The sequence below is a fragment of the Bombina bombina genome, chromosome 3 (assembly GCF_027579735.1).
Source record: "Bombina bombina isolate aBomBom1 chromosome 3, aBomBom1.pri, whole genome shotgun sequence".
Lineage (NCBI taxonomy): Eukaryota > Metazoa > Chordata > Amphibia > Anura > Bombinatoridae > Bombina > Bombina bombina.
This window is the reverse complement of record NC_069501.1, coordinates 675,483,581-675,555,669: the sequence shown is the minus strand read 5'-3', so window position 1 is coordinate 675,555,669 and position 72,089 is coordinate 675,483,581.

Below are 72,089 nucleotides of genomic sequence, written 5' to 3'. Positions count from 1 at the left end.
GTAATATAAATGGCACAAATGGACAAATGTGAAGATTGTATACTCATAAAAGAAACAGCTCCTATGTGCTGATTGAGACAAGCTGGGGAATCACAGTGACCCAGCTACACTGTTCCTGCAGCAGGATGATGATTACCAATATGTCCAAACAAGCGAACAGTCTTAGACTTCCATATAAATGATAATTTATTTAAAAGTTCAAGGGATGTGAACAGTAGCACCCCAATACATAAAAACAAATTTTTAAAAACAGTTGCAACACGTTTCTCAGCCAAAACAGGCTGTTTCCTCAGGCATCTGTTTTGCTAATAGAAGCTAAAGCCTTTAAAACAAATCTTACAATATTACCCCTCCCTCCCCCATATGCAGATAATTAATTATAATTAAGAGGTAGCCAAGAAAACATCATTTGATTATGGTAATAAAAAATACCCCATTGAAAAGGATAAAAAAGCAACAACAATTCATAAGTGCCATTTTACAGTCCATTGAATAATTTCATATAGCATTTTCTTGCTGTACATAAACATTCATATAAAATATACAAAACTAATACAACAATTTATATTATGAACAGAGACCATTTCATAAGCTCTAAATGGAAATTTGCCCTTTTATTAGAAACCATTTCTCTTTCTCTTTATTTAGATGACCCTATATCTCCCTTTTTAATAGTAGTTTTCATTAAGTGTTGCATCAACATTTTCACCAATGCAGCCTTACCTGCATCAGCTGATTAAGGGTGTCTCTGTATTCAGATGCAAAAATATACTATCAAATGTTGTTTGTTTAACAAGTTGATGTGTAACAAGTTAGTACATAAAGGTTTCTTATCTTTGTAAGACTATGAAGTGCTGTGCGATATATGCTGTTTCTTTGTTTTGATTGAGTAACGCTTGTCAGTGTACCTAAATGTCTTGCAAGTAAACACTGATATCAAGGGATTGTGATGTTATGTTTGTAACCTGATCTGCTATTGGTTGTTACCAGTGATGTTATGTTTGTAACCTGATCTGCTATTGGTTGTTATCAGAGGGCGTGTGTGGTATCCTGACCCCAACTATACACAGAAAATAAACAATGAAACCGTCATTCAATATGAAATTTCTATTTAGACAAAAACAAATGGACATATCTCTTTTATTATAGTTTGATACATTTTTGCAAGATATGTTCTTTGTGAGTACAGAATAACACCGTAAGTCTTTGTCATAAATACAAAACTGTAAAGTTGTATATATATAAATTGCAAAGTCTGCTCTGATCATCTCTCTTGGGCTATCTGATATCGTGATTACAACTTAAAAGGAAATTATATAGTGAAGTATATATATATATATATATATAATATAATTATTTCTAAAATAAGATATACTAATTGACGGAATATAACTCAGGTCTATTCAACTAATTCAAATAAAAATATAAAGAAGTATAAATGCCTACAATTCCTAACAAAAAAGAGAATGGTTGTCATCATACTGGAGTCCCTATTGGTTATAAAAGATAAGCATTATATTGTCACTATAGCTTTATAGGACTGATCTATCTGTCTTAGTCTAATACCATGAAGTATTAAACCAAATACCATACTTTATTTAATTAGAGAAACATTGTTAATATTTTACGATACATATATATATATATATACAATATTTGTTAAGGAATTATATCCATATAAATGTTAATAATGGTGAAATACTATAATATTAAAATTAAAAACATGTGATAATAAAGTGATGTGATATATGATACTATATATAAAAAAAGATACATAATATACTTGTGTTGACCTAAAGGGTGAGTGAGCACTAAATTAAATGTAGTGTTGATATAGCAAGATATCGCATAAGCATGCTAGTATTCAATAAAATGTCTATATACATGTATATGTGCACCTTCTATGTTCTATAAAGATCTGATATCCAAATGCTATCCTTCAATATGAATCAAGACGTAATATGTTATATCATAATTATATAAGAATAGTGAATATAATAAAATTGTGTAATAAAATTGTGAAATATAAGGGTATGGCTGGACCTATGTTGCACCAATAGAGTATCTGATTTTAGGACTCCATAGTCCAATGATGACTTAAATAAAATAAATACATTAATCAAAACTAATATCAACTAGTTTAATAAATGTTTGGATTTTCTAAAATGTTTATTATTACGCCTACATTTATAATACCGTTTAAGCAATGCAGCAAAAACCAAAAAAAGTGGGTATTCTAAATGTTGTGGGGGAAATTAGCATATTCTAAAAAGCTGCCATGTCTAAATTTTTGTTAAGGCCCCCTGGAATTTTAAAGATCCAGTAAGTCTCCCTTTGTCGGAGTCTGGTGTATCGATTTTTACCTGCAATTAAAGGAATACTTTCTTGGGGAGTTACCTTGGTGTTGACATAACCGATGATGTCTGGACACACTGTGTTTGTTACTATTCTTAGAAATGTTCCTAAAATGTTCGCCCCACCTCCTCCTAAGCTTCCTAATCGTGCACCCTAAATACTGGACCCCACATTTACATGTTAGAACATAAATGACGTAGGTAGAGCTACAATCTAATTTACTTTGAATGGGGAAAGTACACTTTGGGGAATGAGAAGTCACATTAATCGCCCCATGTGATATATATTGACACATTTTGAACAGAAATATATATATAATCAAGGTTGGGGTCAGAGCCTGGTCTTCAAGGTTGGGGTCAGAACCTGGTCTTCTATGGTAGGTACATAGATGACCTGATATTCATCTGCAGGGGTCGGTTGAGACTGCAGAGAATTTTGCAGCTAAACTTAATATTAATACGTTTGGTTTATCTTTCACAAGCAATATACAAAAAGATTCCATAGAATTTTTGGATCTCATATTATCATGGGATTCTTCTAGACATATAACTTCTAATACATTTTTCAAAAGTGTTGATAGTAATAACTTTTTGCACTATATTAGTAACCATCTTCTTAGTTGGAAGAATATTCCTTACAGTCAATTCCGTAGGATCAGAAGGAACTGCTCTTCATTAGATTCATGTGACCAACAAGTATTGATTCTAAAAGAAAGATTTAAAGATAAATATTATCCAGAACAACTCATTAATGAGGGGTTCACAAAAGCAAGGGATTTAAATCGAGATAATATAATCCATCCAACAACTATTATGGAGTCAGCACAACGGAATAAGAACAGTAACCAAAGAATGTCATTTATTACCAATTACAATTCTAATTATAAAATAATTAAAAAGATCATAAATAAACACTGGTACCTTCTACAGAAGGACCCTATTCTTAAAGGTATTATTGATAATAAACGAAACATTACATTTAGAAGAGCACTTTCTTTGAAGCAGAAATTGGCACCAAGTAAAGTGGTTATGAATAAAAAAATCAAATTCAAGAATAAATAATACAAGAAATAATTCCAATATCAAAGGAGCATATAGATGTAATATCAAGAGATGCAATATATGTCAATATATATCACATGGGGCGATTAATGTGACTTCTCATTCCACAAAGTGTACTTCCCCATTCAAAGTAAATTAGATTGTAGCTCTACCTATGTAATTTATGTTCTAACATGTATATGTGGGCTCCAGTATTTAGGGTGCATGATTAGGAAACTTAGGAGAAGGTGGGGTGAACATTTTAGGAACATTTCTAAGAATAGTAACAAACACAGTGTGTCCAGACATCATCGGTTATGTCAACACCAAGGTGTCTGTAATTTTCAGATAACTCCCCTAGAAAGTATTCCTTTAATTGCAGGTAAAAATTGATACACCAGACTCTGACAAAGGGAGACTTACTGGATCTTTAAATTTGGGAGTCTCTTTCCAGGGGGCCTTAACGAAAATTTAGACATGGCAGCTTTTTAGAATATGCCAATTTTCCCCACAACATTTAGAATACCCCCTTTTTTTGTTTTTTGCTGCATTGCTTAAACGTTATTATAAATGTAGGTGTAATAATAAACATTTTAGAAAACCAAACATTTATTAAACTAGTTGATATTAGTTTTGATTAATGTATTTATTTTATTTAAGTCACCATTGGACTATGGAGTCCTAAAATCAAATACTCTATTGGTGCAACATAGGTACAGCCATACCCTTAACCCCTTAATGACCACAATGTACCCTTTATGTCACTGGTCATTAAGGGGTTTTTCAGGACATAATAGCACAAGTCTAGCAAGAACACGCTATTAATGCCCTCCCTCCAGCAGGCTTTAAGGAAGAGAGCAGTCTCAACGCTGGTGGTAAGACCGCGCTATAAAACAATCAAGTCCCAAAAAAAGGCCAGCGACATACAGGGTACGTCGCTGGTCCTTAAGGGGTTAATAAGATCTATATTTCACAATTTTATTATATTCACGATTCTTATATAATTACGATATAACATATCAAGTCTTGATCCATATTGTAGGATAGTATTTAGATATAAGATCTTTATTGAACATAGAAGGTGCACATATACATGTATATAGACATTTTAGTGAATACTAGCATGCTTATGCGATATCTTGCTATATCAACATTACATTTAATTAGTGCTCACTCACCCTTTAGGTCAACACAAGTATATTATGTATCTTTTTTTTATATATAGTATCATATATCACATCATTTTATTATCACATGTTTTTAATTGTAATATTACAGTATTTCACCATTATTAACATTTATACGGAAATAATTCCTAAACAAATATTGTGTGTATATATATATATATAGGGTAAAATATTAACAGTGTTTCTCCAATTAAATAAAGTATGGTATTTTGTTTAATACTTCATGGTATTAGACTAAGACAGATAGATCAGTCCTATAAAGTTATAGTGATGATATAATGTATATCTTTTATAACCAATAGGGACACCCATTCTCCTTTATTGCTAGGAATTGTAGGCATTTATACTTCTTCATTTTTTTATTTGAATTAGTTGAATAGAACTGAGTTATATTCGGTCAATTAGCATATCTTATTTTAGAAATTATTATATTATATATATATATATATATATATATATATACTTCACTATATAATTTCCTTTTAAGTTGTAATCACGATATCACATAGCCCAAGAGAGATGAACAGAGCCGACTTTGCGATTTATATATATACAACTTTACAGTTTTGTATTTATGACAAAGACTTACGGCTAGATTTAGAGTTCTGCGGCCAAAGGGGTGCGTTAGCTACGCATGCTTTTTTCTCCCGCACCTTTTAAATACCGCTGGTATTTAGAGTTCACAGAAGGGCTGCGTTAGGCTCCAAAAAGGGAGCGTATAGCATATTTACCGCCACTGCAACTCTCAATACTAGCGGTGCTTACGGACGCGGCCAGCTTCAAAAACGTGTGCACGATTCCCCCATAGAAAACAATGGGGCATTTTGAGCTGAAAAAAAACCAAACACCTGCAAAAAAGCAGCGTTCAGCTCCTAACGCAGCCCCATTGTTTCCTATGGGGAAACACTTCCTATGTCTGCACCTAACACCCTAACATGTACCCCGAGTCTAAACACCCCTAGCCTTACACTTATTAACCCCTAATCTGCCGCCCCCGCTATCGCTGACACCTGCATATTTTTTAACCCCTAATCTGCCGCTCCGTACACCGCCGCAACCTACGTTATCCCTATGAACCCCTAATCTGCTGCCCCTAACACCACCGACCCCTATATTATATTTATTAACCCCTAATCTGCCACCCCCAACGTCGCCTCCACCTACCTACAATTATTAACCCCTAATCTGCCGACCGGATCTCACCGCTACTATAATAAATGTATTAACCCCTAATCCGCCTCACTCCCGCCTCAATAACCCTATAATAAATAGTATTAACCCCTAATCTGCCCTCCTTAACATTGCCGACACCTAACTTCAAGTATTAACCCCTAATCTGCCGACCAGACCTCACCGCTACTCTAATACATTTATTAACCCCTAAAGCTAAGTCTAACCTTAACACTAACACCCCCCTAAGTTAAATATAACTTAAATCTAATGAAATAAATTAACTCTTATTAAATAAATTAATCATATTTAAAGCTAAATACTTACCTGTAAGATAAATCCTAATATAGCTACAATATAAATTATAATTATATTGTAGCTATTTTAGGATTAATATTTATTTTACAGGCAACTTTGTATTTATTTTAACCAGGTACAATTGCTATTAAATAGTTATTTACTATTTAATAGCTACCTAGTTAAAATAATTACAAAATTACCTGTAAAATAAATCCTAACCTAAGTTACAATTAAACCTAACACTACACTATCAATAAATTAATTAAATAAAATACCTACAATTATCTACAATTAAACCTAACACTACACTATCAATAAATTAATTAAATACAATACCTACAAATAAATACAATTAAATAAACTAACTAAAGTACAAAAAATAAAAAAGAAAGAAGATTGAAGACCCCGCTTGGAAGATGACATCGCCCAGTTGGAAGACTTCTTCAGCACCGCTTGGAGGATCACTTCTGCTGCTTGGGATCTCCTCTTCAGTTCCATCGGTGGCTCGGCTGAGTGAAGACGACTCAAGGTAGGATGATCTTCAGGGGGGTAGTGTTCGGTTTTTTTAAGGGGGGTTTGGGTTAGATTAGGGGTATGTGGGTGGTGGGTTTTAATGTTGGGGGGGTTGTATTTTTCTTTTACAGGCAAAAGAGCAGTTTTCTTTGGGGCATGCCCGCAAAAGGCCCTTTTGAGGGCTGGTAAGGTAAAAGAGCTTTGAACTTTTTTAATTTAAAATAGGGTAGGGCATTTTTTTATTTTGGGGGCTTTGTTATTTTATTAGGGGGCTTAGAGTAGGTGTAATTAGTTTAAAATTGTTGTAATATTTTTCTAATGTTTGTAAATATTTTTTTATTTTTTGTAACTTAGTTCTTTTTTATTTTTTGTACTTTAGTTAGTTTATTTCATTGTATTTATTTGTAGGTATTGTATTTAATTAATTTATTGATAGTGTAGTGTTAGGTTTAATTGTAGATAATTGTAGGTATTTTATTTAATTAATTTATTGATAGTGTAGTGTTAGGTTTAATTGTAACTTAGGTTAGGATTTATTTTACAGGTAATTTTGTAATTATTTTAACTAGGTAGCTATTAAATAGTAAATAACTATTTAATAGCTATTGTACCTGGTTAAAATAAATACAAAGTTGCCTGTAAAATAAATATTAATCCTAAAATAGCTACAATATAATTATTATTTATATTGTAGCTATATTAGGGTTTATATTACAGGTAAGTATTTAGCTCTAAATATGAATAATTTATTTAATAAGAGTTAATTTATTTTGTTAGATTTAAATTATATTTAATTTAGGGGGTATTATTGTTAAGGTTAGACTTAGCTTTGGGGGTTAATACATTTATTATAGTAGCGGTGAGGTCCGGTCGGCAGATTAGGGGTTAATACTTGAAGTTAGGTGTCAGCGATGTTAGGGAGGGCAGATTAGGGGTTAATACTATTTATTATAGGGTTATTGATGTGGGAGTCAGTCGAATTAGGGGTTAATACATTTATTATAGTAGCGGTGAGGTCCGGTCAGCAGATTAGGGGTTAATAATTGTAGGTAGGTGGAGGCGACGTTGGGGGTGGCAGATTAGGGGTTAAAAAATTATAATAGATTGGCGGCGATGTGGGGGGGCCTCGGTTTAGGGGTACATAGGTAGTTTATGGGTGTTAGTGTACGTTAGAGCACAGTAGTTAAGAGCTTTATGAACCGGCGTTAGCCCAGAAAGCTCTTAACTCCTGACTTTTTTCTGCAGCTGGAGTTTTGTCTTTAGATTTCGAACGCTCACTTCAGCCACGACTCTAAATACCGGCGTTAGAAAGATCCGATTGAAAAGATAGGATACGCAATTGGCGTAGGGGGATCTGCGGTATGGAAAAGTCGCAGCTGCAAAGTGAGCATTAGACCCTTACCTACAAAACTCTAAATACCAGCGGTAGCCCAAAACCAGCATTAGGAGCCTCTAACACTGGTTTTGACGGCTAACGCCAAACTCTAAATATAGCCGTTAGTGTTATTCTGTACTCACAAAGAACATATCTTGCAACAATGTATCAAACTATAATAGAAGAGATATGTTAGTTTGTTTTTGTCTAAATAGAAATTTCATAATGAATGACGGTTTCATTGTTTATTTTCTGTGTATAGTTGGGGTCAGGATACCACACACGCCCTCTGGTAACAACCAATAGCAGATCAGGTTACAAACATAGCATCACTTGTAACAACCAATAGCAGATCAGGTTACAAACATAAAATCACAATCCCTCTATATCAGTGTTTACTTGCAAAACATAATGTACACTAACAAGCGTTACTCAATAGAAACAAAGAAACAACATATATTGTCACAGCACTTCATAGTCTTGCAAAGATAAGACAACTTCTATGTACTAACTTGTTACACATCAACTTGTTAAACAAACATCATTTGATAGTATATTGTTGCATCTGAATACACAGACAACCTTAATCAGCTGATGCAGGTAAGGCTGAATTGGTTAAAATGTTGATGCAACACTTAATGAAAACTACTATTAAAAAGGGAGATACAGGGTCATCTAAATAAAGAGAAAGAGAAATGGTTTCTAATAAAAGGGCAAATTTCCATATGGAGGTTATGAGATGGTCTCTGTTCATAATATAAATTGTTGTATTAGTTTTGTATATTTTATATGAATGTTTATGTAAAATGGCACTTATGAATTGTTGTTGCTTTTTTATCCTTTTCAATGGGGTATTTTTTATTGCAATAATCAAATGATGTTTTCATGGCTACCTCTTAATTATAATTAATTATCTGCATATGGAGGAGGGAGGGGTAACAGAGTAATATTTGTTTTAAAGGCTTTAGCTTCTATTAGCCAAACAGATGCCTGAGGAAACAGACTGTTTTGGCTGAGAAACGTGTTGCAACTGTTTTTAAACATTTGTTTTTAGGTATTGGGGTGCTACTGTTCACATCCCTTGAACATTTAAATAAATTATCATTTATATGGAAGTCTAAGACTGTTCGCTTGTTTGGACATATTGGTAATCATCATCCTGCTGCAGGAACAGTGTAGCTGGGTCACTGTGATTCCCCAGCTTGTCTAAATCAGCACATAGGAGCTGCTTCTTTTGTTAGTATACAATCTTCACATTTGTCCATTTGTGCCATTTATATTACATTATTGAACTAGGAGGTGCCCTCCCCTCTCTTTGTGAGTCCTTTTCATAGATCTCTCATTTTGTCACATTGGAATTTCATCATCCGGTCGCTGGATGAGTGTAGCTGGGTCACTGTGATTCCCCAGCCTGTCTCAAAAAGCACACAGGTGCTGCTTTTTTGTGAGTATTTTACTTGCACATATTCTATTTTTGCCAATTATTTTACAATATTGCACTAGGAGGCGCCCTCTTCTCTTGTGATTACTTTTCACGTACCCTTAGTACTTAGAAGAGCACCCTTTTGCTGCTATAACCTCCTGCTAATGAGATGCATAGCCAGACACCAGCTTCTGGCAGCGTTCCTCATGAGCAATGGCCTCCAGTTCAGTAATATTATTGGTTTTGCGTGCTACAACCACCTTCTTCAAGTCCCACCAGAGATTTTCTTTGGGATTCAAGTCAGGTGACTGTGATGACAACTGTATAATCTTCCAGGACTTCTTTTGCAACCAAGTCTTGCTGGAATTTGAAGTATGCTTTGGATCATTGTCCTGTTGGAAGGTCCAATGATGCTCAAGCTTCAGCTTCCTCACAGACGGCATGACGTTTTCTTTTAGGATTTTCCTGATTTTTAAATGAATCCATCTTGTTTTCCACACAGTGCAGGTTTCCAGTGCTAGAGGATGCAAAGAAGCCCCAGCCTCTGATACGATCTGGATGATTGACACGTCTTGCTAGCGGGCCAATTGGACGCAAATGTGCAGGGGACAGCATTGCACAAGCTTTTCACAAGAAATGCTTATGCAATGTTAAATGCCGACAGAGGCTACAGCGACATATGATAAATTGACCCCATTGTGTTGACCTATTTCAATTGCTTTTGTTTCACTTGTTCATTACAAACAACTGAAAGTCTATAAAGCTTGGCAAGAAACCTGATTTGCAATGGGGGGGGTTAAATAATATATATATATATATATATATATATATATATATATATACAGTATATAACTTAAATTATATGCCTTTTTAATCCTGTTAAAACCTTTTTAGCAATATTAAAATTGTATTTTTGTATTGAAAAGTGTAGAAATCTGTGTAAATATGTAATACTTTATTTTAATATGTTTTTGATGTGTTTTGTAATTTGTTTTTTTAACCCTTAGGGTAGATTTACCAAGCAGCAGATGCTGCAATTTACCCCTGATGTTTCCGAATCGCCGGAAACAAGAGTTAAAAAGCTGATTGGCCACGAATGTGCAGGGGGTGGCATTGCAGAAGCATTTCACCAGAAATGCTTGTGCAATGTTAAATGCCGACAGCGTATGCTGTCTGCATTTAGCTATGCCGTCGGACATGATTTGATGCAGCGAACTATGTCCGTCCGGCATTTGATAAATTGGCTCCTTACACTTTACTTCAGGTCTCAAGTTGACACAGTTTCGTCTTTCTCTCAAGCTCAACCTATAACTTTCAACTTGTAATATGATCTCTATTTAGCACGGTTGCAATCTCCTATGAAAGTATAGGTTACACTAGAGTCATGTCGGTTGTGCTAACCATTCTCTAATAAATCAGTTTTACCATCGATTAGTAATATCAAGTCACGTGCTAATGTTTATGCAGTCCAACAATATTGCATCCCTTGCTATCATTAGCGTGCCAGTTGAAAAATTGCCCATTAACTGCACATCATTTTATGGTAGAGACTCATTATCAAATAAAAAATACTTATGTGGGGGCTTATGCTGAAATTAAGTATTCAATAATCAAGTCCCTCCACCTCCTGGATGTTCATGGCTAAGTATTTACAGACATATATAAACATAAACACATACTGTACATACATATGTATACATATATAGAAGTGCATTGGAGCCTTTTGCAGTTAAAGGGACACTGAACCCAAATTTTTTCTTCCATGATTCAGATAGAGCATGACATTTTAAGCAACTTTCTAATTTACTCCTATTATCAAATTTTCTTCATTCTCTTGGTATCTTTATTTTAAATGCAAGAATGTAAGTTTAGATGCCGGTCCATTTTTGGTGAACAACCTGGGTTGTCCTTGCTGATTGGTTGATAAATTCATCTCACAGGAGGAAGAGGAGGAAATCACCTGACAGACTGCCTGTAAGCACAGAGACACAGAGGGAGAAAAAGCAGAGTGAACTTTACACAGTTTGAAAGGGGATCCAGGAGAGACTGACAAGGTGATTTGAGTGATCAGGAAGATAAGTGTGACAAATCCATCTTCTGGCACCGGTCTTAAAGGGGCAGTAAGCTGTATATTGGACATCAACTTTCACATCTATCTCAGGCCATGTCATATCAACCTGCCATAATTTGCTGCACTAGGATCTGGTTTTTCTGTGCACCCCCCCCCCCTCTTCCACCCATATATATATAAGTATAGATATATATTCTACCAAAATACCATCAGATATATGTAGAAATATTTATTTATGAATAAATAGAACATATTCCTCTATGTGAAGAGCATTGGAATGTGAAATATTCATATGAGAATATGCAATAGGGTTTACGTGTGATTAGGGTGTTAGTTTATTTATTTATTTTTGTTCCATTGACTTCTAGGGGGACTACGTGAACTATATTCTAACTTCTGCTTTTTGCATTCGCCTGGTAAGAGCAAGAGCAAAAACAGTTTGCTTTCAACTCATAATACAACCCCAATTCCGAAAAAAATTGTCATTTGAAAATTTAATTCACCCTGAACTATATTGAAAACAAATTATTAACAAATTATTTGATGTTTTTCTTTATGAATTTAATATATTTTAGAAAATATACACTAATTTCAAATCTGATGACTACAACACGTTCCAAAAAAGTTGGGACAAGGGCAATTTAGGATTAATACCAATGGGACAAGTTGAAATAATAAGGTGACGTGAAACAGGTGAGGCAATCGTGTAATCATAGTACATAAGGAGCCTTCAAAAAAGGCCTAGTCCTTGAAGAGCAAGGATGGGTTGAGGTGAGAGGGTTAAATAGTGCTCCACTTGTAATCTGGCCTGTATGTTATCACTGAAACCTTTTTTTAAATGTATAATATTTTAGAAAATTTGTTTTGATTATAAACCTAGAGTTGTATTTATTGATAAAAAAAATAAAAAAAACTATAGAAATAAATGGATTAGGCCTTTATAATCAGATGTAAAGAAAAATAATACATTTATAGAACTCTCAAATTTAGTGCCTCTTGTCTACATTACAAGCAAAAAATTATAACAGTATTTTATGCTCTGCTCTGACATTTTTAATTGGAATCACAGCTTGTATTTCATTCCATAAACTCTTCTCACATCCTTCTCCAAGTCTTGTATTAAATGACTTCTCCTGTCTGGACCTCTCTTCTATATTCAATCATATTCCATCTGAAAATAAAACTAATGAAACAAAATCTTAATTAGTATCTTTTCAGCATATGGCTAATCTTAGCATGGGTCATTAGTTCATTAAACCCTAATACTATTACTTATGTATCTCTCCCTCATTAAAATCAGAAATCCTCCTGTTTTATCCCCAGGTAAGTATTTAGATTTCTACTGTAAGCCCTTTTGTAGTCTCATCTTTACATTGAATACAAATTGTATAATAAAGTGACAATATAAATAACTACACTTTCACTTTTCAGCGCTATGAAAACTATTGTTGATTTATAAATAAATAAATTATACTATAAATATAATTCACAAATGAATAACCTATTTTTTATATGAGATACATCTGTTAATATTAATATAAAATGTTGCGCTTCTATCCCATTTTATATCCTTGTCACTCGAAATGTAAACACAGAGCACTTCATTCCTATTTTGTTATGTTTTATATATATATATATATATATATATATATATATATATATATATATATATATATATATATATATATATATATATATATATATATATATACAGTTTTCTGTGCAAATGAAAGCTCCCTTAATTTGTTTAATATTCAATAGTACTGTAGTATTTTCAAAGCCTTTGTAACATTTTTAACATCCAAATTTACATTTCCTTGGCCTGAGTTCCTATATTCATATAAAAATTTGATTAGCTTGGCATAAACAATCCCTCATAAAACCATGCAGATACCCACTTATAATTATAACCTTATTATCTTAAATATATTCTTGAATATCATTTATTATTAATTCATCTAGCAGGTTTTTTTTTTTTTTTTTGCTACTGATGTCAAGGTTACAAGTCTATCATTTATTTTACTTTTTCTGTATTTCAATATTTAAATAATGGTTTAGTGCTGCCTAAATACCAATCCTGCTCACAATAAATTAATATAAATGTTTACTGCTTATCTAAGATAATTTTTTTATATAAACAGTATTTGTTTTTCTTTGCACTACTTTCTCATATAATCTAGGGTTATATTTTATGAACAGTGCATAGCAGCAACACGTTATATGCTTTCAAATCATGCTATAAATGCCTTTCAATTAAAACTTGGTAGATTTGGAGGGAGCCATTTTGGTTCTACTTAAATCCTTCTTACTGGTGAGTGGGGTGCATGATTCTTTCGTGATCTCTGTTCCAGGGATGTAAATGTGTGCACCAAGTTGAGTTGAAAGGGCACAACATTATGGGTATTCTTGCATGTGACATTCATTACCACCAATTAACAAAGACATTGGTGAAAGGAAGTAGAATCAATAGGAAAGGATACTTCCACACTATGCCCCAAGGAGAGATTACCATATGATGGAGGACTGTATATGTTTTTTCCAAGTCGTAACAGGATAAATCACTGTATTGTGTAGGCTTTAATGAGATTAAATCACAGAACTACATGTTTTACTTCCTATTTGAGGCTTATATCTCTACAACAATTTGAGTACTGGCTACATGGGGGATACATTTATGTACTATGTGAAACACTGTCTAATACTGTGTGGTCGCTAAAGCAGTACTAGGGAAATTAGCTAAATGGGGTTATATCAAAATGCACAATTTGGAGACTGGGTAAGAAGGGTGTTGTTATGACTCCAATGGAGTATTAGTAATATTGCAGGTTAAAGGGACAGTCTAGTCAAAACTAAACATTCATAATTCAGATAGGGCATATCATTTGAAACAACTTTCCAATTTACTTTTATCATCAAATTTGCTTTGTTCTCCTGGTATTCTTAGTTGAAAGCTAATCTTAGGTAGGCTCATGTGCTAATTTCTAAGCCCTTGAAGGCCGCATCTTATCTAAATGCATTTGACAGTTTTTCACAGTTAGAGGGTGTTAGTTCATGTTTACCATATAGATAGTATTGTGCTCACACCCGTGGAGTTACTTATGAGAGGGCACTGATTGGCTAAAATGCAAGTCTGTCAAAATAACTGAAATAAGGTGGAAGTCTACAGAAGCTTAGATGCAAGGTAATCACAAAGGTAAAAAGTGTATTAATATAACCGTGTTGGTCATGCAATTTATGCAATACTGGGGAATGGGGAATAAAGGGATTATCTATCTTTTAAACAATACAAATTCTGGAGTAGTTTGTCTCTTTAAATTACTTATCTGTTGGGCTAATTGACAATAAAGGAGTTAAATCACTATACTGTTTTACTTGTAAAAATAGAATTAAATCGTTATACCCTTGTGTGGTATTGTCAATTAGGATGTAACACTGCAATTATGTGGCTATATGGTAGAAAGAAGGTTAAATACTACATTAAGTGTGTAATATTGGTTGTAAGTAGATATGAAAAACCTCTATGATCTCTCCTATTTAGATGGTGATTACTTCTATAGGGCCGTATGGTGTATTGCAGCTGGAATCCAGTCTTAACATCATAGCTGGGTCACTGGTGACCCCAATCTTGTGGCCAAGATGTTACCACCAATGACATCGCAGAGTTTAATCAAAGGTAAATCTGAGATTATTGATAGGAGTTAGGATAATTAGGTTTACGATCTGGGTTTTGAAGTTGTGTTATTTTTGGAACATTTTAGAATGGTATTCAGGATCATGTTTCACTTCATAAAGCATCAGTTTAGCAGAGGTGCCAACCATCCTACATTTTACAAGACTGACACAGATTAGGAGCTCATATTTAGGTTGCTGTTCCTGTAAATGACCACCCAAACGTCAATACACAACATCTCTATACATCTGTAAAAATGTAAATGAGAGAGTTGAAGGGTATGGAATATACTAGCAGGTAATAGCACACCATTACCTACACATCTTCCAGTAAAACTGAAGTGAAACAGGTGCACTTGAAAGGAGGTAGGCATGGGGCAGAAGAGTAATGTGCCAAGGGAGATCCAGAGCCAAGGTCAGGAGCAGAGCTAAGAACAAAGACTGATTATCAGTCCAGGCCAGCAGATTTATAAAAAAAGGCAGAACAGAAAATAGAACTATGTTCCAATCAGCCAATAGAATGCAAGCTCAATCTGATTGGCTGATTGGATCAGCCAATCGGATTGAACTTGAATCTGATTGGCTGATTCCATCAGCCAATCAGAATTTTCCTACCTTAATTCCGATTGGCTGATAGAATCCTATCAGCCAATCAGAATTCGAGGGACGCCATCTTGGATGATGTCATTTAAAGGAACCGTCATTCGGCGAGTAGGCGTTGGTAGAAGAGGATGGATCCGCGTTGGCTGGAAGAAGATGGCTCCGCTCCACTCCGGATGGATGAAGATTGAAGATGCCACTTGATAGAAGACTTCAGCCCGATGATGGACCTCTTCAGCGCCCGCTTGGATCGACTTCAGCCCGATGATGGACCTCTTCAGCCCGATGATGGACTTCTTCAGCACCTGCTTGAATCAAGACTTCAGCCCAATGATGGACTTCTTCAGCCCCCACTTGGGCTTGGATGAAGACTTCGGAGGCTCCTCTGGATGGATCGGTGATACCCGGCGTGGTGAAGATAAGGTAGGGAGATCTTCAGGGGCTTAGTGTTAGCTTTATTTAAGGGGGGGTTTGGGTTAGATTAGGGGTATGTGGGTGGTGGGTTGTAATGTTGGGGGGGTATTGTATGGTTTTTTTTTACAGGCAAAAGAGCTGAATTCTTTGGGGCATGCCCCGCAAAAGGCCCTTTTAAGGGCTGGTAAGGTAAAAGAGCTTTTCTATTTGTATTTTAGAATAGGGTAGGGCATTTTTTTATTTTGGGGGGCTTTGTTATTTTATTAGGGGGTTTAGAGTAGGTGTAATTAGCTTAAAATTGTTGTAATCTTTTTCTAATGTTTGTAAATTATTTTTTAATTTTTTGTAACTTAGTTCTTTTTTTATTTTTTGTACTTCAGTTAGTTTATTTAATTGTATTTATTTGTAGGTATTTTATTTAATTAATTTATTGATAGTGTAGTGTTAGGTTTAATTGTAACTTAGGTTAGGATTTATTTTACAGGTAATTTTGTAATTATTTTAACTAGGTAGCTATTAAATAGTTATTAACTATTTAATAGCTATTGTACCTGGTTAAAATAAATACAAAGTTGCCTGTAAAATAAATATTAATCCTAAAATAGCTACAATATAATTATAATTTATATTGTAGCTATATTAGGGTTTATTTTACAGGTAAGTATTTAGCTTTAAATAGGAATAATTTATTTAATGAGTTAATTAATTTCATTAGATAAAAATTATATTTAACTTGTTAGTGTTAGGGTTAGACTTAGCTTTAGGGGTTAATAAATTTAATAGAGTAGTGGTGAGGTCCAGTCGGCAGATTAGGGGTTAATACTTGAAGTTAGGTGTCGGCGATGTTAGGGAGGGCAGATTAGGGGTTAATACTATTTATTATAGGGTTATTGAGGCGGGAGTGAGGCGGATTAGGGGTTAATAACTTTATTATTTTAGCGGTGAGCTCCGGTTGGCAGATTAGGGGTTAATAAGTGTAGGTAGGTGGCGGCGACGTTGGGGGCGGCAGATTAGAGGTTAATAAACATAATATAGGGGTCGGCGGTGTTAGGGGCAGCAGATTAGGGGTACATAGGGATAACGTAGGTTGCGGCGGTGTGCGGTCGGCAGATTAGGGGTTAAAAAAAATTATTAGAGTGGCGGCGATGTGGGGGGACCTCGGTTTAGGGGTACATAGGTAGTTTATGGGCGTTAGTGGTGTACTTTAGAGCACAGTAGTTAAGAGCTTTATGAACCAGCGTTAGCCCAGAAAGCTCTTAACTCCTGGCTTTTTGCTGCGGCTGGAGTCTTGTCATTAGATTTCTAATGCTCACTTCAGCCAAGACTCTAAATACCGGCATTAGAAAGATCCCATTGAAAAGATAGGATAAATGGCGTAGGGGGATCTGCGGTATGGAAAAATCGCGGCTGCAAAGTGAGCATTAGACCCTTTCCTGACTGACTCTAAATACCAGCGGTAGCCCAAAACCAGCGTTAGGAGCCCCTAACGCTGGTTTTGACGGCTAACGCCAAACTCTAAATCTAGGCGCAAGTTATTTACATATACATTCAAAATTATAGAAAATACACGTTAGTTAAAAAAAAATTTTTTATAATAATCATGCTGTTTTTTTAAGGCTCATTTATAAATATTGTTAAACTTTCATGTGTCCAAAAAGCTTTATTCAACATAGAAAAAATAAAGTCCTTAAATAATGTTTTTGTTTATTTTTTGTGGTCGTATTAAAAAATTATTATGTAGACACATTCACCTAGATTACAAGTTTTACGCTATAGAGGGTGCAAAACGAACGCAACAAAAGTTGCGTTAATTTACCGTCCATAGCGCTGCCATTACAAGTTTTAGAAAAGCCGCCTTGTGCGTGCGATATAGTGGCGATGAGCTCCATACCGCACAAAAAACAAGCGCTGCTTTGACATGCTTGTGCACGATTTCCCCATAGACATCAATGGGGAGAGAGTAATAGAAAAAAACTAACACCTGCGATTGTGGAATGAAAAGCTCCGTAACGCAACCCCATTGATGTCTATGGGGAAAAAAAAGTTACGTTTAAACCTAACACCCTAACATAAATTCCAAGTCTAAACACCCTTAATCCGATGCCACCAACATCGCTGACACCTACATAATGTTATTAACCCCTAATCTGCCGCTCCTGATATCACTGCCACCTAAATAAATGTATTAACCCCTAATCTGCCGCTCCCAAAATAGCTGCAACCGAAATAAATGTATTAACCCCTAATTGGCCGGTCCCAATATCGCCGCCACTATAATAAGGTTATTAACCCCTATTCCCCCAAACCCCAACATCGCCCACACTATAATAAAGATATTAACCCCTATTCCGCTGCTCCCCAACATAGCTGCCACTAAATAAAGTTATTAACCCCTAAACCTCTGGCCTCCCACATCACTGCCACTAAATAAACCTTTTAACCCCTAAACCGACAGCCCCCCCACATCGCAAAAAAATTAATTAAACTATTAACAACAAAACCTAACAACCCCCTAACTTTAAATTAAAATTACAAGATCCCTATCTTAAAATAAATAAAAACCTACCTGGGAAATTAAAAAAAACCTTGTTTAAACTATAAATTAAACTAACATTACTATTATACTAAAATTAAAATAATTATCAATTAAATAAATTACATTACACATTAAAAAAACCTAACACTACTAAAAAAAATTAAATCTACTATTACAAAAAATAAAAAATACTAAATTACAAAAAATAAAAAAATACTTAAGTACAAAAAATAAACACTAAATTACGAAATCATCCAAAATAAAAACAATTACACCTAATCTAATAACCCAATAAAAATAAAAAAGACCCCCCAAAAATAAAAAACCCTAGCCTACAATAAACTACCAATAGCCCTTAAAAATGGCCTTTTGGAGGGCATTGTCCTAAAGAAATCAGCTATTTTACCTGAAAAAAATACAAAGACCCCCCAACAGTTAAACCCACCACCCAACCAACCCCCCAAAATAAAAATCCTAACTAACAAAAACCTAAGCTACCCATTGCCCTGAAACGGGGCATTCAGCTCTTTTAAGAAAAGCCCAAACCCTAATCTAAAAAAAAACCTACCCAAAAAAGTTTAAAAACCTAACACTAACCCCAGAAGATCCACTTCTTTTCAAAATGACAAGAAAAAGAGCTTAATGCACATTTAAATGCCCTTTTCAGGGCAATGGGTAGCTTAGGTTTTTGTTAGTTAGGTTTTTTTTTTTATTTTGGGGTTGGTTGGGTGATGGGTTTTATTGTTGGGGGGTCTTTGTATTTTTTTCAGGTAAAAGAGCTGATTTCTTTAGGTCAATGCACTACAAAAGGCCCTTTTAAGGGCTATTGGTAGTTTATTGTAGGCTAGGTTTTTTTTTTATTTTGGGGGGGAACTTTTTTATTGGGCTATTAGATTAGGTGTAATTGTTTTTATTTTGGATCATTTTGTTTGTTATTTTTCATAATTTAGTGTTTATTTTTTGTAATTTAGTATTTTTATCTTTTGTAATTGAAGATTTTTTTTTTAGTAGTGTTAGGTTTTTTAATGTGTAATTTATTTATTTAATTGACTAGTCCTAAAGCCCGTTCACACAGGCCATTTTTTGCAGTACAGTGGTCCCACCCCTTGCATTCTCTCCCTCCCACTCTCTTTTGATTTCTCTCTCTCCCCCCTCTCTTTTGCGCTCTCTCTCCCCCTCTCTTTTAAGCTCTCTCCCCCTCTCTTTTGCGCTCTCTCTTTCCCCCCTCTCTTTTGTACTCTCTCTCTCCCCCCTCTTTTGCACTCTCTCTCTCCCTCTCTATCTCCCCTCTCTTTCTATCTCCCCTCTCTCTTTTTCTCTCTCCCCTCTCTCTCTCTCCATCTCCCCTCTCTCTCCATCTCCCCTCTCTCTCCATCTCCCCTCTCTCTCCATCTCCTCTCTCTCTCTCTCTCTCTCTCTCTCTCTCTCTCTCTCTCCCCTCTCTCTTTACCTCCCCTCTTTCTCTCTCCCCCTCTCTCTCTCCCCTCTCTCTCTCTCACCCCCTCTCTCTCCCCCCCTCTCTCTCTCTCTCTCTCCCCCCCTCTCTCTCTCCCCCCTCTCTCTCTCTCTCCCCCCCCCTCTATCTCTCTCTCCCCCCTCTCTCTCTCCCCCCCTCTCTCTCTCTATCTCCCCTCTATCTCTCCCCTCTCTCTCTCCCCTCTCTCTCACTCCCCTCTCTCTCTCCCCTCTCTCTCGCTCCCCTCTCCCTTGCTCCCCTCTCTCTTTCTCTGTCCCCTCTCTCTCTCTCTCCCCTCTCTCTCTATCTCCCCTCTCTCCCCTCTCTCTCTCTTCCCTCTCTCAATCTCTCTATCTCTCTCTCCCCCCTCTCTCTCTCCCCCCCTCTCTCTCTCTCCCCCTCTCTCTCTCTCCCCTCTCTCTCTCCTCTCTCTCTCTCTCTCTCTCTCTCTCCTGTCTCTCTCCTCTCTCTCTCCCCTCTATCTCTCTCTATCTCCCCTCTCTCTCCCCTCTCTCTCTCCCCCTCTCTCTCCCCTCTCTCAACCTTTCTCTCTCTCCCCCCCTCTCTCTCTCCCCTCTTTCTATCTCCCCCCTCTCTCTCTCTCTGTCTCTCTCTCTCTCTCTCTCTCTCTCATGTGTCTCTCTCTCTCCCCTCTCTCTCTCATGTCTCTCTCTCTCCCCTCTCTCTCTCTCCCCTCTTTCTATCTCCCCTCTCTCTCCTCTCTCTCTCTCCCTCTCTTTATCTCCCCCCTCTGTCTCTCTCTCTCCCCCTCTCTCTCCCATCTCTCTCTCTCTCCCATCTCTCTCTCTCCCATCTGTCTCTATCTCCCCCCTCTCTCTTTCTCTCTCCCCTCTCTCTTTCACCCTCTTTCTCTCTCCCCTCTCTCTCTCCATCCACATCTCCCCTCTTTCTCTCTCCTCTCTCTCCCCTCTCTCTCTCCTCTCTCTCTCTCTCCCCTCTTTCTCTCTCCTCTCTCTCTCCCCTCTCTCTCTCCTCTCTCTCTCTATTTCTTTCTCTCTATCTCCCCCTCTGTCTCTCTCTCCCCCCTCTCTACCCTCTCTCTCCCTCTCTCCCTTCTCTCTCTTCCCCTTCTCTCTCTCCCCTCTCTCTCTCTCTCCTCTCCCCCCTCTCTTTCTCTCTCCCCTCTTTCTCTCCCTTCTCTCTCTCTCTCCACATCTCCCCTCTCTCTCTCCCCTCTCTCTCTCTCTCCCCTCTCTCTCCTCTCTCTCTCTCTCTCTCTCTCTCTCTCTCTCTCTCTCTCTCTCCCCTCTCTCTCTATCTCCCCCCTTTCTCTTTCTCTCTCCCCTCTTTCTCTCCCCTCTCTCTCTCCACATCTCCCCTCTTTCTCTCTCCCCCTCTCTCTCTCCCCCTCTCTCTCTTTCTCCCCTCTTGATCTCTCTCTCCCCTCTTGATCTCTCTCTCCTCTCTCTCCCCTCTCTTGAGCTGTTTGAGCTCTCTCCATGGTCTTTCACGGCCCCGCCCCCTTTGCACACCTTCACGCTAGGCTCCGCCCTTCAGGGCCTTCATGCTAGGCTCCGCCCCCTTCACGGTCAGCCACGCCCACTTCTGCTTGTGGCAGTTGGCAGATCAGGTAGGGATTTAAGGCCAGGTGTGTTTGTCCTCGTGCTGTCTCTACTGCGCATGACAGCTTCGGACAAACACACGGCCTTTTATAGTATAAGATAGTTATTTTCATTTTAGTATAATAGTAATGTTAGTTTAATATACAGTTTAAACAGTTTTCTTTTATTTCACAGGTAGGTTTTATTTATTTTAAGATAGGGATCTTGTAATTTTAATTTAAAGTTAGAAGGTTGTTAGGTTTAGGGGTTAATAGTTTCATTTAGGGTTTTGCGATGTGGGGGGCTGGCGGTTTAGGGGTTAATAGGTTTATTTAGTGGCAGTGATGTGGGAGGCCAGAGGTTTAGGGGTTAATAACTTTATTATAGTGGCAGCGATGTCGGGGAGTGGCAGAATAGGGGTTAATACATTTTATTAGGGCGGCAATGTCGGGAGTGGCAGATTAGGGTTAATAACTTTAATATAGTGTGTGCGATACAAGAGGGCCTTGGTTTAGGGGTTAATAGGTAGTTTTTGGGTGTTAGTGTACTTTGTAACAGTTTAGTTATGAGTTTTGTGTAACAGTTTTGTTGCGTAAAACTCAAAACTACTGCTCTCAAATAGCGGAACGGATCGTATCGGTATAGGGTGTAACGCAAGCTTTTTAGCCTCACCGAAAACTTGTAATGGCAGCACTTTGGAAAGCCCACACAAAAACTTTATTAACACTGAAATGGCCATTTTTTCATCGTTAAAACACGAATGCAGAACTTGTAATCTAGGTGTTAGTAATTAATAATAATATATGATTTACTTGATAAATGGGGGGACATATAAAAGAGTGGCTTCCAATATTTCTGTTAAATAGTCACATCCTTTTCTATGCAATGAGGGGAGCAAAGTAATGTCTGCCTATACTTTTACACTTACAGTGTCTCCATATCTTTATTTTTCTAATTAGTCATTTCTTATAAAAGCAAGATCTCCGTTCTTTGATCAAAAATTTTCAAGTGATTCTCAACCCACTAAAAACTCAATAACAACACTTGACACCAGCTTCTTGGGAATTAAAAGGCGGCAGCTTCTCTATTAACATAACAACCAAATTTTACAACTAATAAAAACGTAACTTGTATCACCTAACCCCAGTGCTTTCCTTTTCTCCACTCACAAGTCCCGCCCCCACTCTAACCACCATCAACCATAGCTAAAATGAAGGGAGGGAAGGTGGTAACTTCTCCTTGTGATGGAGGTTCAAGATATAGAGGTCCTATACTTCTGTGTTGGGGCTTATAGACCAACTCCTAACAGCCCACCCCTTGCCCTTATCCTGATCACACATATTCCTTCCTAGTAGGGTCAAATAACCCCTTCTTCCACTCTGTCATATGGAATCTCCCTCTCTGAATCTATATTCTAAAACACAAGCTTATAGTCACAGTTAAAATATATTCTTTGTGCTTTATATTTTATATTACTGTCCACTTCAGACTGGGTCCTTTAAGTTTTATTACATTTAAAGGGACATGAAACCCATTTTTTTCTTTAAGGATTTAGAAACAACAAATTTAAACAAATTTCGAATTTACTTCTATTATCAAATCTGCTTCATTCCCTTGATATCCTTTGCTAAAAGGAGCAACAACGTACTACTGAGAGCTATCTGAACAAATCTAGTCAATCAATCACAAGAGACAAATGTGTGCAGGCATCAATCACCAGCTAGTTCCAACTAGCGTAGGATATAAACACATTCATTTTCCACAATGGACACCAAGAGAAAAAAGTACATTTGAAAATAAAAGTGAATGTAAAAGGGTTTTAACATAATCTGCTCTATCTGAATCATGCAAAATTAAATTTTGACTTTCCTATCCTTTTAAACTTTTCACTTTCTATTTTTCATTTTAATGCATTTAGATTATATAAATATAGCAGTGATTTTACACACTCTGATTCCATTTTGAAAGATCTGTGCTACTTTAACCAATTAGGATCATACTTTGTATATTCAAATTTGCTTAATTCTCTTTGACCTAGATTACAAGTGTTGTGATACGTCTATACCGCTGAAAAATTGGTCTTTGCAAGCAGAATATTCAGCTCGAACGTATTACAAGTCGCGGTGGTACCGATATACCGCTAGCGTTTTAGCCTATACCGCAACTATCCATTCCGTACTCAAAATATGGCTTTTGAGTGTGGACTTTTCAGGCCACCTGTATTACAGGTTCTGTGGTTTGGCTATTATGCTAGCGTTATAGCTTATACCGCCACGATCCATTCCACTATAAAAGACCAGTAGTTATTTTGTGGATTTTGCAAAACAAAAATGTTTAATAAAACTCATAACAAAAATGTTACAAAGTACACTAACACCCATAAACTACATACACTATTAACCCCTAAACCGCCATCCCCCATATCACAAATACTATAATAAATTTCTTAACCCCTAATCTGCCACCCACCCACATCACCAACACTAAATTAAACTATAAATAAACCTACCATTAATATTTTAAAAAACTAAAATAAATAAATATTAAAAAATTTTACAAAATTAAAAAATCCTAACACTACGAAAAAAACAACAACTAAAATTACAAAAAAATAATAAAATCTAAAATTATGTAAAATTAAAAAAATCTAAGATTACAAAAAATAATAAACCAAATTATCCAAAATAATAAAAATTAAAAAAATGAAACCTAATCTAATACTCCTAAAAAAACAAAAAAGCCACCCTAAAATAAAAACACCCCCTAATCTAACAATAAACTACCAGGGCCTTTTGTATGGCATTGCCCTAAAGCAATAAGCTCTTTTACATTAAAAAATACAAAGTACCCCCTAACAGTAAAAACTACCCACCCACCCAACCTAACTCTAAAAAAACCTAAGCTACCCATTGCCCCTAAAGAGGGCTTTGTATGGGCATTGCTCTAAAAAGGGCAATCAGTTCTTTAGTGCCCTTTAACCCCTTAACGACTGAGGACGTGCAGGGTACGTCCTCAGAAAAAAGGCAGTTAATGCCTGAGAACGTACCCTGCACGTCCTCAGTGTGGAAAGCAGCTGGAAGCGATCCTGCTCGCTTCCAGCTGCTTTCCGGTTATTGCAGTGATGCCTCGATATGGAGGCATCCTGCAATAACGTTTGTAAGCCATCCGGTGCAGAGAGAGCCACTCTGTGGCCCTCTCTGCACCGGAGATCGGTGGCTACCGGCGTTGGTGGGTGGGAGCCGGACCGGGAGGCGGGTGGCGGCCATCGATGGCCATGTGGATCTGAAGGGGGGCGGGATCGTGGGCGGGGGTGGCTGGGGGCGCGCACGGGGCGCGCGCGCGTGCACGGGAGGGTGGGGGCGGGCGCGTGCACGGGGAGGGAGCGGGTGGGGAACCGCTACACTGCAGAAAATGGGGAAATAAAAAATATATTCAAAATAAAATATATACAATGAGCAAGGTGGTGGGGGTTTGTTTGTGGGGGGGGGGGGGGTTGGGGGAAGCTACACTACAGAAAAAAACAAAAAAAACCAAAAAAAAAGCACTTTTTATTGTAAACTGGGTACTGGCAGACAGCTGCCAGTACCCAAGATGGCCCCCAATAAGGCAGAGGGGAGGGTTAGAGAGCGGTTTTGGGGGGGATCAGGGAGGTTGGGGGCTAAGGGGGGGATCCTACACAGTAGCATATGTAAATATGCTAAAAAAAAAATTCATTTTTTTTTAAAAACTCTTTTATTTTAGTACTGGCAGACTTTCTGCCAGTACTTAAGATGGCGGGGACAATTGTGGGGTGGGGGAGGGAAGGGAGCTGTTTGGGAGGGATCAGGGGGTGGGATGTGTCAGATGGGAGGCTGATCTCTACACTAAAGCTAAAATTAACCCTGCAAGCTCACTACAAACTCCCTAATTAACCCTTTCACTGCTAGCCATAATACACGTGTGAGGCGCAACAGGATTTAGTGGCCTTCTAATTACCAGAAAGCAACGCCAAAGTCATATATGTCTGCTATTTCTGAACAAAGGGGATCCCAGACAAGCATTTACAACCATTTGTGCCATAATTGCACAAGCTGTTTGTAAATGATTTCAGTGAGAAACCTAAAATTGTGAAAAATTTTACGTTTTTTTTAATTTGATCGCATTTGGCGGTGAAATGGTGGCATGAAATATACCAAAATGTGCCTAGATCAATACTTGGGGTTGTCTACTACACTACACTAAAGCTAAAATTAACCCTACAAGCTCCCTAAAAGCTCCCTAATTAACCCCTTAACTGCTGGGCATGATACACTTGTGGTGCGCAGTGGCATTTAGCGGCCTTCTAATTACCAAAAAGCAACGCCAAAGCCATATATGTGTGCTATTTCTGAACAAAGGGGATCCCAGAGAAGAATTTACAACCATTTATGCCATAATTGCACAAGCTGTTTGTAAATGATTTCAGTGAGAAACCTAAAGTTTGTGAAAAAATTCGTGAAAAAGTGAACAATTTTTTGTATTTGATCGCATTTGGCGGTGAAATGGTGGTATGAAATATACCAAAATTGGCCTAGATCAATACTTTGGGATGTCTACTAAAAAAAAATATATACATGTCAAGGGATATTCAGGGATTCCTGAAAGATATCAGTGTTCTAATGTAACTAGCGCTAATTTTGGAAAAAAATGGTTTGGAAATAGCAAAGTGCTACTTGTATTTATGGCCCTATAACTTGCAAAAAAAGCAAAGAACATGTAAACATTGGGTATTTCTAAACTCAGGACAAAATTTAGAAACTATTTAGCATGGGTGTTTTTTGGTGGTTTTAGATATGTAACAGATTTTGGGGGTCAAAGTTAGAAAAAGTGTGTTTTTTTCCATTTTTTCCTCATATTTTATAATTTTTTTTATAGTAAATTATAAGATATGATGAAAATAATGGTATCTTTAGAAAGTCCATTTAATGGCGAGAAAAACGGTATATAATATGTGTGGGTACAGTAAATGAGTAAGAAGAAAATTACAGCTAAACACAAACACTGCAAAAATGTAAAAATAGCCTTGGTCCCAAACGGACAGAAAATGGAAAAGTGCTCTGGTCACTAAGGGGTTAAAAAATAAAAAAGACCTAATCTAAAAAAATAAAAAACACCAAAAAAACAACAACCTAACTCCAAAAAATGTACTCACCATTCCTGAAGTCTGGAAATCCATCTTCTTCAAGGCGGAGTAAAGTCTTCATCCAGGAGGGCGACATCTTCATCCAGCACGGGGACACCTTATTTCTTTATCCTGGTGGCGCAGAGCTGTGGCGGCGTGGAGCAGATTCGCCGGCGGTGCGGACATCCAACACAGAGCCTCCTCTTCATGCGGACTCCACAATACACTGAAGATTGAAAGCAAGGTATCCCTTTTATAATGGGGTACCTTGCATTCCTATTAGCTGAAATTTTGAAATCAGCCAATAGGATGAGAGCTGTTTTAATCCTATTGGCTGATTTGAACAGCCAATAGGATTTCAGTACATTTTTGTGGTTAGTGTTAGTTTTTTGTTTTTTTCGGGTGGGCTTTATTTTTTGATTAGGGCATTTTTTATTTTTTAATGGGCACTAAAGAGTTGATTGCCCTTTTATGTAAAAGAGCTTATTGCTTCAGGGCAATGCCCTACAAAAGGCCCTTTTAAGGGCTATCGGTAGTTAATTGTTAGATTAGGGGGTGTTTTTATTTTGGGGTGGCTTTTTTGTTTTTATAGGGATTAGGTTTAATTTTATTATTTTGGAATATTTAATTTATTATTTTTGTAATCTTAGATTTATTTTTTTATTGTGATTTTACAATTCAAACAAATAAGCAATAAACAAACAATAGGTCAATACATAATGTAGTCTCTATTAATATTGTTTCCGGTATTTTAATAAACAAGTCCTCAACTTGGGTTACTTGGATTAGGACAGTCTAAAAAGTTCTTGTATCTACTAACTCCGCTATTCAATGTTCTGGAAAGGTGGTTCAGTTGTTAAATTGTTAATTTCTTATCTCAACCATAGATATCAAGCATCTAGTTCTAAACATTTGTGTTCTGTTGTCAAGTCTGGCGGGGATCTCTAGGGGTTTAGATAATCATGCAAGGTGGTCTCCCAGTAAAACTTGATGTCTGCGAAGGTATCGAGTTTCTGGGTTCTGAAGTACCCATATTCTTAGAGTATTAGGGAATTTTCCATATAGGAAATCCATTCCGTTATAGTGGGGGTACGTTTTTTTTTCTTTCAGTTTCTAGCGATTAGAATCTTTGCAGAGTTTAGCAAGAACTGCAAGAGGTAAGTGCGTAATTTGCACGTTTTCTGAGAGAGGGAGTTTAATAATGCTAAGCCTGGCGTTAAAGAGACAGTCAAAACCAGAAATGTTGTTGTTTTAAAAGATAGATAATCCCTTAATTACCCATTCCCCAGTTTTTCATAACCAACACAGTTATAATAATACACATTTTACCTCTGTAATTACCTTTTATCTAAACCTCTACAGACTATCCCCTTATTTCAGTTATTTTGACAGACTTGCATTTTAGCCAATCAGTGCTCACTCCTTGTTAAATTCACGTGTATGAGCTTAATGTTATCTATATGAAACACATGAACTAACACCCTCTAGTGGTAAAAAATCTCCCAAATTGCATTTAGATTAGAGGTGACCTTCAAGGTCTAAGAAACTAGCATATGAACCTCCTAGGTTTAGCTTTCAACTAAGAATACCAAGAGAACAAAGAAAAATTGGTGATAATAGTAAATTGGAAAGTTGTTTAAAATTGCATGCCCTATGTGAATCAAGACATTTTTTTTTACTTGACTGTCCCTTTAAAGAGAATAGAGGATCTATCAGGATTTTACAAAAAATTTCTAAGGCTTTCCAGAAGGGACTTAGCTACCACATGTGGATCATGGTTCCCTTAAGGCCTCACCCCCTCCAGCATCTATCTGATGAGGCTGGATATATACTTTTTAAGCGTGCGGGTGTCCGGTACCACCTTGATAGGACTTTATAATTTAATTCTAGAAATTTAGTAGATGTGAAGGACTTTTTGGTAAGTTGAAATATTCTTTTCCATGTCTGGTTGTCAAAGGTGGTATCTAATTCTAGGTGCCATTTATGGGTAAAGGGTGGAAGCTGTAGGTTTTGGTCTGTTTGTACTGCTTTTGCTATGGATAAGGAATGTCTAAGTCTCCCTTTCAAAGGGTGTGAGTTGCCTGGTCCAGTCTTGTTTATATATACAGATGTACTGAGTAGGTGTTGCAATAGTCTATATTTAAGCCATTTTGCAAAGGCTCCATTAAGGAGGTCTTTCAGGTTGGTCATTGGTTTTAAGTTTGGGCCAGTTAATAGTCTACAAATAGGGATTGTATAACCTATTTCTCGATTCGGCTGTGTTTGGTTGTCGTAGTCAAGGCCTCCCAAGAGCTCTGCGTTTGGAGATATTGGAGATATTGGGGACAGAGGAGACCTAGGTATTGTAACTCGAGGGAGTGTTTTTTTTGTATTTTGTCCCAAACTGCGAATACACTTAGATAAAGAGGGTAGTGGTCGGTTGCATCAGGTCTGCGTGTTTTGGGAGTCCAACAAAGGGCTCCCAGATTGGGTGTTCGGAGGATGTGTGAATCAATAGTTATCCAGGCTTTTGTGTGGGAGTTTCTATGCCAGTCTATTCTTTGTAGAGAGATTGCTCTATAGTAAGTCTCAAGGCAGGGAAGACCTAGTCCTCCCTCTGTTTGGGGTCTATAAAATGTATTCAATCTGGGTTTTGTTGGTCCCCAAACATATGTATTTAAAAGATTTTGCCATTTTTTCAGGGGTATTAGCAGGGGGATTGCTTGTAGTATTTAAAGGATTCTCTGTAGCATGGTCATTTTTATGGTTTGGATCCTTACCCACCAGGAGAAAGGGTGAGTCCCCCACGAAGATAGGTCAGATCGAATAGTAGAGAATAGTGTGTTGTAGTTTAGGTCAAACAGTTGCTTGTGGTTCGGGGTAATATTAATTCCCAAGTATTTTAAAGCCTTGGGTTGTAGCTTAAATGGGCATGTGGTTAGCAAAGTTGCCAATTGTGTCTTTGAGAGATTTATGTTTAGTATTTCTGACTTGGAGTAGTTAATCGAAAAGTAGGAGAGGTTGCCGAATAGACTGAACTCCTCTATGACTGCTGGGAGAGAGGTGTTTGGAGAGGCAAGGAACAACAAGATGTTGTCAGCATAAAGTTACATTTTTAGATTATTATTTCCCAAAGGGATTCCTTTAATTTCTGCATTCTGTCTTATTCGGGCTGCTATGGTTTCTACCTACCTATTTCCTATCTGAAAGTTATCTGATAAGACTCCATTTTTTATTATTATTTATAATAATACAATGCTTTTAGTTATTTATTATCTTTTTGGGGTATAATACAATGCTTTTAGTTTATTTAATATTGTTTCACCAAAATCAAATTTCTGAAGCGTTGAGAAAAGGCCTTCTCTGCATCTATGGATAAGAAGACAGTTTCAATTTTGTTATTTTTGGCGTATTCCATTAATTGGTGGGCCCTAATCATGTTATCCGTTGCCTCTCTACCAGGTACAAAGCCAAACTGGTCAATATGTACTAGGGATGGGAGTATTTGATTGACACGGGTGACAATAATTTTTGCGAATATTTTAAGGTCAGTGTTAAGGAGTGATATGGGCTTATAATTGCTTGGAGATGCGAGTGATTTACCTGCTTTGGGAATGACTGATATGTGTGCTTCTTTGGTCGATACTGGGAATTGTTTGGATTTATCTATGGACTGGTAAAAGGTGAGCAGTTGTGGGGCTAACATATCACTGAACGTCTTGTAATATTTGTTAGTGAGACCATAAGGTCCAGGGCTTTTACCAAAAGGTAATTCTTTGATGGCTGTTAAAATTTCTTGGATGGAGAAAGGTTCATCAAGGGAATTTCTTTGTTGTTCAGTTAGCTCTGGTAGGTCGATTATTTCGAGGTATGTAGTGATGTCTGTTTTGTTTGGGATTGGTCGTGAGTTAGAAAGGTTATATATATGTGTTTGTAGTATTTCCCAAATACCTTTGCTATTTTTGGGGTCTCATGGACCTGTTCCCCTGACTCATCTTCTATGTTGTAAATGTGATGTAATGAAGCTTTTTTTGTGTAAAGCTTTTGCAAGTAGGGGGCCAGCTCTGTTACCTCTGTGAAATTAGAGTTTCTTAAGATAGAGAGCTTTTTTATGGGCTTCTCTTTGGAGGTGGGCATTTAGGGCAGTTCTAGCTTCAGTGAGTTTGGTAAGAGTGTCTTTGTTGCTTGGGTTTGATTTGTGAAGGTCTTTAGCTACTTTGAGACTCTGGTAAAGTGTATTATATTCCTGAATGAATGTTCGGTTGGTTTTGCTCTGTGTTGAATAAAGCTTCCTCGGATTACAGCTTTGTGAGCTTCCCAAAGGGTGCCTACTTTATTGACCGTATTAATGTTGAGACGGAAATACTCTAGTAGAGTAGATTCATCGATTTTCCAGAAGCCTTTTCTATGTGGTATATTGGGCCAATCTAACTCCATAACGGCCAATGTGTGATCTGACCAAGCTGTAGGCTTATGTTCAGTGTGTGTTACAAGTGATATGTGGTTGTGATCGATTAGGAGGTAGTCAATTCGTTAGTATGAATTTTGGGTGTGTGAGTAGAAATTATAGTCACAGGTTTTGGGGTGTTGTAATCTCCACATGTGTTACTGTTAAACCTGTCTAGGACTGCCCTACTATTATAGTTATTTTGGGATCTTTTGCTGGAGGAGCTATCTAATTGGGGGTTAAAGGTGGTGTTTAGGTCCCCGCCTAAAATCAATATTCCTTTTCGGGTTTCGAGAATTTTGTCATTGGCTCTTTTGAGGAACCTACTTTGGTTCAGGTTTGGGAGGTAGATACATGTTAATCTCACTTGGGTGTTAAATAAGAGGCCTGATAAGATTAAAATTCTTCCAACTGGGTCGTCATATCTATTCTTTAGGTGGAACTGGATTTGTTTGTGGAAAAGTATACCTGCTCCAAGGGTTTTCTGAGTTTGGTGTGAGTTGAAAAGCCTGTGGGGTAGTCAGGGGAGGAACATTTAGGTGGGCTTACTCTTGAGAAGTGGGTTTCTTTGTATAAATATATCTCCCTTTAATTTTTTTTAAATGGTTTAGTGCGATAGATCTTTTGTTAGCAAATTAAGCCCCTTGCAGTTTTGTGTTATTAATTTAATTTGATTCAGTGCTATGGCATTCAAGCTTTAAAGGAATTTTGTCGGAAATGAGTGAGAATGGATGGGAAAGAAGCTTGGAGTAAGGCAAAAAGTCCCTGCCAGCCCGACAGTACGGTGAGTATACAATCATATAGAGTAGCATTGCATCTTTAAAAGTAAACGTACAGAGTCTATGAACATTTTTGGTATGAATCTCCATGAAAAGCAGGGTTTTAGAGTACCTATAAAACAAATAAACTTTGAATAATAGAAAATTAACATAAATACATGTAAACAAAAACAACAACATAGTCTAACAAGTGTTAGGTATCACTTTTTCAGCTAGGCTAAGGATCGTATTAATAAGGGTTAGTGTGTGCAGTAGGTGGTAAGGTAATGTGTGTGATTATTTAGTGTAAGTGTTGAAGGGATGGTGATTGAAAGTAATGAGAGGAATGCTTGAGGTATGGGATGTGTGAGTATCTGTGAATGTGAGCATTACAATATTTAGCTAATCTCATCTAGAAATTTATGAAAAACTGAAAAAGAGCAGTTCAATTAGACATTTGCAGAATAGGAGTATATAAAGTAATACTCTATGGCAAACATCTCAGAAAGGATACAGCCTACTTTTAGGCGTTTGGTAATTAAAGTCTTTACTGGACTTTATTGGGTTCTATCAATAAAGGGAAAGTTCAGGTTGCGTCAAAAGGATCCGATATCCCTGAGATTGAAGCAGGCAGAATTCTTTGGTGTTTTCTGTTAACTTTATTCCATGTAGCTCTTTGTGGTTGAGGTAGGTGTTCAGATTGGTTATTTTGTGAGGTGGTGTTTCCTTGAAGTTTAGGTAAGGATGGGAGTGGAATGTCCAGAAGTCTGCAGAACTCTTCTAAGTCTTCAGTTGATTTATAGATGACAATTTTATTGTCCTTGTTTACTCTTATACTAAATGGGAAGCCCCATCTATATGGAATCTTGTGTGAGGAACCTGGCTTCTATCCTGTTGCTGAGGGTCATAGGACTTAAATCGGCATAGATTTGTAGAGGGTGTCCTTCAAAGTGAAGAGACAAGCTCTTTCTTGCTGCTTGGGATATCTGCCCTTTGTCTTGAGACTTGTGGAATTTGAGAATTGCATCTCTTGGAGGCTCTGTCTCTCACGGTTTGGGTCGCAGCACTCTGTCTATTTGTATCAGAGGTAAGGAGTCTATATTTGGGGTCTACAGTGTCCATGATGTCATTGGTCTGTTCTTCTGCATATTCAATTCGTTTTCCTAGGTCTGATATTTCCTTTTTAACTTTGGCTATGCCTTCTTTAAAAATCTTGCCCACCTGCTGTAGGAAGGTGTTGAAGTCAGCCTTAGTAGGTAATGATTTGATATCCACTTTGGTTAAGGGGGTCTTATCCTCTGCTATGGTGTCCGTAACCATTTGGGTGTTGGCTGATTCATAGTTTTCTGGTTCTACAATCTTGTGAGGAGCTTAATGCCCTGAAATAGAAGTTTATTTTGATCGCAGCTGCTGTAGAAGTTTTGGGTGTTTTGTACACTTTTGTTGCTTTCTTTGAGGCCATTTTGATTGTGCTTGACTAAAGCGATGTGAAAGTCAGGTCCCCTTATATTGGGGTAAGCTAAAGGCTTGAGGTAGTTCCTCTTACAGAGATGAGAAAAGCTGTGTAGGGTCTTTACTGTAGTTGAACAGTGAGGTAGATCAGTGTTGCAATGGTTTATAAATGCTGTGCACTGTTTAATAACTATAGGAAAAGTCAGCGTAGTAAGGTTTGCGCAACTTCTGAGTAGCATAATAAAAAAAGGATTCCCTATTTGGGGCAGCATACAGGAATTCCTTATCTTATACTTTGTTATGGGGTCTTATGGCAGGGCCGGACTGGGAGCACAAAAAGGCCCGGGCATTTTAGGGCAAAGAGGCCTACCCGACCACCCACCCCTCTTTCACCATTTATTTTTTAAATGTATACCAAACATGGCATGTGTAATACTTGTTTAAGTGACAAACATTAAGAATATAAAAGGTGATCTCCTCTTATAAAAGTATTGGCAGTAATTAGCAGGCAGTCTTGGTTGCTACTTGCTATAAAATATCTGATTTAATAATGCTAGTTTGTTTTAGAGGAAGTGTATTTTAATAAATTGCTGTTCAAGGGAACAATGTGAATACATATGACCATTGGTTTGTTTAAGGAATTGAGGTAGGCATAAAACTGAGTAGGGATATAGCTGTACAAATAGGGTGTAGGTACAATGAGTAGGTGTGATGATATAGGCCAGTGATGTAAGCACAACTACATACAGGTGGGTATGTATGTATTGTCTGGTGCTAGGGAGTACACACCTGTAGAAACTATATGGGTGTAGGTAGGTGTATCAGGTACTATGTCAGTACGCACAGGTATTTTCCTATAGGTGGTGTTATGTAAATACACACAGGTGTTGATAATAACTTGCACGGCAGTTATTCTTTCCAGGCCTTTGGTTGGGGCCAGGGATAGTACGCTGCACAGTTGGTAGACTGTCCCCAGATTGCCTTCAGCCTAGCACCAGAATAACAACCCATGCCATGTCCCATTGCTGGGCTGGCTCAAGACACTGTGATGCTAACTTAGCTAAATTAGTTTACATAGAAATCAATCATCAATAACTAATCTGAGTGTGACAGTCACCCCTAGCTAAGTCTAAGGATGATGTCTGCACTTGTGGATTTCATGGATGTGGATTTCATGGATGTGCAGTGATCACTGTTGCAGGGATCTCACACAGTATTAGTAACACAAATTAAATCCTATCCAGACACAGACATGGTTCAATGACATAGCAGACAGTCTATCATTTATGAAATACTGGTCAGAAGAAATAAACAACAACATTCACTTGCCTGTAGGGGAGTACTTAATGGCCAAAGTACTGCAACTCAACCCTTATGAAATGTCTCATAGTTAAATAAATTTAATTAAAAAAAATAATTTTACATATATTATAAAGGTAATAAATATTGGAATAAAAGACACATGATTTAAAAAAAAAATGCAGTGTATTAAAAAAACTTTGTAATTTATTGTAAGGCTGCAAAATAATTTAATGTGAATGGCTGAATTACTTTATATTATATTTTTAGTAAAATAGTGCTAGCACAATTTCAATTGTACATACACAACACACACACACACACATATATTATAGACACATACACATTATATATATAATATATATATATAATATATATATATATATATATATATATATATTTGCACGCAAGAGAGGCACAGGAGGTTTAGAAAAAAGTGCCGGTCTCTTAACTGTATCTGCAAATTAATAGCTGAATTCAGTGCAGGCTAGATGAGGGAAACGTTAACTTATTTTAAACTACAGTTCCTCCCGCCGCTGCACTGTGACAGAGCAGCAGCCAGCCCAGCAGGCACAAATTTCCATGCTCTAGTCTGTATAGTGCTCATTGTTGTAGCGCACCTGCACCCACGACCTGCAGTTGGTTTCCAACATGCGCTCTGTAATAGCGCATAGCACACAGCACCACTAAAAAAAATGTGGGCGGGGCTAAGATAACCAGCGGCCCACCGGGCTTTTGCCCGGTATGCCCTATGGTCAGTCCGGGCCTGTCTTATGGTATGTAGATTGTCCCTTATTAACGTTATGAACCATAGGCCTCTGTTGCTTGCACAGTTTCACACCGTTTTGGTTTGGGCCTATCCATTTCCCAACTTCTACCTCTGTTGTTTGTCGCTGTAGGCTCAGGGTGTTCACCTGAGTTTGGTGATCGTGGTCCGATTGCGCTGATGATAGCAGCCATTTCCAGTGGTTGCCCTGAGAGCCTTTTGTGTCTCTGCGTGTGTTGCAGTGATGTGATGCCACTAGCGAGGTGTTGTGGGTTGAGGACAGGTAAGTGCTAGTTAGAGGCTGGTTTGGCACTGTATTTTGCAGTCTACATGTGTAAATAGCTCTTTTAAGCCTGCTGTTCGCGGACCTCCTATTGTCTGCAACCTTGCATGTTGGCAGTCAGCTCTGCCCCTCTGAATATTAATTTTATGAGTTGGGGGGGCTGACGGTGAGTTTATAGAACCAAAGGGGCAGTGACCTGAAAAAGTTTGGGAACCACTGAATCAAACAGCAAGAATATCGTCATAAAAGCAATCTTAGATTTTTTTTTTTTAATTTTTTTTCTTAATTTTAGACATTTTGTAGTATTTTGTAGTATTAGTGTAGTGTTAATTTTGTAATTTAGGTTTTAATTTTTAGTTTATTTTAGGTTTTAAAATAGTAATGTTAGGTTTATTTGTAGTTTAAGCTTAGGTTGTTTTATTTTTCACAGGTAAGTTTTTATTTATTTTAAAGTAGTTATATTGTATCTTTATTTTAAAGTTAGGATTTGTTAGGTTTAGGGGTTAATAGTTTTATTTAGTGGGTCGTGATGTGGGGGGGCTGGCGGTTTAGGGGTTAATAGGTTTAATTTAGTATTTGCAATGCGGGGTGGATTAGGGGTTAATAGGTTTATTGTAGTGTTGGCGATGTGGGGGATCAGCGGTTTGAGAGGTTAATAGGTTTCTTTAGTGTTGGCGATGTTGGGCGCGGCTGATTAGGCGTTAATATCTTTATTTAGTGTCGGCGATGTGAGGGGCGGTGGTTTAGGGGTTAATAACTTTATTTAGGTGTTAGCGATGTGGGTGGGTGGAGGATTAGGGGTTAATAACTTTATTTAGTGTCGGCGATGTTGGGGGTGGCGGATTAGGGGTATTTAGACTAGGGGTTTATGTTAGGGTGTTAGGTTTTTACATAACTTTCTTGTCACCATAGACATCAATTGGGAATGTGTTATAGCAATCATCATTCTGCAATGGCAGGTTTTAGTTTTTTTCTAACACTTTTTTTCCATTGATGTGTATGGGAAAACGTGCACAAGCACATCAAGTCAGGACACAAGAAGGTTTTTTTGTAACTTGTTGCCGCCCCACACGCTTGACACCAACTGAACCAAATAAGTTTATCTTGTCTCATCGGACCACAGGACATGGTTCCAGTAATCCATGTCCTTAGTCTGCTTGTCTTCAGCAAACTGTTTGCAGGCTTTCTTGTGCATCACCTTTAGAAGGGGCTTCCTTTTGGTACAAAAGTAGGCTGACCATATTGCCGCTTTAAAAAGGGACACATATGAAAAATACATATGTCAGGGTTCTTATACAACACATTTCTTTAAACAGACCTAAAAATAGCCCTGACATATGTATTTTTCATATGTGTCCCTTTTTAAAGCGGCGATATGGTCACCCTATACAAAAGCCATGCAGACCAATTTGATGCAGTGTGCGGGGTATGGTCTAAGTACTGACAGGCTGACCCCCACCCCTTCAACCTCTGCAGCAATGCTGGCAGCACTCATACATCTATTTCCCAAAGACAACCTCTGGATATGATGCTGAGCATGTGCACTAAACTTCTTTGGTCGACCATGGCGAGGTCTGTCCTGAGTGGAACCTGTCCTGTGAAACCACTGTATGGTCTTGCCAACCACTCAGTTTCAGAGTCTTGGCAATCTTCTTTTAGCCCAGGCCATCTTTATGTATATCAACAATTCTTTTTTTCAGATCCTCAGATATTTCTTTGACATGAGGTGCCATGTTGAACTTCCAGTGACCAGTATGAGAGAGTGTGAGAGCGATAACACCAAATTTAACACACCTGCTCTCCATTCACACATGACACCGGGGAGGGAAAATGGCTAATTGGGCCCAATTTGGACATTTCCACTAAGGGGTGTACTCACTTTTGTTACCAAGGGTTTAGATATTAATGGCTGTGTGTTGAGATATTTTGAGGCAGTAGGCTGTACACTTACTACTTACATTGTAGCAAAGTGTCATTTCTTCAGTGTTGTTGTCACATGGAAAGATATAACAAAATATTTACAAAAATGTGAGGGGTGTACATACTTTTGTGAGATACTGTATATGCCTATATATTTACAGTATATATATGTACCTACTGTATATATACAGTATCTATCTATCTATCTATCTATCTATCTATCTATCTATCTATCTCTCTATCTCTATGTGTGTGTGCTAATTTCCTATGCAAATATTTACATTGATTTTATCTTTTTTTATATTTATATGAATAATTGTATTCAGATAGTGTATATATGAGTGTAACACTTTATTTTAATGTGCTTATGTTGTGCTTGGTGCAACCTTTTTTTATTCCTTACAATTTATGCTATGTCTTTGTTTGCTCTCAAACACACCCCTTTAGAAGGACAATCTTGCCAAAATTAAATTTCATACCACTAGTCAACCTAATGGATACTATTTTTGATATAGTAATTTATAAAAAATGTATTATCCTGTTGAATGCTCCATTTGTAGTATAAATAGATTCAGGAGTGCATTTTAGCTTAGGCCAACTATACCTGTGCCTAGGGTAGCAGACTTTAGGGTTGCCAGCACATTTTAAGTGATAATTCAAATTCATGATGCATTACCAATTCAGGGCTAAATTTCAAGTGGAGCGCTAAATTATCATGCACCAAAGTGTTTGTTTTAAGCTACGTTGACACTGCTGGTTGTTACGGTGGAGAGGCGTAGCTTGGCGGAGGGCATGTCAGAGGTTTGCACCATAAGCCGAGAGCCGGAGATGCCGGAGGAAAGCAGCCTAGGCCTTGGAGACCCTAAAGCCAGTTAAGGAAACCAGGAAGCCAGCTCGGTGGAGAAAATAAGGGCATTCAGTATCAGCCCCCTACCGTACACACTATCAGAGACTTTGTGTGAGTTATTGCACTAATTCCACAAGTGCAAAGTGACCTGGCACAAACAGAGTAGCACAGTACATTCCCGGCTGAGTCCGAAGTGCAAATACGCTAAGCACTTGGAGGGATGTTTTTGCACCAGCTCAACACAGGAGAGTCTTAAATTGCCAGTGCATAAAATTATTTCTTCATAAAATACCTTCAGAGTTAAAGAAACTTATAAGGTAGGTCACAAGAGTATAAAACCTGCAATAAGAGGGGTTGATTTTCCCTCCCTGCATTTGGGACATTATCGCATGACGTAGGATGGCATGCTCACAAATGATTAATATGGACCAATTGGTCTATAAAGCTATCATTTTTAGGGATCCTAATTTTATTGGCTACAAGGGATATTTTGTCAGTAATGATGTACGGGCCTTTCCATGAAGGAAGGAATTTTCTCTCCTTGAACTGATCTCTTCCAAAATTTTAAAGGTAAACTCTATCATTAATTTCATACTCCTTTTTGGAAATGTAATGGTCATAATAAGTTTTAGGAGCAATTGTGGCCTTCTCTAGGTTCTTTTAGGTGAAGGAAAAAGCATATTATAGATGCTTCCTTAAAGGGACACTGAACCCAAATTTTTTCTTTCGCGATTCAGATAGAGCATGACATTTTAAGCACCTTTCTAATTTACCTTAAGCAACTTTCTAATTTACTTCTATTATCACATTTTCTTCATTCTCTTGGTATCTTTATTTGAAATGCAAGAATGTAAGTTTAGATGCCAGCCCATTTTTGGTGAACAACCTGGGTTGTCCTTGCTGATTGGTGGATAAATTCATCCACCAATAAAAAAGTGCTGTCCAGAGTCTGAACCTAAAAAAAAGCTGAGATGCCTTCTTTTTCAAATAAAGAGAGCAAGAGAACAAAAAAATTGATAATAGGAGTAAATTAGAAAGTTGCTTCAAATTGCATTCTCTATCTGAATCACGAAAGAAAAAAAAATTGAGTTCAGTGTCCCTTTAAGTTTTTTATATATTGATGTGTAGTGGCAGCATTTATTACATTCTGATCTAAGGTGCGATAAATTAAGTATTGAGGTAAAACTACTCTCATAACCAGTCATTAATTTGAAGGGTGAAATATTGGTAGTACTACTAGGTATTGCTCTTAAAGCCATTAGGACTATTGGTAATTTGACATCCCTGTCCTTACCTGATTCATTTACAAACTTTTTGAGAATTTTTACAATGGATTGATTGTAGCGCTCTACACCACCAGTAGAGACAGCTATGTATGCTATATGGAGCTTCCTTTTAACCCCTAGTCTTTTCCACATTTTGGTCATTACTTCACTAGTGAACTGAGTCCCACAATCAGATTCAATTCTCTGGGGTAAAGCAAATCTTTAAAACACATGGTTAATGAGCAGTGTTGCACATTTTTCAGCACTATTATTGGGTGCACTGGTGCACTCTACCCATTTGTTGAACAGACATGTTACAGTTAACATGTACCTGTTGCCTTTAGATGATCTAGTTACTGGACCAATAAAATCAATTTGTATGTCTGACCATGGTATTAGCATCCTCTTTTCTGCAATGGCGCTCTATGAGTCGGCGCAGTGGGACAGACTAAACATCCTTGACAATAAGTTTGAACATCCTTCAACATATGTGGCCAAAAAGCATAAATACACAATATTTCATAGGTTAATTTGGCACCATGATGACCATGATGACCAGATGTGGGAGCATCATGGGCATGTTGAAGCATGAGACCCTTGAACATGGTATGTACAACTCATTGTTGGATCCCTATTTTGGTGGTTCTAATTAACATACAAACCATCCTGTAATTGGAATTGGGATGTGGACTTCATTAATATTCTAAGATCTTCCTTTCCAATACATTCCTCTTTTGAGATGGGGTTGTTTTCAGGATCTTCTATATGTTAATAGAAAATACCTATAGGGTCAGATTACATGTGGAGCGCTAAATATCGCTAATGTGCACTGGTATTACAAATTGAGAGCAATGCAAATGTGAGCTTGTGTTAGCATTGTTTGGAAGCATTGCGTTGATGAGAGCATTCTTCCATAGGCTTCAATGGGAGCCTCGTGTCTCACGGCATGAGAACTAGTGCAGAAAAGGGGGTGGACAAACGTAGGAATGATCTCAATTCCTTTAGGTTAGTGGGGGTTTTAGAATTTATTATAGCTTTAACCTTTTTCTTTGACCTCATGTCCCAGAAAGTTGACATGAACACAGTACCATTGAGCTTTTTGTAGGGATAATTTGAAGCCTGCTATTTAATGTTGGCCAAGGACATATTTAAGCTCTGTGATATGTTTTTCAAAGTCTGAGCTCTTGATCAGCACATCAGCAACATAAGACAATGTTCCCCTTTTCAGTACATGGCATCTGTTGGTTTGCTTTCATTCTGAAATATCTCATTTTGAAATAACTCAGGATCCCCTTTTGAACTGCTACAGAGGCAAAAGTTAATCAAATCTACTTGTATGTCATACCGATGCAAGATATCATAACCAATATATTTTTGATTTCAGGGATTATTCAAAACCAAAAAAAGTGTTTTCCTGACTTATTACCTATATAAATAGATAATAAACATTTAGCTATAATGTAATAGTTTTCAGAGTTATCATCCAGGTCATGAACCCAGTGATTTTGGTGAGAAAGATATGTTATAATTTTAGGATCAGCTATATGTGCTAATAAGCTTTGGCTGATATTGCTAGCTTCCTGTTTTAAATTTAATTTAGCATATTTGGCTTTTCCAATGTCATTCATTTGTATGGGGAAAAACATCCTTAACTTCCTCAATTCTTGTAAGGAACGTTTGCTATTTTCCCAGGCAGAATTTTGATTGTATGATCCTCAGTGCCCTTGATGGGAGCTTGACCATCTATTTGTAGAACAGTTATATCGACAGCATCTGGCTCCTCCACTACATGACAGCTAAGTTCTGTGTGAGGTATGCTGGACTGGTCAGAATTGATAGGTCTTTTGACCTGTGACCAAATTATCTGGTTTATGCAATCAATTCTGTATTTAACCATTTAAGAAGGTCAATACTGATTATTATACGATCTTTTGGCAGATCCACTATAATGACTAGGTGTCTTATTACCCTATTCCCCAGCTTAAGGTTTAACCATACAGTGCCCAAGACTTTGAGAGAGTCACCCCAACACCCAGTAATGAACCATATACGTCCATGAGTTTAGGCTTTTGGGGTGTTAGTTCCATTAGAGTTGGTGACTGAATCTTGGAGCTCAACTGACACATAATACCTCCCCTCAGATTGTACCAGTTCACAAATAAAATTTTCATGTCTTAACATTTTTCCACGATTTACTTAAATCAACCACATTACCTGTCGCAGATGAGTTATTATTCATACCCACTGCCTCCTCTCTAATAGGGATGATGGGTTTCCTGCGTACTGTGTTGCAGTCAGGGGTTATATCCTCATCTAAGAATTGTTCTGCATGCCCAGCTGTGGGAATAAGGCTTAGACAACTGCAAAAATAGGAGAATCATTAATACTTCTAGACTGAGTTGACCTGCTATTTCTTTCAGGTTTTCCATTGCTGGGCTAGAGGGAGAGATTTTGATTAGTATAATTAACTTTGATTATCCTATTTGTTTCTTCCCTCCCTTCAGGTAATACCTGATTATTTATGACTGTCCCTGTGGTGCATTGTTGGCCAATGGTTGACAGTTCACTGAGCTGCAAAAGCTTGGCTCATATTAGTGAACTATTCCATTAATTGAGCTAGTTAGGTACTAAGCTGGCCCTGGGGCTGATTTCTATATGACCTGAGATGACAAAGCCTGGACTATTGGCCGGCATCAGATTTAGAGCTGCTGTGCATATTCTGATGTGGTGCTGTATGCCTTTTGAGTTCACCCTGCCTTGCATAACGACCCTGGGGTGCCCCATTTATTTAGCATGTTTAAGTATTTTGAGTGTACCTGGGACTTTCAGGGAAACCATTTCCACAGGGAGACTGATTACCTTGTGGGTATCTGTACCTTTGGGGATACCTATTTTCTTGTGGAGACCTATTTATATGGATATGCCCCCCCCCCATAGTGGGTATGTTTCCTTCTATCTGTCTGTAGCCCTTGGTGGGGGAGGGACAGGATTAACCCTTTGTGGCCTGGGAGGCATATTTGCTCTGGCAACTTCAGCATATGACTTTCTCTGGGATTCTAAATTTAGTGGGTTAAGTGATACCCTACTTTCTGCCACTATTTTACGGTTAGGCTTTGGTTCTCTTTTAACCTCATGTTCACTGGTTTGTTGCATAGAGTATAATTTTGTACTCTCTCTAACTAACCAATCCAGTGATCGCTTTTCATCAAAGTCTCTAGCCAGATTAACTTTGATTTGTGAGGGCAATGCTTCTTAGAGCAGATTAACAACTTCTGGGCCTTCATATTGTGGTTTACTCTCTGCAATGTTGTAAGCTCCCTTTAGTATAGGCAGGAATTTAATATGACTCTGGTTGGGCCACAATTCAAACTGTAGATAACAGCTTTAGCTGAGGTGGCCGTGCGGTATGACCAGAATTCCATTTTACATAGGTGTTTTATTTCACTCCAAAAATGGATATTCATATCTTTTAGTTAATCGAAGAATTTGCAGTGCTTACTCTCAAACACTCTTGGCAGGAATTAATTTTAGACTGTTCATCTTTAATGTTTAAAGCAGACACCACTTGTTCATAGGCCTCTAAATTAAACATTATGCTAGAATGCCCCCTTTTGGACAATATGGGTACTGCTTATTTTAAGAATTTAATTATTTTAGGTTTATATTCATTTTACTAGATACATTTTGAGTTCTTTTCGGACCTTAGTATTTGTGTTAGAGTGCATTCTATCTGTTCTAGTTTTATTATAGGGAGTCCCTACATGTACATTCTTTTGATACAGACTATATGAGTAGCTAGCCCCACCCTCTGACTCACTATAATACCTTTCTCGTTCCTCCTATGAAGTGTAGCAATTATCTTGCCTCTCAGCATTAGGCAATTGTCTAACTGGAAAGCATATTTCTGAGTCTGAATTATGACTTGAATTTTGGGATCTCTGTTTAATTTCTTCTTGTATACCACACAAAAGCTCACTTCTGACATACTCCTTAAATTAGTTAATAAGTCCGGCATTATTATTATTATTTTTGGCCTTAGATGTAAGCATTTAAAAATAAGCATTTATATTACCCTTCATAATTAACCTATTTTTGATGTGTCTTATAGCTTTAATTTTAAGGGTTTCTGTCTGGGTTAATTTTTGAATTGGGCAATTTTGGGGAAAATGTTTTATCACTGTTTACAGATGTATTATAATCACTTCTGGTAACAGACATGGTGATTTAACTATCTAACCAAAATGGTCTTATATACGTTCAGTTCACCAACCATATAACATTTATCAGCAAATACAATGTAGCCCAATTAAGTATAATCTTAGAACACTTTATAATAATTAAAATATTTTAGCAATATAAATAACAGACCTTTAGTTTTAACGGATACAATTCCTAGAACAGTCATGTGTAAAATATCAAGCTGTTATATAAAATATACTAGCAAGAAGTTTCAAATCTCTTTTAGTATTATTCTATGAGATTAATAACCAATAAAGTCAACAGCATTGAATACAATAAGGCTAAACTTTAAATACAATTTTTAAAATATCTTAAAGTAACTTACAATTAATTTATAAGTATTTAATACAGAACACCTTTTTCTTCAATAGTAATTTTCTCAATGCAAATATAATTATCTAGAATATCATGATCTATGAGATATTAAATTATAAATAATAAAATACACTTTTAATCAAAATAATACTTCATATATTTCAATACTACTATAAATAAATTTTAGCTAAAGTGACTATTACAATATTTAATTGCTATTATACATTACCAGGTAGCCAGATAGCAAGATCTGAGATTGTCTTCACCCCAAAAGTTTTACTTACCACAACCACAAAGATCAGCTAGAAGAGTTAGCTCCAAGACTTTCTCCGAAAGAGTGTCCCCAAAAGAGTGTCTTAAAAGAGATTTTCAAAAGAGTCATCCAAGAGAGCGGTGGGGGGATGGTGGTTGAGAGGTAGATTTTGCGCATGCGTTAGGTGTTTGCTTTTATTATAACAGCGAGCGATGGGTAAAATATATGCATGGTACTTGTATGCGGCACCATATATATGATTGTGTGTAAGTGTAGTGTCGGGTTACCATAGTAACCTAATTATTTTCCAGAAATCTGGCATTGTGTGGAAGTGTTAACACAACGCTAACTTACATCTACATGAAAAGGGCGACTGCACGAAATGCGCTATATTTTTCAATAGAAACCTGGTACTGAAATGGAGCCATAAATTACTTTTAGCTGCCGGCAACTTCAGTAGCTTACGGCTCGATTTTTAACGGCTCAATGGAAACGAGCCCAGAGACGGCATCAGAACTAAAGTGCAGTGAAGGGGGTAAATCATGCAGCGATTGCAACATTTGTAAATATATAGGTATATGCTTACAGTATATACATATCTATTTATGTGTCAATATGTATATATACACATATTAACTCATAAATATATATGTATATAAGCATATAGATGTATTTTCTCGAACACACAGTTATTATAGACCACAATGTAAAGGCACTTTTCAGTGCCGCTTTTTTTCTAACACTCCACTCCCACTAACTTTAGTCCCCAAATATTGCCTAGTTCAGTTATTTTTTATTTAAAAAAATCTAAAATGCACTCTATTTTGAGGGCATTTGGGGCCCCTATAGAAAATTAACCAGAGATCGGATCTCTGGCTAATTTTCTGAGGGATAATTGCTACTGTGAGCTTGCAGTAGCAATACCAGACACTTGTAATGGCTGGTTAATTATCGCACACCCGCAAATGGGCCAATTTGCCCATTTGAGGGTACGCAATAATTATAATTTCTTAACTATAGTTTCCAAATACATCCCTGGAGAAATAACATAAATAGGACCTTGTATGTGAATATACACACACACACATATATATATATATATATATATATATATATATATATATATATATATATATATTTAAATAGCCCATATAACTGTTGACCCAATGCTTTATTATAATGTGTGTTAAATAATCACTTTATAAAAATATTTTAAAAATCAACTCAGGTATAGAGAAATAAAGAGTTTATTTTATCTAAAATAAACTCCTCACTCAGGGCTGCACCACCCAATTGCTGAATTTGAATAATGAAGCCAAATGTATTTAACCTTAAAGGGACCTTAAACACTAAGGGCTAGATTACAAGTGGAGTGTTAGATTAATATTGGCAGCAGTTATATTGTTTAAAAGTTGTTAATCAGGAAATTTTAATGGTATTATTTGGTTTTATCTTTTGCTATACTTTATAGTTATATTTATAATATATACATATTGATCCACGTAAGTATAAGTGGAGATCTGTGGTACCTAATTATTATATTTTGTATATAATTAGTGAGTTACCTGATAAAGATATATTGTGTTATTTGTTTACATTCCTTAATGATATTTAATTGTAAAAAGTATTATTCTTTTTCCATGGGTATGTATTAGTAATTTCAGAATCAATAGCTCCTGTGTAGTGTTATGTTTATACATTTGTGCATCAGATACATGTAATAAACATGTAATTTATTCTAAGCAACCATCTTAAATTCAGCATTTTGGCTCAGCAAACATATAAATACAGTTATTATACATAGAAGTAATTTCATACTTGGTATAATGTACTGAACATCAGATGGTTATCTTTGACCTATATATTGGTAAATTTATACAGCACTGATGTATATTAACTATCAGCTAGATTACGGGTTCGGCATTATGAGTGAAAAGCGGCATTATGCTTCATAACGCTGCTTTTTCCCTAACTCTGTTATTACAAGTCTTGCAGGTATAGGTGAACCAGACACCATTTTGGCCGTCACGCAACGTCAGTACCGCACTTTTTAAAAAGTCCTTTTTCAATGGGACTCCCATAGCACCGGTATTAACAAGTTTGCCTGGGAGGCCAAAAAGTGAGCAGTACATCATATACTGACAAGATCTGTACCGCCATTTAAAGTCAGTAGTTATGAGTTTTACGTTACAAAGCTGTAGCATAAAACTCATAACTAAAGTGTTAAAAAGTACACTAACACCCATAAACTACCTATTAATCCCTTAACCGAGGCCATATCGATTGGATTAGCCAATGGGATTTTTTCCCCTTTAATTCCTATTGGCTGATAGAAATCTTTCAGCCAATAGGAATGTAAGGGACACCATCTTGGATGAAGTCACTTAAAGGGAACCTTCAGTTGACACCAACGACCGTAAGAAGAGGATGCTCCGCACTGGATGTCTTGAAGTTGGACCCACTCCGCGCCGGCTGGATGAAGATCAAAGAGGCCGCATGGATGAAGACTTCTTGCCGCCTGGATGAGGACTTCGCCAGCTGTAGGAGGATGGATGTAGAGACTTCGATAACTGTAAGTGGATCGTCGGGGGTTAGTGTTAGTTTTTTTTAAGGTTTTTTTGGGTGGTTTTTTTTTTTTAGGTTTGGGTTTTGGGCAATTTATAAAAGAGATAAATGCCCTTTTAAGGGCAATGCCCATCCAAATGCCCTTTTCATGGCAATGGTTAGCTTAGATTTATTTAGATAGGTTTTTATTTGGGGGGGTTGATTGGGTGGGTGGTAAGTTTTACTGTTGGGGGGTTGTTTGTAATTTTTTTTTTTGCAATGTTAAAGAGCTGATTTCTTTGGGGCAATCCCCTGCAAACGGCCCTTTTAAGGACTATTAGCAGTTTAGTGTAGGCTAGGGGTTTTTTATTTGGGGGGGGGGCTTTTCCGAACTAATTCAGATTTATTCGGTAGATTCGGCACTATTTCAGTTCGGAAATTCAAATCGATCCGAATCTCCGAATTTAAGAAATTCGGCCGAATTTCCAAATTGATCCGAAACTAATCGCACATGTCTTGTAGCCATCCGTAGTCTAAGTTCCCTTTTTTTTTGTCTTGTGTTTGTGTTTAATAGCTATTTGGCATTCGGGTCTTATCTTTCTTCATATTAAGTTTATTTTATTTGTCCAGCTTTGCTCTTGGGAGATTTAGGATTTAGGACTCCCCACCTATCTAAACGTAGAGGTTTAAATGCAGTTGTTATGTCCTCATAAATAGACTCAGAGTTAGAGGTGGGGGGGATTATCTCATAAGGTAAATGAACTGCAGGATCTATTTTTGACAGTTTAAAGTCTTTTGTTTTATTTTATCTTTTTTTCTTTTCTTTTTGGGTCATTTTCCAAGTGATATGCAGATTAGTAATATAGGCTAGTATAGCTCTAGAGAAAAAACGTTGGTCTGCTGGAAAGACCTGGAAAGACTCCAACGATGCGGAATAGAAGTTAAGACATCCAAAGTACATATGGGTGACTTATATGATATATGTAGGAAAGTAGAAATGGAACATGCATTAGATTATGTAATGTGATATTTATGCATACTGTGAAACTGTGTTTTCTTTTTTTCTGTTATTGAAAAGAATAAAAATTAAATTAAAAAAAAAATTGCATGCAATATCTGGATCATTAAAGAAAAATTTTGGTTTAGTGTCCCTTTAATATGTGGGTTCTTAAACTTACATTAGTCACTTTGATATCCAAAGCTGAATTTCATATATAAAATAAATAATCTTATGTAGTACAAAGGGGGTTAGGACCACACAATTGATGATGCATAGACATTGGGCTCCATGTACTAAGAGGCGGGCGGACAGCTTCTTAACTCGCAAAGCTGTCCGCCCGCCTCCGCTACACACGGGCAGCGGATCTATTGATCCGCTTGCCCGTATGTATCATTACACACTCAGCGGAGTGTGTAATGCCCGCCCCTTCAGTCGCGCGACCAATCACGCGACTGAAGGGGCTGTCAATCACCGAGAGCGAGCGAGCTCTCGGTGATTCTGCTTCGCCACCTAAGAGGTGGCGTAGGGTGTAGGAAGCAGCGGTCTAATGACCGCTGCTTCTTACATTGCGGGAAGCATGCTCGCATATGCGAACCTGCCCCGCAAAGGCTCCGGAGCAGCTTTCGCTGCTTCGTACATGGAGCCCTTAGTATTGTAGTTTAAACAGAGAGAGTCATAAAGCCATATAAAGGGTACAGACCTTAAGTAGTTCTCACACTCAACCTCAAGTTCCTTCTGTGACCGTCAAGTTTCTTGTGGATAAACACACGGCTTTGAGACTTACTGGGGACTTATCAGCTGGGGAGGTACATTCAAAATACCTCAACCCTTTCTTTGCTTGCCGTGGTCTTGATGGATACTTTTTTGGGACTAACTCCGGTGCTCCATGGATCAACTTCTCCCACTCCTTGCAGCGCAATACAGCCAGGATCCATATGAAGGTCTATGATTAAGGCTCACGCTGAAATGTTTCTTAGCCTTTGTCTCACTAAGGTGGATACAGTGCTTTTAAAGGATGGAATAAAGATATGCTTTTTTAAAGGAGTATCCGTGACACCACTTTTTTTGTCCACTAAATTATTTTATGTATTGACATATAGTTTTCAGTTTTCCTCATAATTTATCTAACACTCTAGTTTACTAAGTATACAATACTTTTCTGCCAGTTAAAAATGTGTATTGTGAATGTTAAACAAACTTCACCTGTATACAGTTAAGGGGATAAATCAGTGAGATCTACAGGTGTAACATGCTTAGAAAATATCATGAGACTTGTAAGAGAGATTAAGACAGACAGTGAGAACTCCCCCTGTCTCTCCCACTTTCTGAAACTATCAGTTTTATTTTACACTTAACAAAAACAAAGTAAAATGTAATTTGTAAAAGAACAAACAGAAATATATAAAGTGCAAAAAATTTAGCAAAATATGCCGTTCTAGAATCCTATAAGGTATCTGGCATTGATAATCTAAAGCTCTCCGACATTTGCACAGAAAGCTTTAGACCATAAGTCCCCAAATGATTTTATTATTCAATTAAAACTAATGATTCCTTGCACTCCTGGCATCCAATTATGAGAAATACTTACAAATATAAAATACTAAAAAATGTTTAGATTGCTCAATTTATGTAATGAGCAGATAAAAACAATATTGTTATCCACATGAGAGGCCCATTAGCAGATATCTGTGATAACAATATAAATACTTATAATCTAATGTGGAATTACTTTTTCTTACATTTTCTTAGTGCTTATCCATCTCATACACCTTAAATACAGCAAAATAGTACAGGAGATTCTGGTTTCTTTGCAGAATTTAGTTGGTTATGTTTAAAAGCCAATCAAAAGACAAGAGGGCAGATGTCAAAGGATTTTATAGCCTGTTCTTAGGAGAACAGTAGTTGCAGCTGATTTCTTCATGGTCTCTGTTACAGAAGCTGCTTTACCACTCAGAAATCCTGTGTATCTTAATGATTTTATTGATTTGAGTAATTGCTAGTCAGTAAATGTTCCTCTTAGCTGCTTTATTGCTATAACTGCATATCTGTGGGTACAGGTTGTAAAACAATCCTTTGCTTCTTGTTTTGTCACATTCTAAACCTTTATATAAGTAGTTATTTCATTGAACCAGTACATTCTCTTTATATGTTTCTAAGTAGTTTATTTTACTTGTAAGATTTTCAGCAGTGTCTTTGAAATGCATATTATCTGCTGAACAACATATCTAGGTCTTCTTTTCCCAGTGGTTTAAAGATAACTTTCTAGTTGTTCAGCTTCCAAAAATCACCTACCAGGGCTTGCAAATTTAATATACACGCTGTTGCTTGAATTACTGACCTAAAAATAGAATGTTGAAGTGTAATGTTCATATTAATAATGTATGCATTCCTTAGCTAGCATTAGAAATAAAGCATAATGTGATGATTTGTTTTATACATACACACACACACACATATATATATATATATATATATATATATATATATATATATATATATATATATATATATATATATATATATATATATATATATATACATACATATATATATATGCACACACACAGATATATACTATGGCTTTGATAACAATCTAATGGCAGTGGCTTTTTCTGCTGCTATTCAGTCCAAAAAAGGCTACTTTCATTACAGTGCAATGAGAATAGTATGTTTTCAGCTGATTCTAGCACTCACAAAAAGATTTTTGGATTACTGATAAAAGGACTCAGCAATCACAATACATTTTTGGGTCACTATTCAACCACTTTTCAAGCCCATTTTTGGCTTTTCTAAATTAACATTTCTAGGGACTTCAAAATTCTTGGACTGGCATTTTGGACAACTCTAACACTATTTCCCAGCTATTTGCAAACCATCTGAATAATGAAAAACAACTGAATCCAGCCTCTTGTCAAAAATAATAAAACTTCTTTATTGCTTCCACATAATGGGAAAAAGGACAACGTTTCAAGCCCTATATTGGGCTCTTAGTCTAATGACTAGACGTGACTAACAGCCCAATATAGGGCTTGAAACATTATGCTTTTTTACATGATGTGGAACCAATAAAGAAGTTTTATTATTTTTGACAAGTAGCTGGATTCCATTGATTTTCATTCTGAACACTGGGATTGTCAGTCCCTGATGAATCTGTGCCCCAGGTGTATGTTTGCTGTCTCCATTGATAGCATTTGAATACATTTGCCAACAGTCTGTTATCTTTCATATATGTAAAATAGGAGACATTCTAGAGTTTTATTAACATACATGGGGGGATATCTATCAAGCAGTCAACCGCAATTAGGCTGGAATTCCGCAGCGTAATTGTTCCGAGCTTAATCCTACCTAGTTATCAAACCCTACAGACCGGCAAAAGTTGAAATTTGTGAAGTAACATGACATTGATGCTTACGTCATTACAGATGTTTCAAATACAAATTCGGGTCTATCTGACACCTTTTGCAAGTTATCAAATTTCTAACAGGTACGCTCGCAACTATTCTGGCCCAGTGTACCTGGTTTTCAATCCGCCACCCTGGAGGCTGTGGATGCCATAGGAATCAATGGGAATCTGAAAGCAGCAAAAGCTTATGTTCGATGCTGCCAGATATCCCATTGATATCTATGGTTGAAAACATTGATCAAGAGTCTAAACACCCCTAATCCGCCACCCCAACATCGCCGTAACATAAATAAAATGTATTAACCCCTATTCTGCCGCACCCCGACACCACCGCCACTAAATAAATGTATTAACCCCTATCCCTCCGCTCCCGGACCCAGCCGCCACTAAATAAAGTTATTAACCCCTATCCCTCTGCTCCCGGACTCCGCCACCACTAAATAAATGTATTAACCCTTAAACCTCTGGCCTTCCACATCACTACCACTAACTAAACCTATTAACCCCTAAACCGCCAGCCCCCCACATCACCATAAACTAAATTAAGCTATTAATCCCTAAACCTAACAAGCCGCTAACTTTAAAGGAACACTGAACCCACATTTTTTCTTTCGTGATTCAGATAGAGCATAACATTTTAAGCAACTTTCTAATTTACTCCTATTATCAAATTTTCTTCATTCTCTTGGTATCTTTATTTGAAATGCAAGAATGTTAGTTTAGATGCCGGCCCATTTTTGGTGATCAACCTGGGTTGTTCTTGCTAATTGGTGGATAAATTCATCCACCAATAAAAAACTGTTGTCCAGAGGTCTGAACCAAAAAAAAAAGCCTAGATGCCTTCTTTTTCAAATAAAGATAGCAAGAGAACGAATGAAAATTGATAATAGGAGTAAATTTGAAAGTTGCTTAAAATTGCATGCTCTATCTGAATCAGGAAAGAAAAAAATTTGGGTTCAGTGTCCATTTAAATTAAAATTACAACATCCCTATCTTATAATAAATTAAAACTTACCTGCAGAATTAACCCTACTCAAATTATTTAAATCTACTATTAAACCTTCTGAAAAATTACTAAATGACCAAAAAAATAAACGCTAAGTTACAAAAATAAAAAACACTAAATTACAAAAAAAAACAAACCACATTATCAAAAATAAAAAAGAATTACACCTAATCTAATAGCCCTATCAAAATAAAAAAGCCCCCATAAAATAAAACCTCCCTAACCTACAATAAACTACCAATGGCCCTTAAAAGGGCCTTTTGTGGGGCATTGCCCCAAAGAAACCAGCTCTTTTACCTGTAAAAAAAATACAAACACCCCCCAACAGTTAAACCCATCACCAACTAACCAACCCCCCCCAAATAAAAGCCCTATCTAAAATAACCTAAGCTCCCCATTGCCCTGAAAAGGGCATTTGGATGGACATATCAGTCTTTTTCCATGCCCTAAAAAGGGCAATCAGTTCTTTTACAAACCCAAACCCTAAGCTAAAATAAAAACCCACCCAAAAAAAAACCTTAAAAAAAAACCTAACACTAACCCCAAGACGATCCACTTACAGTTCTTGAAGTCCAGCTTGAAGGATTCATCCAGCCGGCGTAAACTGGAACTTGAATGCAAGTGACGTCATCCAAGATGGCGCCCCTTGCATTCCTATTGGCTGAAAGGTTCCAATCAGCCAATACGATTAGGACTGCTAAAATCCTATTGGCTGATCCAATCAGCTAATAGGATGAAAGCTTAGTCCTATTGACTGATTGGAATAGAAAGGATGAGAGCTGCTAAAATCCTATTGGCTGATTGGATCAGCCAATAGGATTTTAGCAGCTCTAATCCTTATGGCTGATTGGAGCATTTCAGCCAATAAGAATGCAAGGGACGCCATCTTGGATGACGTCACTTGCATTCAAGTTGCAGTTTATGGCGGTGACCATATTGAAGAGGAGCTCTGCGCAGCATGTCTTCAGATGTCTTCAGGATGGACACGCTCCACGCCGGATGGATGAAGATAGAAGATGCCGTATGGATGAAGACTTCGCCGGATGGATGAAGATGGAAGAGGGTGTCCGGATGAAGACTTCTTGCCACCTGGATGAGGACTTCGCTGGCTGGATGGATCCTTCAAGCGGGACTTCAAGAACTGTAAGTGGATCACCTTGGGGTTAGTGTTAGGTTTTTTTAAGGGTTTTTGGATGGGTTTTTATTTTAGCTTAGGGTTTGGGCTTGTAAAAGAGCTGATTGCCTTTTTCAGGGCATGTCAAAAGATTAATATGCCCATCCAAATGCCCTTTTCATGGCAATGGGGAGCTTAGGTTATTTTAGATAGGGCTTTTATTTGGGGGGGTTGGTTGGTTTAACTGTTGGGGGGGTGTTTGTGTTTTTTTTACAGGTAAAAGAGCTAATTTCTTTGGAGCAATGCCCCACAAAAGGCCCTTTTAAGGGCCATTGGTAGTTTATTGTAGGCTAGTTTTTTTTTTTTTGGGGGGGGGGGCTTTTTTATTTTGGGGGCTATTAGATTAGGTGTAATTCTTTTTTATTTTTGATAATGTGGTTTGTTCGTATTTTAGTGTTTTTTATTTTTAGTAACTTAGCGTTTATTTATTTTGGTAAGTTAGTAATTTTTCACAAGGTTTAATAGTAGATTTAAACAATTTGAGTAGGGTTAGGGTTTTTTAATATGTAATTTAGTTAATTTAATTGCTAGTTTAATTTAACTGTAGTATAATAGTTAGGGTAGGTTAATTAATAGTTTAAAAATAGTTTCTTTTAATTCTACAGGCAAGTTTTAATTTATTATAAGATAGGGATGTTGTAATTTTAATTTAAAGTTAGCAGCTTGTTAGGTGTAGGGATTAATATCTTAATTTAGTTTATGGCGATGTGGGGGGGGGCTGGTGGTTTAGGGGTTAATAGGTTTAATTAGTGGTAGTGATGTGGGAGGCCAGAGGTTTAGGGGTTAATACATTTATTTAGTGGTGGCGGGGTCCGGGAGCGGCAGGATAGGGATTTATAACTTTATTTAGGTTGCGGCCAGGTCTGGGAGCGGCGGAATAGCGGTTCATAACTTTATTTAGGTGGCTGCGGGGTTCCGGGAGTGGTTGGATAGGGGTTAATAACTTTATTTAGGTTGCGGCGGGGTCCGGGAGCGGCAGGATAGAGGTTAAACATTTTAGAATAGTGGCAGCATTTATTGACAGGGTATAAATAAAGTTGGTAAAAAGCCGAATAGACGCAAGATCGATGACTATTAGTTAACAACAGTCCGATGCTCATCGCCCTGTACTTTGTGCGCGTCTTTTGCTGGCTTTTTCTAATAAATATGGAGATCATATTCAGGTCTGCGGCCGCGATGTTAGGCGAGTGTATTGGTACCGGTGAATGCAGCATTGTTGAGGCTTTGATAAATATCCCCCATTGTATCAATTTATTAAAGATCCATTCATCCCTATTGGAGAGACTTGCTGATTGGTGGCTACATTTAGCCACCAATCACCAAGCTCTACTCAGGTGCTGAACCTAAAATGGGCAGGCTCCTAAGCTTTCTTTCCAGCTTTGCAAAACAAAGATACCAAGAGAATGAAGAAAAATTTACTAGGAGTAAATTATAAAGTCACTTAAAATTGTATGCTCTATCTGAATAATGAAATAAAAATGTGGGTTTAGTATCCATTTAATAATCTCTAAACATAGACGTTTCTTTTACACAAGCATTGAGATATTACACACTGTTTTCATAGCAATGAGATTTTTATTTTTTACCAAGAGCTGGGTAGTAAGTTTTATAGATGAGTTTTGTACATCTGTGAGTATTAAGTTTTTCTTTTTGATTTAGATGATTAAAGGTCAATTAGATTTTTAATTAAATAGAGTTCCCTATGTGCATTTGTTTTTTATTTAGTTGGTTTTTGGGGAATTCCTATATTCTTAAGGAACTATAAAGAGGTAACGCTGCTTATTTGATGTTCAACTTATTTTATTTGCCAAGCACACTTAAATCACCATTTATTATGTTGTAAAAAAAATCTAATTAAGAAATTGTTGATCAGCTATGCCTTGTTCTGTGAATACTGATATTAAAACTAAAACATTCTCTCTTCTTGAGGAAGTTTGACAGAAAGACAGAACTGTGAGAGACTTTATCGAGTGAAAGAACTTTTAACCTATTGTAATCACCAAGCCCTAGTCTGTGAGCATTTAATTAATTCCATAATATTCTGGCTGAATTATCAATGCTATGAATTATCACTGCAAGGTCCTTAGGTGGGGCTAGAAAAATCTAAAATAGTGAATATTGAAATGATGTTTTGATGTTAATATTTTTCACTTGGCAATCATGGTAGTGATTGTATTGATCTGCCATACTTATTTTACATTTGTAGTGTTACATTGAGACTCCAGGGTCCATTTCTCTCTAGCCTGCTTTAAGATCAAAGCTAAGTGGCAAGTGTTAATCCAGGAAGGGACCCAGAAGCTTATCAGCAATATTGATAAACACAGGCCCAACACTTTGGACCCAGATCTCAAACCTCTTAAAAAGCTTGTATTTCCCTCATAGACTTGAGATAAAGCTGGCAGAGAAGAATACATAGGCAATAAGGTATCCAGTGGGGTCTACAACACCAGACAGAATAAGGTACAATGAATAATCCAGAAAAATAAACAGGCCAGGCAGATTCAGCATATCACAGGCTATAACAGGTACAACATTAATACAGAAGAGAAGTTGAGGGCTAGACAAGAGTCAAAACAGTAAATTCAATCAGTACAGAAATTTGTAGGCAGAAGAAAGGTAAAAAAAAATCAATATCAAACATAATATCAAACACAGAGACTGCAGGAAAAACTACACCCAGTAGCTTGTACAACAAAAGGCAACTGACCACGTGAACTCTACAATAAATAGATGCAAGATGGAAGAGTTGGCTGCTGAAAAATGACAAGAAATAAATCCTAATCAAAAAAGATGTGGGTAAACTCAGACAGAGTCAAACCAGACCATGTTACCAGGCAAAAACCCACAACACATCTGCAGTTTCTGTAAAGAATGTGGTCACTGAGGCCCAGAACAATCAGGAGCATTAAAAAAGAAAATGTATTGAATAATGAGACATTTCATGACATAAGTACAGGGGCATCAAGAATGGGACCAGTGAGTTTCTTTACTAATAGAAAAAATTCTAACAACGCTTAACTAAGTAGCGGGTAATCACAATCCTTTAGAAGAAAAAAATAAAATTATTAATGTAAAAAAATACCTTATAGACTTTTATGGTACTTTTCTGTTGAAAAACATTATATACATTTTTTTTTCTAAATGATTGTGCTCAACCCCTGGGTGTGTGCAACAGTGTGATGTATGTGTCATGTATTGTCATATAATATTGTAGTTGACACTTTTTTTAATTTTGTTTATTCACTTTTTTAACATAAAGGTGTGCTCAAGTTATGTTGGCATTGGTTATTATAATTGCTCAATATTTTTTCCCTTTTTAAATTACTGTAAATTTTCTAACCAGCGTTTATAATGAAACTCTAGAGGGAAAGGCCTTTGCATATCACAATAGTCCCACTCCCAATAGTAATTACTTCTGACCCTGCACTAGAAGAAAGGAGATTATACTGATATTAAGAACTGGTATCTCATAACTATTCTTAGGGGTTGATTTATTAAAGTGTCAACTGAAAATACGTTGTAATTCCGCATCGTATTTGTCAAGAGATTGATCCGCTGTAGTTATCGAAGCGTCAAGATTGGCAAATGTTGAAATTTGTGACGTAAAATACGATCCCGCAATCTCAATCTGATGCAGATCGATGTGAGTTGAAAACCGTAGTCTTCAAGCAGAATAGTGTTCATTCGCCCTCCTAATCAACACTATTTGAAGCTCTCACAAAGTTATAAAAAATTCTAGATTTATGCTTGCGTCTTTTCCGACGCAGCGTACCTAGTTTTCAATCCCCCACCCTTGAGGTCGCGGATGCCATAGAACTCAATTGGAGTCTGAAAACACAGAAAGCTTATGTTCGATACTGCTAGAGAATGGAGTATATTACATAATAGAAGTAAATTAGAAACTTTATTACATTTGTATACCCTTTCTAAATCAAACAATATTACTGATACACATTTGGTGCCCTAGTAGATATAGGGATTAAAAATGAAAAATACATTACTACTTATGGATTATGTTACAATTTTGTCTCTTATTACAAAGCAAGGGGACAATATTATTTCTACAAATTTGGTGAAAAGTTTTGCCCCAAACTTGTTGCACTAATAGATATAGAGATAAAAATGAAATACACAACATAATATAGCTAACTTCCTTTTTATTTTTTGTGAATAATCTATATGCACCATGTTTAAGCCATGTAATACGCAACAACCTAAGCAACCCACACACTAGTGAATTTTTTAGCTACTTTTGATTGGAATATGCATAATCACATGACTTATGACATCAGCCAATCTGATTCAAATATACATTTTAAACTATCACCAATGAATCATATTGATCGATACTTCTGTTATTGATCACTCATAAGAACTTGTAAGTTCCATTTGTTACATTGTGTATTATATTTTGAAAGTGTGTACAGTATATGTGAAATTAGTATTAAAGTTAAATATTGATGCTGACATTAGGACACACAGTGTAATATTTTAGACAAGGATTTTAAAATTTGAATTGATGTTTGATTCAATGTAATCTTAAACTGATAGCTCAAAGGGATAGCCCACTTAACATTAAACTATCATGATTCAGATACAGCAGAAATTAAAATCACCTCTTTACTGTCATGCTATTTTCAGTGTATTTCTTCCTTCTCTTGAATTTCTTTTTCAGTAAGAAATGGAATGTTATATGCCAGCCCATTTTATAACACCTATTATATCATCTGTTATATCATTGGTACAGTATTCAGTAGGACCGCCTCTATTCAATCACATATGCCACAATCACATAGACACATAGGTTTTGACAGCAGATAAGAACCATAGCTTGAATAAGACTTGTAAAATAGCCTTATGCTTATGCAAGTCATTCTTGAAGACCTCCACAGCACTTTTCTTTACCACTTCTAATATATATATATTTCATTAATCAACCACCCTTTGTGTAAAGAAGTATCTCCACAAATTTCTCTTAACCCTTTTACTCTTCATCTTGAGACCATAACCCTTAGTTGTGGTGTTGCTCTATTTGTGAAAATTATTCCCAGCCTTAGCATTATTGTGTCCTGCTTTTAGATCACATACAGTATCTAACAAAAGTGAGTACACCCCTCACATTTTTGTAAATATTTTATTATATCTTTTCATGTGACAACACTGAAGAAATGGCACTTTGCTACAATGTAAAGTAGTGAGTGTACAGCCTGTATAAGAGTGTACATTTGCTGTCCCCTCAAAATAACTAAAAACACACCCATTGATGTCTAAACCGTTGGCAACAAAAGTGAGTACACCCTAAGTGGAAATGTCCAAATTGGGCCGAATTAGCCATTTTCCCTCCCTGGTGTCATGTGACTCGTTAGTGTTACAAGGCCTCAGGCTTTAATGGGAAGCAGGTGTGTTAAATTTGGTGTTATCGCTTTAACACTCTCTCATACTGGTCACTGGAAGTTCAACATGGCACCTCATGGCAAAGAACTCTCTGGGGATCTGAAAAAAAGAATTGTTGCTCTACATAAAGATGGCCTAAGCTATACCACGATTGCCAAGACTCTGAAACTGAGCTGCAGCACAGTGGGCAAGACCATACAGTGGTTTCACAGGACAGTTTCCACTCAGAACATGCCTCGCCATGGTTAAACAAAGAAGTTGAGTGCATGTGCTCCGTGTCATATCCAGAGGTTTTCTTTAGGAAATAGATGTATGAATGCTGCCAGCATTGCTGCAGAGGTTGGAGGGGCAGGCGGGGCAGTCTGTAAGCGCTCAGACCATATACCGCACACTACATCAAATTGGTCTGCATGGCTGTCATCCCAGAAGGAAGCCTTCTAAAGATGATGCACAAGAAAGCCTGCAAACAGTTTGCTGAAGACAAGCAGACTAAGGACATGGATTACTGGAACCATGTCCTGTGGTCCAATATGACCAAGATAAACTTATTTGGTCAGATAGTGTCAAGTGTGTGTGGCGGCAACCAGGTGAGGAGTACAAAGACAAGTGTGTCTTGCCTACAGTCACGCATGGTGGTGTGAGTGTCATGGTCTGGGCCTGGATGAGTGCTACCGGCACTGGGTTGCTACAGCTCATTGAGGAAACCATGAATGCCCACATGTACTGTAACATACTGAAGCAGAGCATGATCCTCTCCCTTCAGAGACTGGGCCGCAGGGCAGTATTCCTACATGATAACAACCCCAAACACACCTCCAAGACGAGCACTGCCTTGCTAAAGAAGCTGAGGGTAAAGGTGATGGACTGGCCAAGCATGTCTCCAGATCTAAACCCTATTGAGAATCTGTGGGGCATCCTCAAATGGAAGGTGGGGAAGCGCTCCGTGATGTCGTCATGGAGGAGTGGAAAAGGACTCCAGTGGCAACCTGTGAAGCTCTGGTGAACTCCTTGCCAAAGAGTGTTAAGTCAGTGCTGCAAAATAATGGTGGCCACACAAAATATTGACACTTTGGGCCCAATTTGGACATTTTCACTTAGGGGTGTACTCACTTTTGTTGCCAACGGTTTAGCCATTAATGGCTATGTATTGAGTTATTTTGAGGGGACAGCAAATTTGCACAGTTATACAGGCTGTACATTCACTGCTTTACATTGTAGTAAAGTGTCATTTCTTCAGTGTTGTCATATGAAAAGATATAATAAAATATTTACAAAATGTGAGGGGTGTACTCACTTTTGTGAGATATTGTAAGTAATAACTCCAAAGGTGTCAATATGCATGCACAGATTTATTTTAACTTGGTTTATGCAGAACCATCCCTGTAAAGTAATATTGGAATTTAAATTATTACATATTTCAAACATATATCAACTTCTATCATTTTTTTAAATATGAGGATAATTTTGAATAAGTACACACACAGAAACATCTTTTGTGACTGCATTTTACCTGGATACATTGCAAATATCAAGAAAGGGAAAATTTATGACACTTTTCATGCCTTATTTATATATTTTAGTATAAAATGTACATTAAGCATTACACAACCAGATACATGACCCCATGTAAGCTGCCAGCTGACATCTCACAACTAGCATACTCGCCACTCTCACACAGTGATACAGTATACTAGTATTCAATTTACTTCACGTTGCACCAAGCATTACATGAATAAGATATGAGAGGAGCTGTGCCCAGACTCATTTGCCTCTGCTGGAAGATGTGACACCAAGAACTAAAAGCTTCTGGAATTTCAGGAAATCTGAGTAATAAAAAGGCAATTTAAATTTTTTTATGATCTTGCAAGATTTTGCCTTATTAAACACAGAAATTCAAAACATACATTATGTTATACTTTTTTAATATCTGGCCTTATTTACTATATTTTACCCATAATCTGTCCCAGAAGAAATGATGATGTGGACTGGAACAAAGAAGAAAATATAGGCATGTGTGTAGACATGTGAAGAGGGAAGGTTATTGTTTCTAAAAATAATATGTAAATGATAATAATATTATTAAAAGAGGTTTCAGCTTTCTGTGGTTAAAATGAACCTTTATTATATTATCATGCCAATGAGGTTTAAAGAAAAAAAACAGATAACATTTCATGCCTGCTATACGGCTAGATTACGAGTTTTGCGGTATGAGCGAAAAAGCAGCATTAAGGCTCTTTTTCACTACCGCTGGTATTACGAGTTTTGCAGGTATTTCTGTACCGCACACTTTTTTGGCTGTAACACAACGTAATTACAGCAGCTTTCAAAAAGTCCTTTTTCAATGGGACTTCCATATCGCCGGTATTACGAGTCTGCCTGGGAGGCCAAAAAGTGAGCGGTACAGCCAATACCGCCAAGATCCATACCGTAAACTGAAAGTCAGTAGTTACAAAGCTGTAGCATAAAACTCATAACTAAAGTGCTAAAAAGTACACCATAAACTACCTATTAACCCCAAAACCGAGGCCCTCCCGCATCGCAAACGAAAAAAATAAAATAATTAACCCCTAATCTGCTGCCCCTGGACATCGCCGCCACTATAATAAACATATTAACCCCTAAACTGCCGCACTCCCGCATCACAAACACTAGTTAAATATTATTAACCCCTAATCTGCCACCCCTAACATCGCCACCATAAAATCGCCGCCACCTACCTACATTTATTAACCCATAATCTGTGGCCCCCACGTCGCCGCCACTATACTAAATTTATTTATCCCTAAGCCTAAATCTAACGCCCCCTAACTTAAATATAATTAAAATAAATCTAAATAAAACCTACTATCATTACCTAAATTATTCCTATTTAAAACTAAATACTTAAATGTAAAATAAACCCTAAGCTAGCTACAATATAACTAATAGTTACATTGTAGCTATCTTACGGCTAGATTTGGAGTTTGGCGTTAGCCGTGAAAACCAGCGTTAGAGGCTCCGGTATTTGGAGTCACTCAAAAAAGGGTCTAACGCTCACTTTTCAGCCGCGACTTTTCCATACCGCAGATCCCCTTACGTCAATTGCGTATCCTATCTTTTCAATGGGATCTTTCTAACTCCGGTATTTAGAGTCGTGTCTGAAGTGAGCGTTAGAAATCTAACGGCAAAACTCCAGCCGCAGAAAAAAGTCAGTAGTTAAGAGCTTTTTGGGCTAACGCCGGTTCATAAAACTCTTAACTACTGTACCCTAAAGTACACTAACACCCATAAACTACCTATGTACCCCTAAACCGAGGCCCCCCCACATCGCCGCCACTCGATTAAATTTTTTTAACCCCTAATCTGCCGACCGCCACCTACGTTATACTTATGTACCCCTAATCTGCTGCCCCTAACACCGCCGACCCCTGTATTATATTTATTAACCCCTAATCTGCCCCCCACAATGTCGCCGCCAGCTACCTACAATAATTAACCCCTAATCTGCCGACCACAAAGCGCCGCCACCTACATTATAGCTATGTACCCCTAATCTGCTGCCCCTAACACCGCCGACCCCTATATTATATTTATTAACCCCTAATCTGCCCCCCTCAACGTCGCCTCCACCTGCCTACACTTATTAACCCCTAACCTGCCGAGCGGACTGCACGGCTACTATAATAAAGTTATTAACCCCTAATCCGCCTCACTAACCCTATAATAAATAGTATTAACCCCTAATCTGCCCTCCCTAACATCGCCGACACCTAACTTCAATTATTAACCCCTAATCTGCCGACCGGAGCTCACCGCTATTCTAATAAATGTATTAACCCCTAAAGCTAAGTCTAACCCTAACACTAACACCCCCCTAAATTAAATATAATTTTAATCTAACGAAATACTCTTATTAAATAAATTATTCCTATTTAAAGCTAAATACTTACCTGTAAAATAAATCCTAATATAGCTACAATATAAATTATAATTACATTGTAGCTATTTTAGGATTAATATTTATTTTACAGGCAACTTTGTAATTATTTTAACCAGGTACAATAGCTATTAAATAGTTAAGAACTATTTAATAGCTACCTAGTTAAAATAATTACAAAATTACCTGTAAAATAAATCCTAACCTAAGTTACAATTAAACCTAACACTATACTATCATTAAATTAATTAAATAAAATACCTATAATTACCTACAATTAAACCTAACACTACACTATCAATATATTAATTAAATACAATATCTAAAAATAACTACAATGATATAAACTAACTAAAGTACAAAAAATAAAAAGAACTAAGTTACAAAAAATAAAAAAATATTTACAAACATAAGAAAAATATTACAACAATTTTAAACTAATTACACCTACTCTAAGCCCCCTAATAAAATACCAGCCAATAGAATGCGAGCTCAATCTGATTGGCTTATTGGATCAGCCAATCGGATTGAACTTAATTCTGATTGGCTGATTCCATCAGCCAATCAGAATATTCCTACCTTAATTCCGATTGGCTGATAGAATCCTATCAGCCAATCGGAATTCGAGGGACGCCATCTTGGATGACGTCCCTTAAAGGAACCGTCATTCTTCAGTTGGACGTCGCCGGAAGAAGATGGGTCCGCGGTGGAGGTCTTCAGGATGGAGCCGGTCGTCATCGGATGAAGATAGAAGATGCCGCTTGGATCAAGATGGTTGCCGGTCCGGATCGCCTCTTCTTCCCGGATAGGATGAAGACTTTGGAGCCTCTTCTGGACCTCTTCAGCCACCGGATGATGGATCGCCAGCCCCCGCTTGGGTTGGATGAAGATTTTGGAGCCAGGACGGATCAGTGATACCTGGTGAGGTGAAGACAAGGTAGGATGATCTTCAGGGGCTTAGTGTTAGGTTTATTTAAGGGGGGTTTGGGTTAGATTAGGGGTATGTGGGTGGTGGGTTGTAATGTTGGGGGGGTATTGTATGTTTTTTTTTACAGGCAAAAGAGCTGAACTTCTTGGGGCATGCCCCGCAAAGGGCCCTGTTCAGGGCTGGTATGGTAAAAGAGCTTTGAACTTTAGTAATTTAGAATATGGTAGGGCATTTTTTATTTTGGGGGTCTTTTTTATTTTATTAGGGGGCTTAGAGTAGGTGTAATTAGTTTAAAATTGTTGTAATATTTTTCTTATGTTTGTAAATATTTTTTTATTTTTTGTAACTTAGTTCTTTTTTATTTTTTGTACTTTAGTTAGTTTATTTCATTGTAGTTATTTGTAGAAATTGTATTTAATTTATTTATTGATAGTGTAGTGTTAGGTTTAATTGTAGGTAATTGTAGGTATTTTATTTAATTAATTTAATTATAGTATAGTGTTAGGTTTAATTCTAACTTAGGTTAGGATTTATTTTACAGGTAATTTTGTAATTATTTTAACTAGGTAACTATTAAATAGTTCTTAACTGTTTAATAGCTATTGTATATGGTTAAAATAATTACAAAGTTGCCTGTAAAATAAATATTAATCCTAAAATAGCTACAATGTAATTATAATTTATATTGTAGCTATATTAGGATTTATTTTACAGGTAAGTATTTAGCTTTAAATAGGAATCATTTATTTAATAAGAGATAATTAATTTTGTTAGATGTAAATTATATTTAACTTAGGGGGGTGTTAGGGTTAGACTTAGCTTTAGGGGTTAATACATTTATTAGAATAGCAGTGAGCTCCAGTCGGCAGATTAGGGGTTAATAATTGAAGTTAGGTGTCGGCGATGTTAGGGAGGGCAGATTAGGGGTTAATACTATTTATTATAGGGTTGTGAGGCGGATTAGGGGTTAATAACTTTATTATAGTAGCGCTCAGGTCCGCTCGGCAGATTAGGGGTTAATAAGTGTAGGCAGGTGGAGGCGACGTTGTGGGGGGCAGATTAGGGGTTAATAAATATAATATAGGGGTCGGCGATGTTAGGGCAGCAGATTAGGGGTACATAGGGATAATGTAAGTAGCGGCGGTTTACGGAGCGGCAGATTAGGGGTTAATAATAATATGCAGGGGTCAGCGATAGCGGGGGCGGCAGATTAGGGGTTAATAAGTGTAAGGTTAGGGGTGTTTAGACTCGGGGTACATGTTAGAGTGTTAGGTGCAGACGTAGGAAGTATTTCCGCATAGCAAACAATGGGGCTGCGTTAGGAGCTGAACGCGGCTTTTTTGCAGGTGTTAGGTTTTTTTTCAGCTCAAACAGCCCCATTGTTTCCTATGGGGGAATCGTGCACGAGCATGTTTTTGAGGCTGGCCGCTTGCGTAAGCAACTCTGGTATCGAGAGTTGAAGCTGCGTTAAATATGCCCTACGCTCCTTTTTTGGAGCCTAACGCAGCCTTTATGTGGACTCTCAATACCAGAGTTATTTTTATGGTGCGGCCAGAAAAAAGCCGGCGTTAGCTTTTCGGGTCGTTACAGACAAAACTCCAAATCTAGCCGTTAGGTTTTATTTTTATTTTACAGGCAAGGGTTGTTTGTATTTTTTTTTACAGGTAAAATGCCCCGCAAAAGGCCCTTTTAAGGGCTATTGGTAGTTTAATTTAGGCTAGGGTTTTTTTTTTATTTTGGGAGGGCTTTTTAATTTTGATAGGGCTATTAGATTAGGTGTAATTAGTTTAAATATCTGATCATTTCTTTTTTTATTTTGTGTAATTTAGTGGGGGTTTTTTGTTTTTTTTTGTAATTTTGGTAATTGTATTTCATTTATGTAATTTATTTAATTGTAGTATAATGTTAGGTTTAGTGTAAGACAGGTAAGGTTTTATTTTACAGGTAACTTTGTATTTATTTTAGCTAGGTAGATAGTAAATAGTTAGTAACTATTTACCAACTAGTCTACCTAGTTAAAATAAATACAAACTTGCCTGTGAAATAAAAATAAAACCTAAGCTAGATACAACGTAACTATTAGTTATATTGTAGCTAGCTTTGGGTTTATTTTACAGGTAAGTATTTAGCTTTAAATAGGAATTATTTAGTTATTAATAGTAGGTTTTATTTAGCTTTATTTTAATTACATTAAAGTTAGTGGGTGTTAGGGTTAGACTTAGGGTTAGGGGCTAATAACTTTAGTATAGTGGCGGCGACATTGAGGGCGGCAGATTAGGGGTTAATAAATGTAGGTAGGTAGCGGCGATGTTGGGGGCAGAAGATTAGGGGTTAATAAGTATAATGTAGGTATCAGCGATGTCAGGGGCGGAAGATTAGGGGTTAATAAGTGTAAGATTAGGGGTGTTTAGACTCGGGGTTCATGTTAGGGTGTTAGGTGTAAACATAAATTTAGTTTCCCCATAGGAATCAATGGGGCTGCGTTACGGAGCTTTACGCTCCTTTATTGCAGGTGTTAGACTTTTTTTTTGGCCGGCTCTCCCCATTGATGTCTATGGGGAAATCGTGCACAAGCACGTAAAACCAGCTTACCGCCGCTCACTGCAGCGCTGGTATTGGAGCCCATTTTTGCTCTACTCTCACTTTTTGCCTGCTAGATGTAAAGATCTCCTGTTATAGAATGCACAGAACTCATTAAGGCACCATTGTTCAACTTCAAGAACTTTTTATTAACTGAAGATTACACACCCATTTCACTGTTATACCTCATGCTTGTCCCTAGTGTTAGAATATATGAACTGCAACAAATATAAACAACAACAACTGGAACAAACCATTATGATATATTCATTACATCTCCCTTCTTAAAAATAAATAATAAATAAAACAATATATATTAGATATAAAGGAATATACATTTAAAAAAAAAAACAAGCACAAAAACAAACAAACAAAACACAAAGTTATGTAGTGTCATAATCTTCCCAATACTTTGGCTTGATTCTCCGTCCATATCTTGAGAATCTACTGGGTGGCTCAACTTGTGCTGTTTCTGTTGTGCTAGGAAGAATCACATTGGAGCTGTGATCAGAGAGTTGTGCGGTTGGTGTTGTACTCAGTAATTGTCCCTCCTGTTTGTCCACATTTGAAGCATCAGTTGAGCTTAGAGTCTCATTTATATCACTATGTGACATCCTTGGTTGTACATGAAGCACTGCATCTGGAATATTTGTAACTCCTGTATTTGTACCTCTGTTATGACGCAGATGTACTCTGTTGCGCCGGTAATCTTTGCCATTCTCGGTGCAGACAATGTATGAGCGTGGTGCGCAAAGCTCACAAGGTTTTAGAAATTTAGACCCACGATCATAGTACTGTTTCTGCCTGTTTTTTAATGTTTCCACTCGCTGTTTAACCATTTCAGGATTCTGTACTTTGGAGGCAAGTTGTGTAGATGTTGAAGGCAAAACTGATTTCAAACGTCTACTCATTAGTAATTGTGAAGGTAATGCAATTCCATCTATTGGGGTGTTACGGTAGTTTAGAATACACAGGTATGAATCTTGATTAGTTTGGGCTGCTTTTTCCAAAATGTTCTTTGCAATTTGTACATATTTTTCAGCTAAGCCATTTGACTGTGGGTAATGTGGGCTGGACAATGTGTGTTTGAAACCCCATTCTATTGCAAAGTTTGCGAATTCCATTGAGGAGTACTGAGGACCATTATCTGATATTAACTCATCACATATGCCATATCTTACCAAGACAAATTTAATGACATTTATCACTGCACTAGACTAGCAGGTCCATTTATCAAAGGGCTTGCGGACCTGATCTGACACTGCGGATCAGGTCCGCAAGATCTCGCTAAATGCGGAGAGCAATACGCTCTCCGCATTTAACATTGCACCAGCAGCTCACAAGAGCTGCTGGTGCAACGCCGCCCCCTGCTGACTCGCGGCCAATCGGCTGCCAGCAGGGGGTGTCAATCAACACGATCGTATTCGATCGGGTTGATTTCCGCTGATTCCTGTCCGCCTGCTCTGAGCAGGCGGGCAGGGTTATGGAGCAGTTGTCTTTAGACCGCTGCTTCATAAGTTGTGTTTTTGTCGAGTCTGAAGACTTTCCAGAAGCACGGCCCTTCAAGCTCCATACGGAGCTTGAAAAATGGGCCTGTTAGTGTCTCTTAGTTGAGCTATTTCAAAGTAACGACTGTAGTAGTCTACCATTATAAGATAGTTGTTATGGTTCCATGTAAATAGGTCTGATGCAATTATTTGCCAAGCTCTCTCTGGTTGTACTCTTGTTACCATTGGCTCCTTTTGCTTTGCTCTTTGATTTTCTTGACATGTTGCACAATTATTGACCATGTCTTCAATCTGTGAATTCATTCCAGGCCAATATAAGAGATCCCTAGCACGTCTTTTACACAAGGCTATTCCAAAATGCCCTATATGCAGTTTTCTAATTATTTCTTTCCTGAGCTTCGGAGGAACCACAATTCTCTTCCCTTTAAAAACAATCCCATCAATTATTGACAGTTCTTTTCTTACATTCTAGTAAGGTTTTAAGTCAACATTCACTTTGGCTTTTGAGTTTGGCCATCCTTGCCTTATTATTGTAATCAAATTGGCCTTTCTGTTGCTAGCTGTATTTCTTTAAGTTTCTCATCAGTAGCAGGTAATTGTGAAAGTACAGAGTGCACATGCGCTTCCAAGTCCCTTTCCTCTCTTTCGTCTTGTCCAGGCTTAAATGTACTTGAAAGCATATCAGCTACTGGAATTCTATTGCCAGGTACATATACTACATGCATATCATATTTTTGTATTCTTAGGATCATTCTTTGCAGCCTTGGTGGAGCGGACACAAGTGGTTTTTCCATGATGCTCATAAGTGGTTTATGATCGGTCTCAACTGTGACTTTCTGTACATAGATGTATTGATGAAACTTTTCACAACCAATTACAATGGCCAACATTTCTTTTTCTATTTGGGCATAGTTGCGTTGCGTAAGAGTCATTGATCTGGAAGCATATGCAACAGGCCTGCCTTCCTGCATTAGGACTGCTCCTAAACCGAACTGAGAGGCATCAACCTGTATTGTTACCTCCTTCTTGGGGTCAAAATATTGTAATCCAGTTTCCGATGAATGCACAATAACACCTTTGACATCTTCAAAAACATTATTTATTGAGACATTCCAGCTCCATAGTGCATCCTTTTGGAGTATTTCTCTTAGTGGAGCTGTAGCTTCTGCTAGTCCAGGAACAAACCTTGACAGATAATTTAACATACCCAGAATGGTTTCTAATTCCTTCTTAGAGGTAGGAGGATCCAGATTTTGTATTGTTGCTATTTTCTCTGGGTCTGCTTTTAGCCCATCTTATGACAGAATATGACCAAAATATTTAACTTGGGTAACACTGATTTGCATTTTACCTGGGTTTAACTTCATATTTCTCTCTCGACACCATTGCAATAGTGCACACAGATTTTGATCATGTTCTTTCCGTGTAGATCCATATACCAGAAGATCATCTATGATTACATCTACACCATGTAGGCCTTCAATGGTTTCATGTGCTTTTTTCTGAAATATTTCTTGTGCTGAGGCAATACCAAAGGGAACTCTAGTAAAGCACCATCTTCCAAATGGTGAATTAAAAGTGGTGAGCCTGCTGCTCTGTTCATCTAATTTGAGCTGCCAATATCCTGACTGAGCATCTAATACACTGAAGAATTTTGCATGTGCTAACTTGTGTGTGATGTCATCTAGAGTTGGTAAATTGTAGTGTTCTTGCATTATTTCTCTGTTTAAATCTCTTGGATCAATGCATATTCTTAAAGCACCTGAGTGTTTCTTTTCTACTGCAACCATTGAACTCACCCACTCAGTGGGCTCATCTACTTTTTTCAGCACTCCTAAATTTACCATGTGATCCAGTTCCTCTTTGAGTTTGTCTTTTATGGCAATTGGAATCCTTCTTGGTGAATGAATTACTGGATGTGCATCTGGTTTTAGTTTAATTCTGCATTCACCAGGTAAACAACCTAGCCCTTGAAACACATCTGAAAATAGTTCATCAACTTGTTGCTTAGATAAATCTTTGTTATACTGATCAACAGTCATGACTACTTTTATAAGATTTAGCTGTTTGCAGGCACTTAACCCTAAAACAGGCTTTGCTGTGGTGTCTATAATTTTTTTTCTCCAAATTAAGTTTTTTGTTTTGTAACATGCATTGATACGAGCACTTTACCAGTAGATGTAGCCGGTGTCCTCCATAACCAATAAGTTTTGACAGACGAGACTTTTCAAGCTCACATTTGTTTGCCAGTTTTTCATAATATGTGCTAGCAGGAATGCAATTTACTTGTGCACCTGTATCAATCTTGAATTTAATTGGTATGTTTTGTGTGCTCACAAGAATCTCAACATACACTTCATCTTCTTCTACATTTGTTTTATCCACCATAGCTTGAAATATTGTACTTTGATCAATGTCACTGTCAGTTTCATTTTCATCTTGCTCCACTTGATTCACTGGCTTCCTATACTTTATAGTGTTGTTTCTGCACACCCTGGCAAAATGGTTGTTTTTCTGACATTTGTAGCATATGTTTCCCTGTGCTGGACACTGTGTATTCTTAGTGTGTTTTGTACCACATTTAGTACAGCTTCTGTAAAGAGTTTGCTCTGCACAATACTGCAGGTTATTTGCTTTTCTGCTATGAATCAGATTACTTTCACTTTTCCGTTGCACCATGTGTAAGACTTCTGTGTCACTATGAATTAACTGCATGTGAGTTCTAGATGTTTCATATGCTGTAGCTATTTTTATTGCAGACTTTGTGGTTAGATCCTCTTCTAGCAGTAATTTTTCCTGTACTTCTCTAGAATTTGATCCCATCACAATTCTATCTTTTATCATATCATCGCAGTCCTGAAAGGCACAGTCTTTAGCTATGAGATGTAGCTGTGTGACCCACTCATCTATAGATTCTGTTTTACCCTGATGTCTTTCATAAAACACTTTTCTCTGTACAGTTATGTTTTTCTTAGGATTACAGTATGCCTCAAATTTCTCAAATAACACATTGGGATCATTTTTACCTTCAGCAGATATAGCTCCACTTGCACTCCATGATCTGCAATTTTTTCTCTCCAATGCAAATGAGAAACTGTGCAGCCTTCTGCTCCTGTGTCCACTTGTCAGCATCAGGGCCAGCAAATAATAATTCCATGAGCTCTCTCCATCTTGTCACATACATTGCCTTTATCAAAGTCCATAGGAGGCACTTGCTGTCTGCTTGCAGCCATGACAATCAAACTGAAATAAATCTGTTTACTTCTGACACCATGTAAAGATCTCCTGTTATAGAATGCACAGAACTCATGAAGGCACCATTGTTTAACTTCAAGAACTTTTTATTAACTGAAGATAACACACCCATTTCACTGTTATACCTCATGCTTATCCCTAGTGTTAGAATATATGAACTGCAACAAATATAAACAGCAACAACTGGAACAAACCATTATGATATATTCATTACACTAACGCTGTTTTTTTTGTAAACCTGTAATACCAGCACTGTAGGTAAGGGAGCAGTGACAATAACTTGTAAGTTAGCACCGCGCCACTCATAACGCAAAACTCGTAATATAGCCGATTGGCTTTTAGTCATGTCTTTCAGAGTAATTAGTGTCTTGTGTTTTTTAATATAAGCTTGCCACCTTTTAATATGCGTGAAAGAACAGTGAGATCTGTAGGGCGGAAATCTTTAGATAATTATGCTGGGATTTGAGAGGCAATTTCATATATGCCATGAAACACCTATGTTCAGCCCATTTTATGATAAAAAAAAACAATTGCGCTTTGTATACTGTACTTGTAAGTATGATTTTTTTGCAAATCCAGTGTATTTAAATTGCAATTTATTCAATTTTAATTTGCATGCAAATTTTAAGTTTTGATAAAATTTGATTTTTGGTGAACAATTTTGTTACAATTTTTGAGGCACTTTAGAAATACAATTTGTCCTGTGAATTTTTGTGTGAATGATTCAAATATTCGTTTTATATGATT